The following is a 72,089-nucleotide window of genomic DNA, read 5'->3' on the forward strand; positions in this document are numbered from 1 at the left end:
ACAGCTGGCTGAACGATGTCAGAATCAGGAATTTCAGGAGGAAAAACCCTTTGTTCCTTTTTGATGCTGACTGCAATGAAACCTTTTTCATTCTGCAGGGCCCAGTGAAAAGGTTTAGTGATCCAGAAGAAGAATCCCCACTGGTCATATTGAATTATGGATCAGAAATGCTAGAGCATGTCCCTTGTCTGCTTTTGGCTGATTAGTTCAACTCATTTTGAGAAATCCAAATATTTTTACATGGTCTCATTGCCCACCTTTAAGAGAATCACTGGAAGTAAATTGATGTAAAGATAAATATATACTACAACTAGCACATTTGACATCAGTGCAGATGTTATCAGAAGTGAGAAAAGCAACAGTGTTTAATGAAAAGCTTGTTACTGTTTGCATATATTACTAGCTGATCTATGGTGCTGTCAATGAATGAACAACTTCAGTAGAATTATTTTTTTTTTAAGTGGCTTTGCATATGGAGTTTTTGATATTTTCTTACCTGCAATGTTGGCTGTCATGAGTCTCTGTGTCTGTTTTACACACACTCATTTTGTGGGGGGAAATAGAGGAAAATCCTTTTGTAATTCTTTTAAAAGGGAGAGATCAATGGAAGTTAAAAATATGGAAATACATTTTAAAAAGAAAAACAAAACACCAAAACCTTATCCTCTTTTTAAATTTCCAGTCAGGCTTTTTTCAAACCTAAAAAATTATCATGGTTTCAAGTTGTTCTTACTATACCAGATCCAATTCATCAGTGATTGAGTCTCTTCTGCATAGATTTTTCTCTTAAAATCCAAAGTGCACTTTATAACCTGATTCACATAAACTTTCCTTAGCCGCTAAATATAATAAACTACTGATTAAAAATCAAACTCCAGTTAATCAACTGGCTAAAAAAATGCACACTCCTCAGAGAAGGAAGAAACATTTAAAGCAGTCTTTTTCCAACTTGGCAACTTTCAGATGTGTGGACTTCAACTCCCACAATTCCCCAGCTAGCATGCTGGCTGAGGAATTCTGGAAGTTGAAATCCACACATGCTGGCTGGGGAATTCTGGGAGTTGAAGTCCATACATCTTAAAGTTGTCAAGTTTGAAAAACACTGATTTAAAGCAATTCTATTTCTGGGCTTCTCCCCTGCCCCCACAAAGTACAGAATTGCATTTAGAAAATAAAGCATGCAGTTACTGCCTGATAATGTATTCTATCAAGAAAGACATTAGTTTATTTATTTATTTATTTATTTATTTATTTATTTATTTATTTAATATTTCAAATTTAATCACCACCTATCTCACTCAGTGAGATACTCTGGGTGGTTTACAATAAAAACAAAAATAAATCCAGGTTAAAATACTGATTAAAATAGAGTAAACCAAAGTTCAATTAATAAATAACATCTTCCAAGGTAAGTGGACTGTTGTTAACATGGTAAGTGATGGTAAGTGACTGTTGTTAACCTGCGGGAGCGTCTTCAAGGTGCCAGCCACCCCCAGGGTTGGTTGCCCTTCCTCACAACCCATGGTGGTAGTTGCACACACTCCAAAAACTAGTAATTGGTACGTGTGCATGCATATGTATAATTATAAATGAATACATGTATAATTCTACTGCAGACATCCCCAACTTTCCCCCTCAAAATGTATTGAATGTCAGCTGTCATATCTCCGTAATGTTTTCCATTATGATTTTCCAATCAAGCAGTGGGTTTGTGAGCGCCTAGAAATGAACAAGGTGATTACTAGAAACCAGTATGGTACAGATCATGCCAAACAAATCTTATTGCCTTCTTTGATAAAGTGACTAAATTAGTGGACCAAGGAAATGCTGTGGATATGGTATACTTAGATTTTAGTAAGACATTTGATAAAGTAGACCACAGCCTACTTCTTGGCAAGATAGAGCAATGTGGGATAGACAGTACCACTAACAGATGAATTTGCAGTTGGCTGACCCACCGCACTCAACGTGTGGTCCTTAATGGAACTATGTCTATGTGGAGGGAAGTATGCAGTAGGGTACCTCAGGGTTCTGTCTTGGGCCCAGTGCTTTTCAACACCTTCATAAATTACCTAGATGAGGGGATTGAAGGGGTGCTCATCAAATTTGTGGATGACACAAAGCTGGGAGGAACTGCTAACACTTCAGAAGATAGATTCGGGATTCAGAAGGATCTTGACAGACTTGCGCATTAGGCCCTATCCAACAAGATGCAGTTCAGTGGAGAGAAAAGTAAGGTCCTGCACTTTGGCAGAAAAAACCAGATGCACAGGTACAGGATAGGCAGTACCTGCTCAACAGTAGCGCCTATGAGTGGGATCTAGGTGTCCTGGTGGACCACTGCTTTAGTATGAGTCAGCAGTGTGCTGCAGCTGCCAAAAAAGCCAATGCAGTCCTGGGCTGCATCAAGATCAAGGGAAGTTATAATACCACTCTACACTGCACTGGTGAGGCCACATTTGGAGTACTGCATCCAGTTCTGGACACCACAATACAAAAAGGATGCTGAGGCCCTAGAAAGAGTGCAGAGAAGAGCAACAAAGATGATAAGGGGTCTGAAGGCTAAATCCTATGAAGAATGGCTAAAGGAACTAAGTATGTTTAGCTTAACGAAGAGAAGACTAAGGAGAGACGTGGTAGCAGTCTTCTAGTACTTGAAGGGCTGCCACAGGGAAGAGGGCATTGATTTATTCTCCATAGCACCTGATGGTAGGGCAAGAAGCAATGGGTAGAAGCTCATCAGAGGGAGATCCAACCTGGAAATAAGGAGGGATTTCCTGACAGTGAGAACTATTAAGCAGTGGAACAGCTTGCCTCCTGGAGTTGTGGGTGCTCTATTGCTGGAAGTTTTCAAGAAAAGGTTGGACAATCATTTGTCCAAGGTGGTATGAGGCCTTGGGCAGCGGGTTGAACTAGAAGACCTCCAAGGTCCCTTCCAACCCTATGATTCTATGTTTTCCAGACATCTGAAGAGCATTTGATGGGGAAGAATGCCTTTATTGCAAACATATGGATTACTTTCAAGACTCAGGGTCATAGAATATACCTATCAATGTGGTGGTTGTATGGGCTCCAAGAAGCTCTTCACCCATCCTAAGATTCTTTCATACAAAAGGTGGAAACTGTGTCCCTGCAGTTCTCAAATTATTCTCAGCTGCTCTATGGCTCCCAGCTAGGCCCCTACCTAAATTATACACAGATGGAAACTATACAAACCAAGTTTATAAGAGCAGTGTTCCAAGCCCCAAAATGTATATCTAATGACATTTTGAGATTAAAACCTTGTCAGGTAAGGATTGAGATTAGAGCATGGTTATTAATTTTTACTTACTGGCTTAAATGCTATTATTTTCCAGCTGGGCTGATTTCATCCCTTCTCTCTGATGAATTTGAGTCCTCTTGGGCTCAGGCAATACATAAAAAGCTTCTATCATGCAGCCTTTCCCTTGACTCCCTATTGATTTCACTCAAGATAGGAGAGTTACTAAAGAAAGGCGTTTAGACATTGAAGCCCTGAATGAAAGAACTCTTCCCCATTTCTGTCCAAACTTGGTTTAACCATGCTAACTGAAAATCAACCAACTACATCAACTCACACATCTCTCCACCCCAACAAAGGTTCTTTTTCAGAGCCAGATATACAGGTAGTCTTTGCTTAACAACCACAATTTGGACTGTAATTTAGGTCGCTAAGCGATGCAGTCATTAGTCAAATCATTGCATGACTGGACCTGAATTTACAACCTTTTTTGAAATAGTCATTAAATAAATCACAGTGGACATTAAGTGAATCATGCAGTCATTAAGTGAATCACGTGATTCCCATTGATTTTGCTTGCTGCAAGCCGGCCGGGAAGGTCACAAACGGCGATCATGTGACCCCAGGATGCTGCAACTGATGTAAGTGTGAGCTGGTTGCCAAGTGCCTGGATCGCAATCATGTGACTGTGGGGGCAATGTGACAGTTGTAAGTCACTTTTTTTAGTGCCATTGTAACTTCAAACAGTCACTAAACTATCAGTCCCAACAGAGGCAAATATGTGTAGCTCAGGGTTGAACTGTGGAGTCCTTGGGGTTCTCTGAGCTTGGTTCTTTTGTTGAAAATGTTTCATTACCCAGCTAGGTAGCATCTTCAGTGCTAGAATGGGATGGGGTTTGCTCTCTGTTTATATACAGTGGCATGCCCTGCCAGTGTTGGTGGGGGTGGGGGTTTTGTTTTGTTCCTCTGGTAGTTCCTCGATTAGGATATTGTTCACTGCTTGATTGTGTGCCTGGTGGTAACCTTTGCTTATCTGGGTGATGACTGCTGGTGAGGAGATGTTCTGGTCTTTTGTTTTCTTTTCTATTGTCTCTTTGAATAGTGTGTAGATGGTGTTTATCTCTGTGTGTCTGTTGATTGCTGCCTTGTCTGAATACCAAGCTTCCAAGAATTCCCTTGCATTTTTGGATTTGGCTTGGTCTAAAATGCTGACAGTTTCCCAATTAAAACTATGGTTAAGACTGTCCATGTTTTGTGAGATTAAGGCGTTTTCATCATGTCTTCTGACTGCTAGTTGGTGTTCATGGATGCGCTCTGCTAGCCTTCTGCCTGTCTGTCCTACATAGTGTTTGTGCAACAACACGCTACCATTCCTGGATATCCTCATCAGCAGAGGAAACAACAGTAAATTAGAAACCCAAGTTTATCGGAAGACAACCCACACTAATCAAGTACTCCATTACCAAAGTAACAACCCAACCTCCCACAAGAGGAGCTATGTAAGAACATTATTCAAGCAAGCACAAACTCATTGCAGCAACCCAGAACAGCAGAAAAAGGAAACAGACCACCTATACAACATCTTCCAACAAAACGGATATCCACGCAACTTTATCAAAAAGTGCCTGACTGCTCAACCTACTACAACATAACCAACCCAAGCTATGAAAAGGATAACACTGCCATACATCAGAAACAACTCAGTAACCACCAACAGACTATTACAACCACATGGCATTTCCTTAGCACACAAATCAAGTAAAGCCCTCCAAAATATCTTAAGTAAACCAAAAGACCCAGTAGCACAAGAAGAAAACCCAGGAGTCATCTACAACATACAACGTAAGGACTGCAACAATCACTATGTAGGACAGACAGGCAGAAGACTGGCAGAGCGCATCCATGAACACCAACTAGCGGTCAGAAGACATGATGAAAACTCCTTAATCTCACAACACATGGACAATCTTAACCATAGTTTTAATTGGGAAACTGTCAGCATTTTAGACCAAGCCAAATCCAAAAATGCAAGGGAATTCTTGGAAGCTTGGTATTCAGACAAGGCAGCAATCAACAGACACACAGAGATAAACACCATCTACACACTATTCAAAGAGACAATAGAAAAGAAAACAAAAGACCAGAACATCTCCTCACCAGCAGTCATCACTCAGATAAGCAAAGGTTACCACCAGGCACACAATCAAGCAGTGAACAATATCCTAATCAAGGAACTACCAGAGGAACAAAACAAAACCCCCACCCCCACCGACACTGGCAGGGCATGCCACAGTATATAAACAGAGAGCAAACCCCATCCCATTCCAGCGCTGAAGATGCTACCTAGCCAGGTAATGAAACGTTTGCAAGAAAAGAACCAAGCTCAGAGAACCCCAAGGACTCCACAAACGATCGGTCATTAAGCAAGGACTACTTGTAATAGTTTACCCTCAGCACTTTTACACTGGAGATTTAATAAAACCCCCATGATTAGCCAAACATGCCCCTGATGGTTCACTGGAATCTATTCTCCATGTCCTGCTGCACTGCTCCTTCTACAATAATATCTAAAGAAAACACATCCTCCTTCTCTTGCTACAGTCACCAAATTATCCTGAGGAACTTTATGCCAATTTCTTCTTATCAGACAAGGTAAACGTTGTTATTATTATTAACAATAGTAGTAGTAATAGTAATAATGTAGCAAAGTTCTGTAAAGCTACTGTGAATGTGCACAAACAACTTACTGTCACACATGACTGGCATCCTCATGCCCGACATTCTCAAGGCTGATTCACTTCTTGGGGAATCTTGTTCTGATTCTGTTATATAGGATTGAAATGCTGACTGGCATTGCTCTAATACCTTATTTAATAAATACTTTGGACTCTTAGACCTCATTCATACAAATACTCCCCTTTTCAATTTCTGATGGCTACCTGGATGATTTGTTTGTTTGTTAGTCTTCTCTTTTTTTATTTTCTGAATTTAGTTTATATATGTTCTGCTTTATCTGGTCACTGACCAAAATAAATACTATCTTATGAGTTACTTACCAGGGATACAGGTTATACTTTTCTTTAGAAAATTTAAATCTTTCCCACATGTGCTTGAGATTGATATTTTAAGATCTCCTGGGTAAAGATAACCAATCCTCAAAATAAAGTCTCCATGTCAGAAACAGTCTTTCTTATCCTGCATTTCAAAGGAACAGTAAATGAAGGGAAAGAGAGCAAATATTCATTTTATCTTATCCAATATACAGTATATGGTGAGCATATACCAAATATATTTTGAATATGCAAAACCCAAGAATATTAAATGGATCATACAACCTTTAAAATGCATTTCAAGGCATACATTACCAAGGCTAGACAGGTTGCTCTCTTTTATCTTAAGATAGCTAATGAGAGACCTAATTTACCAATCTAGTATCAGCCTTTATATAGTTACATTGAATTTCTGATCAGTCTACACATCCCTAATTATTCACTTCTAAATTAAAAGTTCATAGTGCATATACAAAGTTCTACTCAAACAATGAAGGCAATAGTTCTCTTTAGGATTTTAGTTTCTATTCTTACTATAGTTCTACAGACAGGAGAAAGGCTGCCTTCTGTTGTTAAAAACATCTACTCTGAATAGTGGTCTTAAAAAAATTTTTTTTGATTCATTAGTTTCAAGTTGTTAACATCCTAGTGTACCAATTGAATCATGCTGTTGCTCTCATTACACCAATTTAAAGCCTCGTGGCTATCCTGATTTACACATTTCCCTGCAATTTGGAGGGTGGTGATTTCTTGCTTTTTCTGAATGAACTTTTCTCCTACAGCACAAGGATATGGGTTTCCAATTTGAAATCAAATTAGTACTTAGCCTTTCAGAAAGATAACCAATCCTCAAAATAAAGTCTCCATGTCAGAAACAGTCTTTCTTATCTTGCATTTCAAAGGAACAGTAAATGAAGGGAAAGAGAGACAAATATTCATTTTATCTTATCCAATATACAGTATATGGTGAGCATATACCAAGTATATTTTGAGTACACAAAACCCGAGAATATTAAATGGATCATACAACCTTTAAAATGCATAAGAGATTGTTTTCCCCCCAGGCATTGGGAGAAGATAAGGTTGGAACCCAAGGATTGTATAGATTCATTCATTCATTCATTCATTCATTCATTCATTCATTCATTCATTCATCATATTTATATAGCCACCCATCTCCCAAACAAGTGACTCTGGGTAGCATTGATGCACTGATGCATTGGATATGATGGGTTAAGTATCTGTTGTTGTTTTTTCTATTTTGATTGTTTTACTGTTTTACTGTTTTTGGTTTTATTATTATTATAAGCCACCCAGAGTTGTATTCTACAAAATGGATGGCCATATAAATCTTTTACATAACTACATACATACATGAGCATCTGGATGGCAGGGGGGAGGGCAATGGTGTGTGTGCATGTGTGTGTATGTGAAAGAGAGAGAGAGAGAGATCACACATGTCATGACTTATTTGCACAATGATATAATGACACACGTGTCATCATTGCGGCTTTTATCAGACATTGATGGTATTCTGCAGAAATATGTTTTGGTTTGGGTTGGTTTTTTTCAAGCTCAGCAGAGAAAAGATACACCATCTATTCAAATTACAGCCAATATGGAAGTACCAATGAATGTCATCAGCAGTTTGAATTTAACATGTATTTTGTATTCGATTTCTCCCCAACAAAAAAGATAAAAGAAATCAGAATGTACATTTTTAAAATATATATACTAGAATGCAAATAGAAAGTATATTAAATATGGATGGATGGAGATACTAATGCATTAAATATTTAATGGTTACTCGTGGTTATAATGCACTTGAAATATTAAAAGGAGGAAGTATAACAAGCTATTGCACTATTAAAATGCACTGATATTAAATCAATAGGCAAAATATTTTTCCAAAAGAAATTTCCCCATAAAGCACAAGTGACGAGACATAAATATTGTTGGTTCCCAAGTGTACTCTAATAGAAGAGAAAGAAAAATGAAGTGTGAATCCTAAAATGTGATAAATTTAAAATTAGTAGTCACTTCCCTTCCCCAACCCCCTAAGGATACTGACAACTGAAATCATTCTGTAGATTTCTTTTTTTTATAGTAATTTTATTAAAGATTATAATTATAACAATAAAAACTAATACAAATTGAAAAAAGATAGAAGAATAAAAGGAAAGAGTAGAAGGTGCAGAAAAGAAAGAAAACAAAAGGAAAAAATAGAAAGAGAAAGAGAAAATAAAGAAAACTTAACAATATAGTAAAGAAATATACAGACAGACAGATAGATAGAAATGACTTCTCACCTTCATCACAAGTATAAACAATTTTAATAGCTTATAACCTTCTCTTAAAATGCAACAAATGATCTCTTCTTCCTATATCCCATCTCATATCTATAAACAAATCCATAAAACCTCATAATTTCAGTCCTGATGTCAGCAAAAGTCCATTAAGGTTACCAGAGATAACAATGCATCTATTTTAACCTTGTTCAGATAAACCAATTTTATATTCCTTCCTTCTGCTTCTAACAATCTTAATCTTTAATCCATTCCAATAATGTCTTAGAACATGATTTGTTATCATTTTTTCTTTGTCCCTTCTCACAAGATTCAAAACTTTAACAAGTCTCTTTTGTAAATCCAATATAGGAAAATTATCCATGTCATTCTCTTTTTGTCTGTATATCCCTTTTAATGATTAAGACGTCAGCTGGTTTCTTTTGTATGTCCAGTTTAACATCTTTTTCCATGTCATTCTTGTAGTCTGTCATTTTTAAATCCACTTTTAACTCAGTCTTAATCTTGTCAGGTAGAACTTGTTCCTCTTTCATTCCATCTTTTAGACACAGTCTATTCATAGAAGCAGAGACTATTAAAATTAACTTCTGAGTCTATTGTTCAAAAATATCCTTCAGTATGTCCAATGTTAGAATATTTTGCTTCATTCTGTAATTGTAAATCAAGTTTATGTGTTCATCCCCTTTAATTGTAAACTTTAGTTCCCTCTAGTTCCCACTAGTGTCCAATTTTTAAAACCTTGTCTTATTTTTTTTTAAATCAAAACAAAAGCATTTTCCTATGGGAAGGATTATTTATAATTAACAAACCTTAATCCATTTCTATCTAAAACTTTATCCATTTGTATCTAAAACTTTGTATCAAAGTTTTGATCACCTTTTTGCTATTTATTCCCCCCCCCCAATTTTTTAAAGTTCTTAGACTTGTAGTTAAAACTCCTTTCGCTAAGGATTGAAGGAAACTCACCTCGTGCTGTAAAACTTGTCAATCCAAAGGTTCCTAATAGCTGAAAAGCAGTTAATAAGCAATTTCCAAAAATGGTCAGAAAAGGAAGTATGTGAACTTAGTGTCCTTTCAAAGGTGGTTTGAGCAAGATGGTTATTCCTTCATCTCCCAGAGCTCTAAACCCACTGGAGACTACTATCTTGCATTCTTCTTGTGAGGACCAACTGTCTGGAGCACTTGTGGGCAATCTCAAGTCCCCTCCTTGTTCAGAGAAGAATTATCAAAGAGCCAGTCTACTTGCCAGCTCTTCATTCTGCTGCACTCATCAGCACCAGTTTTTGGAGAGGTCTTCAGTCTGTCATTTCTTCCTTCAGAAACTGAAGTCATTGTGGAGTTTTCTATGCAGACAGAAAAGACAACTATCTTTGAGTATAATTGCACCCCACTCCAGCATATATTCTCTCTTGGGACTGTTGAGTTAATCCTAATTTAGTGGGACTAGAACTGTAGTAAGAACACATAGAGCTGTGGTTTTATCTCTACTCAAAGCACATACAAGTTATTTATACCTTGGCTGATGGCAATACCTACCTACCTACCTACCTACAAATGTATTAGCCCTTGTCTGACAAAATTGCTATAGAGAATTTTGTGGTTAAATTTCATGTTGTATTTGTGTTCATTACGGAAGATAGAATGGATTCCTATATAACTCCTTAAATTTGTTTTTGCCTTTACTTACTTTAAAAAAAAAAATTAAATAGGAAGGGAAAGGAAGGGTTTTTTAAAAAAATAATAATATTAGAACTTGAGAAATGCCATTTAGTCTCTTACCATTTTACCAAGTGATATTCATATCTGCCAGATAAGGCAATACAAAGCCAAGTTTTATTTGATTTATAGCCTGGTTTTCATTCAGAATGTCAGGACAATGTACATAGCACACCCACCTCCAATTTTCCTTGCAACAACAACCCTGAGGCTGAGAGAGAATGTGATTGGCCCAAAGTGACTGAGGCAACTTCCATGGCTAAGGGCAGACTTCAACCTGGATCTTCCCATGCTAGGTCCAACACCTTAACTATAATCCACACTGACCTCACTTAGACTTTCAAACCTATCATTATAAAGATGAAATTGTAGTATATTTACTGAGTTCAATATCAGACAAGCTAGTGCATTCATTTCCAGTAATTGGATTTTTTTTTTAAAAAAGTGCAACAAAATAAGAAAAGCAAAAGCGTAAGTAAATAAAACCTCTCTGGACAAAGAGAGTCCAGTCCACAATTCAAAAGGCCTAAGCGAGAACCGAAAGCAAAGGCAGTGGAAAGCTGATACATCAGGATAGTCCTTCAGGCAGTCAGGGCTCAAGGCCTCAAAGTAACTAGTTATCCTGGGGTAGTTACTGCTTTCTGCCCTCGGGTATTGTAAAAACAAAGAGGATTATGTGGAGTCCTTGGGGTTCTCTGAGCTTGGTTGTTTTCTTGCAAACATTTCATTACCTGGCTAGGTAACATCTTCAGTGCTAGAATGGAGTGGAGTTTGCTCTCTGTTTATATACAGTGGCATGCCCTGCCAGTGTTGGTGGGGGTTTTTTTTCCCCCTTCTTCTTCTTTTTTTGGTAGTTCCTTGATTAGGGTAAACAAGGTATGATATAGGGTATTAGGGTATCAAGCAATAAACAATACCCTAATCAAGGAGCTACTAGAAAAACAAAACAAAACACCAACACAGGCAGGGCAAGCTGCTGTATATAAACAGAAAGCAAACTCCACTCCATTCTAGCACTGAAAATGTCACCTAACCAGGTAACAAAACGTTGGCAAGAAAACAGCCAAGCCCAGAGAACCCCAAGGACTCCACAGTTCAACCCTGAGCTACACATATTCACTTCGATTAGAGAGGATTATCCCAAAGGCTGGAGCTACCTTGCTGTAACTTAATTGGCCCTCATCAAGTCTGATCTGGTTCAAGGCCATCCAGGCACACTAGGCTGCTTTCAAGAAGTTTATTCTCATTGCTCTCATCTCTGGAAGTGAATCCTTTGATGCCTCTCTGCCGGCTGAACTGCTGCTGTTTACTGCTGTGGCTCTATTGGTGAGTCTAGTTCTGGGAAGAAGTAGGTCTTGATTATGGTTAGGTCCTGTGCTAGGACCTGGCTTAATTAGCACAGAGGTGTCTGTGGAATTGCCAGACCTTCTTAGAAGTTGTTCTCAGATGAGGCCATAAAAGAATAATTTGCAAAGCAGTGAAGCTGAAGAATGGCTAATTAGATGTGAAGCTTCATGAAAAAAAGTTGCTTGGGACTGGATGAATTAATGTAATCCTCTCTTCTTTGGATAAGGAGAACTACGTCCACCTGGCCTCAATTCACCCCAGATATTGGACCACAGGGGCAGGAGATTTTATACTGAACATTTTTCAATATACCTACTTTGATAGACTCTTATCTCACTTGACAGTTGGTAGCTGTGCTCTGATGCAATCCTGCTGCTTACGGAAGCAAAAAGCAGACACCTAGGCCCTTGACAGAACACAGCCATTCTTTCGGGAACACAGAGATTGGCTGCTCAGAGCAGGAAGGCATTTCATGGATAGAGACATGTCATCCCTGCTTTCAAAAGCAGATATTCAACATATGCAATGACTTAAACAATTCCTTTGTTGCGGAGTTTCCTGAAGTGTAGGTTTTGCAGCAAACAATAATAAAAAGTAATCCACCTTCCATGATCCACAAAAGTTTATGAGCCTGTCCAGTGCTACAGCATTTTTAAATTTTTTTTTGGTTTTGTTGTAGACTCCTGCGTGGTCAGTTCACTTAAACCTATTGGATATCTTTGGCAAAAACAGTCCCCATCCCACCCCCTACCCCCATATTCCATCTCAATTTTCCCAAATATTAGTATGCAAGGCTAAGGGCAGTTTATATATTCTGGATGATTAATCATTACCTTTTTAAAAATAAAAATAAAAATAAAAACTAGTTTCCAGATTCTTTGGAGAACTGCTTCTGAATAGATGGTCTCACTTCATCCAACACAAAAGAAATCCATTGGAGAAATAGCAGTTTACATGAGTATTTCCCTAGATCTCTTCTGTTTTGGGGAAATGCACTTAAAAATAAATCCAACATGGCTTTTCAATAAATGTACTGTTTTTAAGTCCTGAGAGAATCCTTCCCCCATGATTTTTGGCATTCCATTAAAATTAAGTTTGATAGGCAGACTTGTTGCAGAAAAGAATCATCAATGCAAAATTATTCCATTCAGTGGTCTCTTTACAGCATCTATGATGAGATCCAAATTGACCTTGCCAAAGGACTTCAGAAAAATCTTGACTTTTTGTCTTCAGTGTCTTGAGTAAAGAAAGTCATGGATGGAGAGGACAGGATAGACTGTTACAGATTGTCCACCCACTTAAAGAACAGAAAGCAGAGACTGGTGACAGCCATGTTTTTCATTGGATAGATTCCCCAAAAGGTTTGTCTCTATGACAGAGGGTAAGCAAACCAACTATTTAGAATCCTTCTTACAATAAAATGAATTAGTTTTAATCACTTTTAAATGATTATTTTAATTAAAATAAATAAATGGGAAGCCATCATCCAGCAAAACACTAATGGAAAAATAAAATTGCAATCATTTTATGAATAGGGAAGCCACCATGGTGAGCCATTATGTGAGAATGTCCATAACATGCTTTCAAAATTCCAAATGTGCCCAGCATTCTTAAAAGCTTGTTTATCCTACCCTATAACAGCCTTTTAATTTGTATAATTTATTTAATGACTGAGCCAGCTCATTGTAAGATTATCAAGCATGGGTGGAAAATCAAGTTTTTAAACAAAGATCAAAATTGGATTGCCCTTGGTGCAATCTAATTCTGAGTTTCTATTTTCAGATTTTCATATCAATAACATTTTTTTGCCTTTCCTCTACCTCTCCTCTACCTCTCCTTCCTTTTTAAAGCATCTATCCTGATGGTAGATATCTTGATTTACACATTTTTGAGGCCTTTAATTTGGCTATATAGAGATCACAAAATCATGAGACAGATTTGAGGATTTTTCTTAAGTCCAGTAAGTTAATTTTGGTTTACTATGCTTTCTATTTCATTGGAAGCCTCCTTCCTATGACTAAATTGTGTTACGTCTTTGAGTACTTATAAAAGACATGTCATAGATTCTCCAGTATTCTAAATATAGGATTCTAAGCAACATCTTAAAGCTAGCTACATAAGACTCCACTGCACTGAAGCAGCAAGGATGCAGTCCTATATTCACTTAACGAGGGGGAAAAAATAGAGCTTATCTCTGAGTAGGTCTGCATATGATTGCACTATAAAGAAGAAACACTTGAATATGTTAACAGTTTACCAGCAAAGAAACTTTGTGAGCTTCATAAAGTTTACAGGCAGAGTCAACTCTCTTTGTCCTCCCTCCCACTATCTTTCATGTCCTCTAATGAAGGGTTAATTTGTGCTACATGTTGTCCAGCTAAGTAGTGAGCACATATCCAGGAAGACATTATATACATGTTGGAAATGAAATATAGAACACAAAATATAAAATAACTGAATTTAGCAGGTTTTTCTTCTCTGGCTAACAGCTTGTACCGGTAGTCCTCGCTTAGCAATCACTTGTTCAGCAACCATTTGAAGTTATGATGGTGCTGAACGAGAAGAGTTATGACCAGTCCTCGAAGCTGCAGCCATTGCAGCATCCCCACAGTCACGTGATCGCAATTCAGGTGCTTGGCAACCAGTGTGCAATTACAATGGTCACAGCATCCTGTGGTCACATGATCGCCATTTGCAACCTTCCCTGCTGGCTTCCAAGAAGCAAAGTCAATGGGAAGCTGGAAGGAAGTCACAAGTCGTGGTCACGTGACATCATGCTTAACAGCCTCTAATGATTCACTTAATGACTGCAACTGGAACTGCCATTGTAAGTCGGCACAGTCATGTGATTTTTCACTTTACAATTTCTTTGCCTAACGACAAAGTTGCCAGTCCCACTTATGGTAGTTAACTGAGGACTACCTGTATTGTCTAATGGAAGTAATGTTGAGCTTTGATAGAAGAGTAGAAAACTTAATTCACATTTCTGCACATTCATGGAATTCTTGGGTCAAGCATTTTCTTTAAGCCTGAACTATTCATGGGATTTTAAGTATGTAACATTGCACAATCTCATGAAACTTCTTTAAGTTGTTTGGAGAAAGATGCAATGTAAAGGTGGAATGCAAAATAGGATAAACAAAACAAAAACCATACAATTTAACAAAATCTTAATTGCTCTTATTAGTTATATTTCTCTGTCACTGTTCAATTTTATGAAAAGCTTCCCAAGTCAGCTTTCAAACTGAAACAAAATTGCCCCATACTCCATAATTAAACATGCCAAAAATACCTCAGTGCATACTTGCTTTTTATATCTCAAGAAAAATCATCAAATAAATGCAATTTTGCAATTATAATGATTAGATGGTATCTATAAAAATAAATACTGTAATGAACTAGTAGAAGTTAAGTGGTAAATAAGGTATTAACTGCAGGGATGTCTTTATGAGCCTTCCATTCAGGTTTTAACTCATGCATTTTTAAAATTGGGAGATATACATTAAAATAATGAGTAAAAATGAGAAATATATACTACTCGATTTATGGTTATGATTTCTGTTCTATGATCTATATGCATTATTATCAGAATAACATTTACTAAGTTCCTGTTGCTACGTTTCTAATTATATTACATGTGAACACTGATAAACCCTGGATTCATTGCCAGTAATGTAAGGTGATTGCATGTGGTTTTCATTATGTGTACTTTCACGCTGTTGGCACTAGATGACACTGTGTCAACCTGGAATCCAGAGCCAGAACTTCAGGAACCCATCGGCATACAGCAGAGTTACGTGGGAGAAAACTGCACAGAATATGCACATACTATTCTCGTCACCATATCTTTTCCTTCTAGTCTACTTATTTGCAGATTACAATTTCTCCAGCATCAGTATAGAAGATTTTTGCATGAAAGTATAATAATGATTTTCTGAATCAATTATCCAACATTCCACAATAGGTTTTTCCTTCCTTCCTTCCTTCCTTCCTTCCTTCCTTCCTTCCTTCCTTCCTTCCTTCCTTCCTTCCTTCCTTCCTTCCCTCCCTCCCTCCCTCCCTCCCTCCCTCCTTTGGCTTTAACCACAGAGACTGTATATGGGTACACTCCAACCATAACAACCATTAAAACAATACATAAACAAGACAACCACAAAGTGCTGGGGTCCACATCTACTCTAGTTTCTGAAGGCCCGTTGGAACAACCAAATCGTAATAGCTTTCCTAAATTCTAAAAGATTTGGAGCTGTTCTAATTCTAGGGGGAGTGTTCCATAAGAGAGGAGTTGTGCCAAAGAAGTCCCATTTTCTCTAGGAGTAGGGATTGTTACCAATATGTCATTTTAAACATATACTTTCAGTATCTAAGACATTCGCATTGTTGGATGCTATTTGAATAATCAAGAGGACTCTTTTGGTTTTACACCATACTAAAATTAAACCTTTTCCACACACACACCCCGGTGTCCCAGTGAAGTGATGGGGTTGCCACAGCATTTGGCAAGCTGATTCAAGTAACTTTCAGCTCAACTGTTGCTTCAGAAGAAAACTCCAAGAGCAGTCTTGCAGTGTTTCTTCTGGAGCTGTGAAATGGGCAGTTTCCTATTGACAGGATGCTGTACCACCTTGCCACCATCCCTCACTGAACATTCAGAAGGTTGACATTGTCACTTTCCTCACATGGTCACCAAGTTTGTTTGCTTCATTTTTCCTGCAGAAGAAACTCAATTTAAGGATTCACAATTTTGATTGGACTTAGCTAGTCATGATTGTGTGCATTGGATCAAAGAAGCCAGGAAAAACCGATTCAATAGCTCTAGAAACAAAACTTAGCAATGATTCATAGGACATAGTTTGTTAATGATTGCACTGTTATATATCACAATATAGGCATGTTTATGCAAAACCTGATATTAATATTAATATGTATTTTTTTCATTTCAAGATTCTCAAATGGGAATGAAAAACCTAGACCAGCATGATGCAGACATGTTATATAAAATATTCCTAATCAAGTGCTGTTCAGTGGTAAGGAATGGAAGGTTGAAAATGCTGTTTGGTGGTAAGAAATTTAAGATTCTGCACTTAGGTAGGGAAACAAACATGAGGATTCCTGCCGTGGACAGGGAGGTGTGCTAGAAGACCCCCAGTATCCCTTTCAGCCCTGTGATTCTAAGTGACACTTATTATTTTCCTTCCTTGGTCACAACTATTTAAAGTGAAGTGAAACCTAAGTAGTTATCCCATTCTTTTCTTTTTTTCCAATAATTTTATTAAATATTACATAGAACAAATAAAACTAATACAAAAAACCTAATACAAAATTACATTGAAAAATATAAGAAAGTGTATAGAAAAGAGGGGGGGGAAATCCCCCCAAAATAAAAATAAAAAGAAGAAACTTCCCCTTCATCCCCAGCATGTATATACAACACAAACAACTTATCATTGTCACTTAAAATACTAAAAAATACATCTTCATTCCATACTTCACCCCATTTTCTATAGACCCATCTCTAAATCCTCCATTCTCCTTATTAAGCAACAAAAGGTGTAAAGATTAACAGACATTCATAACAACATAAGCATTTATTCCCTCTTTCAATTTAAACATAATCCCTGTTATTCCATTCTTTTCCATGCATGTCATAGCAAAAAGAAAAGCTGTCACAGTTTCTCATATTGAATCAGGAATCACTGATTTGAAAACTTGTTACATAGGAATTTGCCAATTTTGCATACTACCAATGAGCTTATCTTCAGAACTCTGTATAATGTATAAAATCAATGTATAAAATCTAATACTCTTTACTACAGATCACAATTTCTCCATTGGTTTTCCACTTCACGTTTTTGGGAAATATTGGTGGTTTAGAACAGAAGCTTACTCCTTGCCTTCCTTTTAACATTTGTTTCCAAGGGATGCATAAACTTTGCTAACCTCATTTGATAGTAACAATATCAATTTATCAATGATATTTCCCCCCAAACTTACAAACTGACATTGCTACAGGTGTAGGTCCTAATAAATCACACTTGCAAAGTTCACCTGCCACAGTAGAACTTAGTCACTTTGCTGGTGTTGGTGTACCTTAATTGATGTTGCTATACCATTAAGGCCAACTCTAGTTGGTCTGTTTATAGACTACAGTGTAGGAAGACTGTAGGAGGCACAGTTCCTCTTGAATTTTCAAATATCTCATAGCCATTCTTTAATAGAATCTATCAATGCAGTCTTTACTCAGAGCTCTTCTGCTTGGTCTTGTTTTGCTGTGGGTGTCCTGGAACAGGAGGTTTTCTGACACATACACACACACACACAAGATACATTTAATTATTTCTATTACAAGGAAGAACAGAAAAGAAGATAGAGGAAGTAAAGAAGAACACAAAGAAAAAGGAAAGGGGGGAGGAAGAAGACAAGAAAAGGCAGTGTCGATAATTTCCATGTGGTTTGATAGTTTTGCTCTTGCCTAATACACATTTATCTCTGTCAAGTTGTTAGAAAGTCCAATTCTTCCTTTCACATTTCTACTGCCAAGAGTCTATAACTATGGAGGAGAGAAAAGAACATATTCCAAGACCTGATGAATATTTTCAAGATCCTTAATCTCAGTTATTTTGTCTACTAGCCATACTAATGGAAGAGGAGTTGTTGAAGCAATGCTATCTACAGAATGGCTGGATTGCTAACCTGCAGCATAGGGTAGTGTAGGGAGATCCAGCTTTTTCTTCATCCTTACCCATGGAGGCTCACTGGGTGGCTCTGGGTCAGCCAGTCTCTCTCAGCCCAACCTACTTTACAGGGTTGCTTTGGGGGAAAATAGTGGGTCTTGAGCTTCAGAACAAAAAATAGGATATAAATCTAATAAACAAACACAATTTACAATTACATATTTTATTTTCTATGTTCAGTTACTCTTTTTAAAAAATCAAATATTGTGATTTGCTTTCTTTTTGATAATTAATAAATTGACCTCCTTTTTCAGATAAACTTATTTCCCATTCAAGACTCCAAAGATATAACTGACTGTTCAAGATTTGCCCAAAATCTTTTGCTGGGGAACAATCTTTCTTCTTAATGGAGACTTTATCTATAATTTCCATCTTCCACTACTAGGATCAAAAGAGGGAATCAGGAAGATTGGGTTACTGAAAAAGAGCAAAAGTAACAAAACCCATTCATTTTTAAGTTACAAAGCCTGTATGCTCTGTGCAAGCAAATCCTGACTGCTTTATAACTTGCAAATTGATGGCTGGAGATTCAAACAAGGGGGAAGAGGATTTCCCCTAGACTGTTTCTTTTCTTGACAATTTGTCCCAGTTTCTTTTCAGAATCTAAGAAATCTCTATACATTCTTCTTTCATACACATACGCCGATAACTCTCTGAATCATATACCTCAGAGATCCCTACCCATAGATCCTGAAGGTTGGTTCCTATAAAGTATGCTGAGCATCAGCCTTGGAATATGTAGAGGTATTTTTGAAAAACAGCGGCTTTAAAATAGGGAGGGACAAGACTGGATGCCATAATTTTCTAGATAATAAGTCTATATTGCCTGATCAAACATATTCTCTATTGATTGCCTTCCTCCTCCTTCCTGTTGTGCAACATTGTCTCCCTAAATATATGCAGAATATTATGCATAGATCATCAAACAACCATGGTACAGCCAATACATTGGCACAGAATTCAGAAGGATCATGGATGGAATCCCACAGCACCTGTGCTTGCCTTCCATGCCATCTCTTGCACTCTACTAAAAGTAGAAGGGAGAAATCCAGTTCCATGAGCAGAACTCTTCCCACAGTTTCTGTGAATTTCATCTATATCCTATCATTTCTTCCTCACAATGCTTCACTCTCTCCACCTGTCTTCTCTCAGAGAGGTTTAATTCTGCTTCTTCTTTATCTCATGATACCTCACAACCTTTAATAAGCTTCCACATGCCAAACACGTGGCTCTTTTTTCAGGACCTTACTGACTGCTTCACATTTCTGGTTGGAGAATTCATCAAAACCTTCAATTCTTCCAAGTTTTTTTTTTTTTTTTTAAAGCTAGTGATAGAGTTTCAAGATTTTTAGGCAAATCCTCCAGGCCAAGAGAACTGTGAATCTTAAACCCAACAAGATTTACCCACCATATGTACTCCCTCATTAAGCTGGATAAAGGTGTTTATGCTGCTGGGAATGTGGGCAGCTGAAATAAAAGCATTGCCAGCAGCCTCTCAAAGGTCAGTTTGGAGTTTCTTAGGCATTTCCAACCTACTCCCCCAAGTTATTTGCATCATTATCTATTTTCATTCCTCATCCTAGAAGAAAGTTGTCTCTTTCACACCAACAGAGAAAGCAAGTGCCGTGGCTAGAATTGTAGCAAGGGTTATTTATTTGCCATGTGCCTTCAGCTTGTGTTTAACACAATCCTGCCTCTGCCTTGGCCATGTTTCTTCAGAAAGAGGTCCTTTGCCTTAGGCCTCACTTCAGCTTGTACATTTGTTGCTGCTCTCCTGTGTCAACAAGACTCCTCTTTAGCATTCAGCTCACCAGGTCCAAATGCTGGGAATGCATCGGTGGGTTCAAGTTCTTTCTTTCAGTAGTTGCCTGAGCCTCCCAGCAATGCTTCTGGCATTCTCCTTCTGCCTCTGAATCAAGCTGATCAGTCCCCTTGTAGCGGCATTGTGTTTTCCAGATGTTGATAGAAGGATCAGGGAGGGAGATTTTATTTATGTATTTATTTATTTAGTAGACTTGTCCCTGCCCATCTCCCCAAAATGGGGGACTCTGGCCGGTTTACATCAAATTAAAACCATAAATACATAATTAAAAGTCATAAAAAGAGAACCACACTTACACAGATAGAAAAAAGATAAAAAATCCAAGAGGCTGATGGAGGCCACACCAGGCCACTAAGGGGCTAGCCAACCCCATTTCTGACAACCTCCCTCCCCACCCCAGGCCAGATGGCAGAGCCAAGTCTTCAAATCCCTCCAAAAGGCCTGGAGTGAGGGGGCCTGTCTCACTCTGGGGGCAAGATGTTCCAAAAGGCGGGGGCTACAGCAGAGCCCCCGCCCTTCTGGACCCCGCTAATCAGAGTTCTTTTGCCGAGGGGGTCCAGAGCATGTCCTCTCTGTGAGATCGGGTGGGACGGGTTGACATCGTGGGGGCGAGGTGGTCCCTCAGGTAGCCTGGCCCCATGCCATGTAGGGCTTTAAAGGTGATAACCAACACCTTGAATTGGACCCGGAAGCAAACCGGTACCCAATGAAGCTCATGGAGCAAAGGTGTTATATGGGTCCTTCTTCGGATCCCAGAAATCGCTCGTGCGGCTGCATTCTGGACCAGCTGAAGCTTCCGGATACTCTTCAAGGGTAGCCCCATGGAAAGTGCATTGCAGTAGTCTATCTGGGAGATAACAAGGGCATGAGTGACCATTCGAAGAGCATCCCGATCCAGGAAAGGGCGTAACTGGTGCACAACCCGAAGCTGTGCAAAAGCCCTCCTAGCTGCGGCTGCCACCTGCTCTTTGAGCAGGAGCCGTGAGTCCAGGAGGACCCCCAAATTATGCACTGGGTCTGTCTTGGGCAGTGCTACCCCGTCTAGCACCGATGACAACGTCCTGGATACAGAGGAGCCATTAACCCACAGCCACTCTGTCTTGCCAGATGCCGTTTAATCAGCAATGTCCATGCTGTATTGAAAACCAATCAAATTGAATCGGATTGAATCGGATTGAACAGAATTGCACTGATGGTGTTACCTAGCCAGATATTGAAACATCTGCAATCAAAGAACCAAGCTCAGGGAGCACCAAGGACTCCACATGTATTGAAAACCTTTTGCTCCTCTATTTAAAATAAACACAGAGCTGCACAATTAGCTAAGATACTCCTTAAATGATCAATCAGTAAGGCTTCCACTACCCAATTACACCAGAAATTTTAGTTGTAGATTCAGTGGAAATTGTTACCCTCTCCATGTGTGTGTGTTGGGGGGAGGAGGCAAAATCACTAGCCAGGGACTTCTGCGTCTTCAAATGTCATAAGAAGGAGCTAATGTTAATGAACTGCTGAGAAGAACAGAGGAAGAAATTGATAAGGGAATGTTGTATAATTAACTCATCTCCCCCAATTCTTAGTTAACCCCAATCCTCTTCAGAATTTTACTTTCATTCATAATGGCATGGTTCTACTCCTTCTGTATGCTAATTTTCCATTAGTCCTCCATTTCTACATCTTTACAAGCTATGCAAGATTCAAACTCAGAATGAAAAGAGCAACTGAGATCAATTCATTTCAAAGACACTGATGACTTTCTGTATTTTACCTCATCTCCAGAATTTTATTTGTGTATGCATATGGGTGTAAAGCTAGAGGTTTTTTCTACTGCTTCTAACTCAAGATTGTACAGTTAAAATCTGAATTGCTGAATTCGATAAGCATAAACTGAGAGTAATTATTTTAGACTATCAGATCTACGTAGCAAAAGATCTGGACAATAGCAGCAGAGAGATACAGAAAAGCTGCCATCTAGTGATTCTCCAGATTGCTAAGCTCAGATATAATCACCCATTTTGTTGAAAGAATGAATCATTTCAGTTCCCATCATGTGGACCATACAGAATCATTATTGCCACTGGCATGCTGTTTGTGGCTAAACATGATTGACAGTTATAAAGAGGAATTGATAGTTAGGGAGAGGAACTCCACCTGGGAAATGGCAAGGAAGGAGATGCCCTCAAAGTCTTTGCCATGGATCCGACTGGGAATGAATTTAGCCATTTTGCTCCCAATGGATCCACAATAGAATGAACATTAGCACCAAACCTAACATTTGTGCAACTGTGGGAAGACTGGACCTATTTTTTTCAGGATAAAAGGAGATAGTGCAAGAATCATCATCATCTTTTTCTTTAGCATTTAAAATGCCCCCATGCTCTCATCACATCTTGGACTTTTGACAGAGATGTTGCCTCTCCTCACTGCTTCCTGGATGTTCCTTGGGATAAAGAGAGAAAGGATGATGTTCTCACAGACTCTACAATGTTTTATCCTAGAGAGTGATGATGAATTCTTCATGCTGTGAAAATCCATTCATTTCAAAAAGATTCCATTTAAGCACCTGATTGCATAGAGTGAAAAATACAATTTTCTTATACCATGTTGGTCTGCTATTTTATTGGTGCCTGTGTAACCTGTTCTTCTAAATGGTTTTAGAAGTTACTGGGGCTTTACCATTATTTTTTTTCCCCCATTATTATCAAACTGTTCTGTTTTAAAAAGAGAAATAAATCGTAGTTCTTTCCTGTGGAATTCATCTTGCGGTGTGTTGATAAGCAATCTGAATGCAACCTCCCACTATTTTTTCTTGCTCCCATGGAAAGGAAATCCTGCTTTCATCTATTTTCATAAGACTCAGATATCTAAAATGTTTATCTGCCTCTTTGTTTGCCTAGAAAGAAATGCTGTGCTTTACAGAATATAATTATTAATGCTCAAATTACCCCAAAGCACAGAACATTCATTTAAAATGTAGATGAGCCGCCACTTCATTATGTCACTTCCACAGACTTTTAGTCTTTGAATCTGAAAGGGCTTTCACACTACTTATTTTTCTTGTTGCAAAAAATATGCCATTAAGTAGGTTTAACACATTCTTTCGAAGTCATTTAAGGCTTGATGAAATCCCTGTGGCGTCCTAGGAGTAGGATAAGAAAGCATGTGCACGCACAACCACACACACCAATACTGAGCGCCCTAATTTGCCTAAGAATAACTCTTGTGACATTCAAATAGAATTAGGTAATATTAAATGTAGAGAATACTGTTACCGTGAAATAATAAGCAAACTGATTTAATTCACATTTTATCTTGTGCAGTAACTAAAATTCATATCCAGCATCTTTGCTTCTTGATGAGGAAAATCTCTGTATGCTTTGTCCATGGCATAAGTTATGTCTCAGTTGGTATTTTCAGAAGAAGAGGGCACTACTCACTCCTTTTCCGAATGCTTGGTATAATTGAATACCTGCAACACCTATCAGTAATTCATGAATTCAGAAGAGTTTTGCAGAAGTCAAAACTTGCCCACTATTTATGTCATTTAGATGGCTCTTAACAGCAATATTACCCAGGTTTGGGCTGATCAAATATAGTTGAATAAGGTTTTTACAAAAGGGCACCATTTTGGGTGTATCTGTCATACTTCAGCAAGTCCAAATCCACATTTTTTGGAACCCTTAATTGAAATACACGTTAAAGTCAGGTCCATGTAGAATTCTTAGCTTATTAGCAGCATTGCAAAGAGATCTGTTGACCTTTGCAAAGTATTTATATGGTCTACAACCTTAGAAGGCATGACAAATCAGAGTGAAGAAGGGATTCACTCTGTATATTCATTAGTCTCTCTCCATTTCATTTCATTCGATGAAACAGAATTGGGCTGTTTCTTCTCTGTCAAGTGAAAGCAATGTGTGGTTGATAGGAATCAAGCTTGTGAAGCGGAACTAGGTAATTATTCCTGCTAGAAGAAAAATAAAGAGGTCATTGTTCCTTTGCACTGTGACGGTTGGTTAAATGTTACCTGCCAGTCTTCCAACTGCAGCTGATTATCTATTTGTCAGCTCTAATAACAATAATTCCTTTTCCATCACACTGGCCTTTCAATGGCCTTTCTATCTAGTAGAATCAATCAACGTTTGTATAAGATAGAACTATTGATATTTGGAAATCACTGCTAAACTTCCATTTTTAAAATATCTACGATTTACCACAATCAAGTTGGATAACTCACCAAAAATATAACTGAACTAATACATGCCTGACACTTTGACAGCTGCTGAACTTGAAATGTGTTAAGTGAGCAGATGTTGCAAGGCTGATCTTAAGAGAAATGGTTTCTAATAATGACCACTTGTCACCTCTGAAAATGAAAGCATCAACTACTTGTGCAACTTTTGAAAGACCATACTTTGCTCATTGAATTATATAACACATCCAGATGTAGACATCCTTAGAAGTGGGCTAACATTTTAAAAAGTTTTCCTGTTAAATGTTGTGGATCTGTTCTAACCATGACTAAGTATTTATCGACACCCTCCCCCGCCCCCTTTGCTTCAGCAGACGCCAACAGCTTTGTCTCAGCTTAGAACCTAAGCAGTTAGTACCTGGGTGGGAGAATCCAGGGAATCCCAGGACTATAAGAAAGACTGGGAAATTGTAAAACATCCCAGAGGAAGGCAATTGCAAGCCACTTCTGTACTGTTGCCAGGTAAACTGCATGGATGTACCCATGAAGTCACCAGGTTTCAAGCTAAGTTAGAAGGAGACATGATTTATCACTTTCATGTATAGTTCCTGTGTTTGACAAGTTCTACAAGAATATTAGTTTCCTAATTCCTCTATATTCAATGTACCAAACTGAAAACATAATGTTGTGTGCAGATCTGATAACCTTAAGATTATTACAACATTAAAATAAAAACATTCTCGTTTATCTGTACATAAATTTTCATTTCTGAGAATATAGGTAAGTGCTTGGGTATGTCTGACATCTGTTCTTGATAAGACACAGGTAATTTAACTTTCTCTTTTTATTTAATTACATTTTTTATTCTGCCTTTCCTCTCAGGAGCTAAAAGAAACATATATGATCTTCCAAAAAGGTATTTTTCCCATTAGTCTGTGATAAATTAGGCTGGGACATAGTGATTGTCCTTATGCAGGCTCTAATTTCATGGTTGATTGTAGATTTAAACCTGGATCTCCTCAGTCCTAGTTCAACTTTCTAAGCCATTCTTCCCCAATCTGATGTCCTCTGTGTCTTGCTGGCTGAGAGGAAATATAAGATCTGTGTGTCAGGTTCGGTCAGCACGGGGCTTCGGGGAAGCTCGTAGCCAGCGAACTCCACCGGCGGTAGCTAGCGAGGAAAAGAGGAACCGAAAGCGCCGCTAATTAACGAGCCACCTGCGGCCAGCTAAACAGGAAAACCGCAGCGGAAGCTTTTAACTATGAACTGATAACGGCGCGAGCAAGCAAGGAACAGGGCCGCAGGGCAGCGAAACAAGATCGCAACGCAGCACAGAACCCGCGGGTCTGCACGTAGCAGGGAGGGACCAACCCAGCCGGAGGGGGACTGGCAATCAAGGACAATGGACTCTGACCGACCCTGCCATCATGAACGATCAGGGGGGACATTGGGGGGCCTAATAGCCCACAGCCGCAACGCGATCACGAGGCGGGAAAAAGCGCGGGAAGGGGGGAATATAACAAGTGATGCAATTGTACCAAGCCAGTCCTGGCTTTGCTTGTGACTACTACGTTACGCATGAGTAAACTTTCTTTGTGAACCACACGTGTCACGAGAGTTTCTCTGTCGAACGGGGCAAATCTCACATAAAGCCAGGACTCACATTGAGTGCTACCCGGTACACACCGAGGAGCGCTCACCTTTCTTTCCCTGCAGCCAAGACCGGAGAGGAATTGATTAACGGCACCAGGAGATGGCAAGCGATGGAGAAACCGCGTGCCAGCTGGGCTACCAGGAGCCCAGATCCGAAGGCGTGATGGCGGGACCAGTCCGGGGCGAATGGCGCACGGACACAGCCAAGAGGGCGCCAGAGGACGGGTGGTCGTTCGGCGGGGGCAGGAGCCCCAACGGGTCGCCAGCATGGGGGGTCGCGACGAGTAGTGACTCGGAACCCGAGGCCCGAGAGCTTGAGGAACGATTCACCCGACTGGAGGCCAAGATCGAGCAGCGGATGGATGCTGTCCAAGTGATGTTGCAGACCATCTTTCGGCGGGGCAAGGCCCCAGGGGCAGAGTCGCAGGCGAAGAAGGAATCGGGCGATAACGGCAGCAGTGAGGATATGACCTCAAGAAACTGCACGGAGCCTAGACCAGAGGTTGCGCAGATGACTCCAGTCCCTAGCGTGAGGAAGAGGGGACCCACAACCACGGCCAGTTCGCGGGGCGCCAAGCGGGCGCTCAGCAGCGGGACGGAGCCAGAGGGCTTGACGGGACGTGCGGTTCCCGGGAGCAGCGGCGCAGGGTCCGGGAGCCAGGAGCCGGAGGAGAGGCTGGACGGGCTGGAGGGCGACCTCCAGCAGCAGACGACAGCTGTACCGGGCATGCGGGAGGCATGGAGTGGCGGACCCAGGGCCCCGGCTGGGGCAGCCGCAGAGGGCGGCGTGGAGACCAGGCTAGCAGAAGTGGTCAGCCTGACGGGGAGCGCGAAGGGGGGTCGGCGGCCAGCAGAAGCGCCCCGATTCAGGAGCTCAAGGAGCGAGCTCTCGGGGCGCCCCAAGCCACTAACCTATCGCCCTGTGCAGGACAGGCTCCACTCAGAGATCCAGGGGGGAGCACCCAGTAGGGACGACCTGGAGGCTCTAGTGAAGTGGAGCTGGCTGGTGGAGACGGCGGGGGATGCCGGAGACCCGGGGAAGCGAGAGGCGCGAGCCCCGATACCAGCCACAGCGGACCAAAGTGAGGCGGCACCGGAGGCGAGGCGCAGGAGCCGACGGCAGAGGATCGAGGTTGGAAACGCCCAGCAGACTGCAGGGACCTGCTACCGGTGTGGAGGCAAGGGGCATCGGATGGTGCAGTGTCCCTCGAGGCAGGGGGTCTTGGCGAGCTGCACAAAGGACGGGGGCCAGCGATTCCCGGCTATAAGGGACCCCGACCGATCCTGGGAGGAGACAGCAGCTAGTGGAGCGGTGTGCAGCGGAGCCGGCTGGCTCACGAGGAAGCCCGGCTCTGCAAGGAGGGGAGAGCGAGCCAGCGGGAGGCGATGGCCGGCGACGCTGAGGCGCACCCCAGAGCAGCCAACGGAGTGGCAGCGTGAGGAAGGGCGGGACAGAAGAAGCTACTCGCCCATGAGGATCAGGGTCCACCTCAAGGGGGTGAGATCAGAAGCAGAGGCGAAAGTCGATGCCTTGCTGGATTCGGGATGCACCCACTGCCTGATCCACCCGGTACTGGCATCCGCGCTGGGGCTCAGCGTGAGGAGACTCAGGAAGCCCCTCGCACTCAGCCAGTTGGATGGATCGACGGCAGGGGGGGAACTGGCGCAGTATCGCACTGAGCCGGTCGGTTTGACAGTGGGGACAAGCCGGGAGGAGCTAGGCTTAGTAGTTGCCCCGGGGGCCGGCCATGCACTAGTGCTGGGGCTGGCATGGCTTACGCGCCAGAACCCGCACATCGATTGGGTGGCCAAGACGATGCGGTTCGGCGGCACCACCGAGCAGACGGGGTCGAGCTGCGGAGGTGGCACGAGAACAGGGGGCCCCACAGAACCCGGCGAGGTGGCGGCTGGGCGACGGCGAGCCGAGGGCTGGCGAGCTGCGGCAGCGGCGGCAATAGAGCCCGGGAAACCAACTGCACACGCGGCGAGGGCGGCGCCGAGGGGGACCGGCAGAGGAGCCGAGGCGGCAAGCGCACGAGAGAGCGTGGCAGCAGAGACGGTGCGATTCGACGGCACCACCGGGGAAGCCGGGTCGAGCCGCGGAGGCGGCGCGGGAGCTGAGGACCCCACGGAGCTAGGCGAGGTGGCGACTGCGCGACGGAGAGCCGAGGGCCGGCAAGCCGCAGCAGCGACAGCAGCGGGGCCCGGGCGACCAACCGCCCGTCAGGCGAATACGAGGACGGCGCCGAGGGCGACCAACAAACGAGAGGGGTCAGAGACCGCCGAGGTGGCGGTGGCATCAACGACGAAGGGCCCCACAGCAACGCAGGGGTCGGCTACAGCAGAGACGGTGGCAGCGGGACCCGAGGGCCCCGTGGCAAAGCAGGCGGCGATCACACTGGCATCAAGAGCGGGGGCAGGAGCGGCGCCGGGAGCCGACTGGTCCGCGCCAAGCGTGAGTGAAGCAACCGGCGATAGACCGGGACCTGGCTGCGGCCAGGGGAACCTGGAAGGTTGTAGGACACTGAGGGAGCCGCCGCTCGAATCCAGGGACCCAACAAGGACGACCCAGCTGGAGGCGAAAGGCGGAGCCCAACCCCCAAGGGAGAAGCAGGGGAAGGGAGCCGAGCCGGAGCTGAGGCGGCGCTGTGCAGAGGCGAGCGAGGGAGACCCCTGGTTAGTAAACAACAAGGACTCCCTGAAGAAACAAGGGACCTGCTGGGAGCACAAGGGGAGGCTCTACGTTCCAGAAGCTTGCCGGGTGGATGTGCTCCGGAGAGGGCACGCCGAGGACACTACGGGACACTGTGGGTTTGTTAGGACTTTCCACCTCCTGCGTGAACAGTTCTGGTGGCCGTCTCTCCGGAGGGATACGAGGGAGTACGTGGCCAGCTGCGAAGGAAGGGAAGGAGGGGAAGGAGAACCTTCGGGGACCCATCCTATAAGTGACTTAGCCAAGGAAAGGCACACCGTTATGGCAGATGGGGGGGCAACACCCTAGTAGCCCAATTAAGAGGGGGACTTGTCTTCAGGGGGGCGGTATGTCAGGTTCGGTCAGCACGGGGCTTCGGGGAAGCTCGTAGCCAGCGAACTCCACCGGCGGTAGCTAGCGAGGAAAAGAGGAACCGAAAGCGCCGCTAATTAACGAGCCACCTGCGGCCAGCTAAACAGGAAAACCGCAGCGGAAGCTTTTAACTATGAACTGATAACGGCGCGAGCAAGCAAGGAACGGGGCCGCAGGGCAGCGAAACAAGATCGCAACGCAGCACAGAACCCGCGGGTCTGCACGTAGCAGGGAGGGACCAACCCAGCCGGAGGGGGACTGGCAATCAAGGACAATGGACTCTGACCGACCCTGCCATCATGAACGATCAGGGGGGACATTGGGGGGCCTAATAGCCCACAGCCGCAACGCGATCACGAGGCGGGAAAAAGCGCGGGAAGGGGGGAATATAACAAGTGATGCAATTGTACCAAGCCAGTCCTGGCTTTGCTTGTGACTACTACGTTACGCATGAGTAAACCTTCTTTGTGAACCACACGTGTCACGAGAGTTTCTCTGTCGAACGGGGCAAATCTCACACTGTGATGGATACCAGGATGAGAAAGACTGTTCTTTCTGCTGCTAGTTGTCTCATTATTGAAAAGAGCCTTCAAAACACTTCTCTCTGGTATAGGGAAAAGGGAATGCTCAGTTCCTTAGTTCTCACCCCAACTTCATAAAATGTCCCATATAAGGAGAATAACTTAGTATGTCCGTGTATCTATGAAACATAACGAAAATGTAAAATCTAAAGACAACCATAGTGACAGGATAAAAACTCATTTATTCATTCCTCTAAAAAGACTGACGTATCAAGGAGAGGAGAGGCCATTTGCTTGTGTGAAATATTACTCTCTGAATTTAGAATAATCTGAAATAGATGAAGATAAATTTAATTCATCTACAACTAACAACTTCACTGGATGGGAGATGAGAAATTATTTGTTCTACTTAAAATGGCTGATGGTAATTCCAATGCTGGCTTTGGCATTGCAAATCTCTACTTTTATACTTTTTGAAAGATTGTAGTGGAAAAAAGCATAAATATTACAGGCAGATAAAAACTGTAATCAGGATAAGACAAAATGCATCAGTTCCAGACATAATCTGCCCAAAGATTAAGGTTGAGGTTTGTACAAATATTGCATGAGTATCTATGAACTTTACATCTGAGAAGTGGAGAATAACAATTGACTGGGAAATCTCTATAGTTACTTTTCTGTACTGCATCAGCTAAGCAAACTGTAAGAGCCAGGATTTTCTCTGGAGAATGTGGGTGTAATGCAGAGAAACTAAATGCACGCTTGATTACAATAGAACAACAAGATTTAAGCACAGAGCTCTGCACCTGTTACATTGATTTCAACTGGACTTTTATTTAACACTGACTGAATTGAGTCTAAAATATGTAACTATTTGGGTATGCATTTCCACTTTCATACATATGCTTGTTGTCAGATGTTACCTTTGAATAGACATTAATGCTTATTGTTGCCTAGTATAAGGAGATACGGCATTCATAAAAACACTTCTTTGTTATGATAGAATTATTTCAGAAAAAGGAGAAATAATTAAGAACCCTAAACTTATACCAACCAATCAGGGTTGTTGTTGTTGTTTTTTCCTTCCAAGTCTAACATTCTAAAGAAGGGGGAAAAGATTTCATCAGCTTATGGCATTTTTCAGAACTCAGACATGCAATGAAAAAGTTGTAAATCAGATTTCATTCATGAGTTTAAATTTCAAAAATCAGATGTTCAAGTTTTATGGTTGAGGGCAAGTTTGAAATATGAGAATTGGTAACTCTCTTCTAGCTCCAGAACATGTTAAAAAAGAAATAGGTACAGAGGATTTAATTCATGTGGCTGGAGTGAGGGCTGAATACTGCATTATGTTGTGCTCTGATGCAAGCCTGTTAATTCTGAGACAGCCACAGCAGGAATGACATAATGATTTACAGGTTTAGTTTGTCTGATGATGCACAAAGTAAGTTAGAAGACAGGAAATACTCACAACAAAGTACACATTCACAATGTGTAGATGTAGTAATTGCTGAAACCTAAAGCCAGTCACACTTGAGCCAAAACTCTTATCGTTTTTAACAATCTGATGCCATGATATGATTTTAAAAACTAGATAAAAATTAGGTGCTATTAATTTTAATTTGAAGCAAAAGCTCAAATTTAGATGAAACACTTAGGATTCCAATGACAGGCCAAATCGATGGGGAGCCATACCCCAGCGATAGAAAGCCTTGGGTTCAAGGCCTGACATCTCCAAGCAAATAGGCTGGAAACTGAGAAGACCTGCTTCCAATCAATATAGATAATATTGAATTTGATAGACCAGTGGCCTGGCTCAATTCAAGGCAGTGCTTGCACTGCAAATTCTTTTTACTGTTTTCCTTTTCTAGGGAATTTGTAACCATTCAGAAGGTCCAAAAAAAGCAAGCTCCAGCCCTGACTTTTTGTTTCTGCTAAAACAGGCTAAATAAGAGGGACTTGACTTGGGAAACATCGGGGGGAACATCCTGATGTAAATAGCTGCAGTGTTGACCAAGAGGCGAGGGGCATGCAGAAAGAGGGAGGAGCATCCAATGGCCTCATTGGGTGTGACTGATGATATTGGCAATGGAGGCAAACATACCTCTCATTTGTCCCAGTGGGCATTAGACAAGCAATGATGGTAGTCAGTAGTGCCCTCCCCGCCTTTTCATAATTTCCTTTCCTATTCTCAGTCCTCAAGACCAAGCTCCAATTCAGATGGTGGTTTTTATGTACTGCATTTCAGTTGGCTAAAGATCTTTGGTTAAAGCTTCAGTGAACTCAGTGGACCTTACATGTAACTACGCATAGGACTGCAGTTACCTTCATCATACTAAACTGGGAATACTACGCTATGTACTGCTGTTCATGGGGGAATCAATCAATCAATCACTCAATCAATCAAGTATTTGTTACAGTCATAGACCAGCTTATATGGTTGTACAATTTGTGGATACAGACACTGCAGGATAGGCACTTCAAAGGTTATAACTATGATACTGGGACCATTCTTCCCTTAACTAGATTTACTGCATTTAGCTATTTGGAAAATTTCACCAGTCTTGCTGTGGTTGCTGCTGCTGCTTTTCTTTACTCATCCCTTTTCAGGTTTTTTTTTTTTTTTAATCTGCTGCTGATAGGATTATTGCTGCTATATGAATGAGGAGGGAGATTTCTCTCGGTTCCCCCCACTCCAAATTTTGTATGCCAGTCTAAGAGAGGCAACAAACAGTGAAAGCTGAATTTTAATTATGTATGACAGAATTATAAGACTCCTTTTCTTACACCCGGGCTTCTAACAAATTCCAGGACAGGACGGATTTTATGACATCAGTGTGGTGAAATTAGCAAGCAATTTCTTCAAGAAGGCCATAGAAGAGGAACAATGGAAAACAGCATTAGAGGAAGTTAGAATATTTGTTCCATGTGGCTTAGAATGGATAAACGTTTGTTACAGAGACCACACTTAATTGTTTTTCTTGGGGGGGGGGTTATTGAAGAAATCAGTGAACTGAAAACCGTAAGGCAGGAAGGGGCCACATCACAAATAATTTAAGCCCTACCTTACAAACTTCATATTTCGTCCACCTCAAAACAGCAGCAAATGATTTTCAGATTTTCAGGAAAAATACTTCTAGATCAGCACTATAGCTACAGTGGGTTGTGAGGATTTAAAAAAAGGGAGATTAAGGTGGCTACATACAATCCTGGAGGGGAACCTTAAGTTAACCAGCCTGATTTATGAATGGCAGAGGTCCCCCAGTTCTTTGGCAGAGAGGTTTTTCTCATTACCCATTAACTACTTCTTCTAACTGGGCAGGCCAGGTGTTCAGACTAATAAAATATGCTTATATTATTGGTGAAAGTGGGACATAAAGATAACCAAACAATGCAGTATTCCACCGTGGAAAAATATTCCATCTTTTAATCATGGAGAAATAGGGTCCATCCCATCACCAACCATCTCTTCAAGCCAGATAAGGCTGTATTGTTATGTCAGTGAATATCTAAAATTGTGATCTTTCCTTTATAATGTCTCCAAGCAGAAATTTTGGGGGGGGGGGGGAGTACTTCAAAAAAACATTCCTGTCAGAGAAAAAACTCAGCAGTGAAACAGGTAGGGAGGAACATTATCTGGACATTCAGAAATAAATGAATAAACAAATGGTATTAATATTGGAAAAATATAAGCTAGTATGGAATAAAAGTTGACACTGCAGATGAAAAACACCAGCTTGTTTTTGAGCAGATTAAATAAAAGGTGGATGAAGGGCACATTTTATTTAATCTGTTATTGTAATTTGTATGTTAACTATGAAGCAGTTTCACCAGGACACTATTTACTTGCCAAAAGGAGTAGATGTTGTGATTTGAACACAACAGAAAAGAAATATGAATTTAGAAATATGAATTTAGTCTGTATTTTTTCCAGCAGCTATTGTACTAACTTAGCATCTGGAGGCGCCTCAAAGTGTTTCACTATCTCTTCTGCAGCAATCCTGTCAACCAGCAATATGTTCAAACTTTTGAAGACTGAGGATCTCTTTTATGCTGGGTGATCTATCAATGGCCATATGTCAAAGGCAGGCAGGATCAGAGCCAAACATTATGCATAAAAACATGACAGTCGCCTGTTATTCACCTCTTCCTTACTTTTTTTTTTCCTGGTATTTGCTAAGTTTAGGTTTCATTTAAGGCATAAAAAGCAGCAGAACAGAAACTGCAACCAGGAATAACAATTGTGAATAGAACAAAACATGCTACCTGACATTGTCTCTCATCCTCAATTAAAGAATTATTTTTAAAGATTTCTCTACCTTTCCTTCAACAATCCCCCTTCCACTTCTTCCATTGATGGCAAATCCATTTATTTCTCAGGTTATTTAAACTTTGCTCTTGCCAGTCAAACTATTGCCTGCTGTTTCACCCATTAAAGAGCCCTGGAAAATAACTGACTGAGAGTCTTCTAGCAGAAGATCTGGCTATCTTCCCATTCTCTGCAGCAAGGATAGAAGTTTTGGCTGATATCTCATAGTAACAAGGAAAATCCCTAAAGCAGGTTGTGACAATGGTGGTAGCCACAGCAGTGATAGTGGCAGTATTACTGCTTGCAGTAAAAGTAGGTAAAGCCCAAATCATATGCCTTGTAGACTTTTACCTGAATGAGTCTAAGTCATTTTTTTTGGATTCAAAACCCCTCATTCCTCTTTGTTTAGCTTCGGTGAGGTACAAATGGAAGTGCTACATACAGCAGCTATCAAAAAGGGGGAGAAAGACGTTTGTTGTTTATGTAAAGTGCCAGGTTGGGAAGGGAAAGAAGAAAGATTTTTAGACTGATGGATCTGCCTTCAGATCATAATGGCTCTTACAATCAGATCACAACTGGCTGTCCCAATCACAGCATCCTGAAAGGGGTGAAGAGAGCTTGCAAGAAAGAGAAATAGTTTAACTATTTGCCACACCATATAATTTCAGTTGTATGTGATGTTTTGTGAGCTGTATGAACAACCACATCAGGTAATGGAAAAGACATGGGGTTTGCTTGTTTTATGCCGTCGACTCAGCGTTGACTCCTAGCAACCGCCAGGATGAGTCCCTATAGTTTACCTGACAAGATATTCAGAAGTGGTTTGCCAATGCCTTCTTCTGAAGGCATAGAAAAGTCTAGTTTAAGTCCCCCCCCCCCCCGATGGAAAAGATGGGGAATTATTCTCTTAGATTTCACTTCAACACTGATTGGTGAAGGGACAATTTTATTATTTATCCTCATCCCTTCTTTCTGCACGCACACACATACATATTGTTTAAAATTTGTTACAATTTGTCCTCCCCATAAAGTGATTTCCAGTTATAGACACTTTAAAAAAGCAGGTTTAAATGTATCTTAACCTCCATTGCACTCATTTCTATGAAATTTGGCAGGCTTCTTCTCTTTATAGTGTTCTGACTTTCATCAGATGTTATTCAGTTCCAGTGAATGAAAAGACAAACAAAAAAATGTAACCCATTTATGCTTTACTAAATAATGAGAGTTAAGAGCTTCTGATCTGGGGACCAAGCCAGGTCTGTTTAATTTGGAAACCAGGCACAGCAGATTTACTCTTCATTTTCCCCAACCCTCGCTGCATATCAGATGGTTTCTGCAGAGCCTTAGTAAAATTTTAGCAGGGAGGAAATGTGCAGCAGCAGAAGTGGGAGAGCTCTGCTACCAATGATGACCTGCAGAAAAGCCCTTAGGAGCTTTATGTGCCTGTGAGTTACAGGTTTTCCAAAGCTGGGTTAAGGAGATATTGGTACTATTTTCCTGTGAGGCTGCAGTAGAGGGTTATTTCTCTAAGGCCATTAAGTAAATTCAATACAAGAATCAGATTTTGAACTAATTTCACCATCCTCCTTGCACGTTGCAAAGTTAAGGATAAATTTCTAGCAACTGTAGTGGAAGACACTGAAAGGAGCTTGCATTATTACCCTGTCTGGATCCTTGTCAGCTGGTGGCTATCTTTTGCCTTTGGGATCTGAATGTTAGGAAATCAATATGAAGTCAATTAATTAATTGCAATGCTTTCCACTCTTCCCTTACAGAAGAGAGGAAGAAGGGGAAGCAGAGCGGCTTGAAGCATTGCTAGGTCTGTGAAAGAAGAGGCATCAGTGAAAAAGGTACACCCACTGTAACCCAAAGTTGCTGGAAACCTCAGCCTCAATTTGAACAGTTAAGTGTTTTAAGAAATTCGGGAATCACCCTTGGATAGTTCAATCTTGGGTATGTCTGCTTGCTGATAATTGTATTGGATTAAGCGGAACTTCTGCATTCCTGATGCAGGGGAATTCAGAGGCAAGAAACGAGTCAGATGTTACCTTTGACAGAAGCAGGTTCTTTCCTGGTGACTGATAACATCTTCCAACCACCACTGTGCTGAAATGAGGACAGATCCTATATCACCTCAGTGATAGCTGGGTAATTCTAGAAGTTGCTATGTCATTAGAAGGGCACATGTGGACTTCAGCCTAGGGAATTCTGGGAGTTGAAGTCCACAAATCTTAAAGTTGCCATGGTTGGGAAACACTGCTTTGCACCCACTGATAGCTGTGAAAGCTCCTTAGCCCCTTTTAGGCCCTTTGCCAGAGATAAACAGACCACCTGGGCTACTGTATGTTCAATTATACAATATTTCTGTTAAAGTTATGAAAAGGGGATTCATAGCAGTCAGAGTTTCTTGAAGAAAGGGCACATTAAAAAGTATTATTGTCTTAATAAATTTTGGACAATGTATTTGATTGCTTGGCTTCTTTATCCATCAGTCTGTTAGAAGCTACAATGATGTCGTCTGTGTTATGACATCATCACACCAATGATGCAAATTATGCAATTTGCACTAGTTATGTCATTTCCGTGAAGACCTTGTGGGCAGTGTACTATCACTTGCCCCCTCTCTTGTCTCCCGTGTGGGTGCCCATGTCCTTGGTTTTGAGGAACAGAATAAGACCTGTTCTGGTGGCAGAAGCAGGGGTGGTGACAGACTGCCTTCAGACTGCTTGTGAGCATTTGAGACATAGAAACAGGGGTGGGGTGAGGTAGACCTGCCCTTTGTGTGTTGCTAGACACATGGATGTTAGGTTAAACTAGTCTTCCCCAACCTGATGCCCTCCAGGTTTGGGGGCATAGAGGTTGAAGAATGATGAGACTGCCTTAATTCATCTATTGTCTCTTCTGCAGCAAAGTTCCCAATTCTATCCTTAAGAACTGTGAAGAGGTGGAGGAGGAGGGGGTGATTTGGGGGGAGGCATCATGTCTTTCCTCCTCATGCCATTCTCTCATCTCGTACATGCTCAGAAATGAGACCTATCCCCACAAAATAACAAGATTAGTAATCTGTATGACAGAAAGAGATGCATTTGTCTATGAGGAGATTGCAGAGGCCTGTTGCCAGGCAACACAGACCAGAGGCAACTAAACAAAGAGGAATATGGATGTGGTTGTATAAGCACTACTATAAGTGGAGTCACTTTGCTGCACTGGCGGAAAGAAAAAAAAGGGCTTAAAAGGGGCTAAGGAGCTTTCACAGCTATCAGTGGGTGCAAAGTAGTGTTTCCCAACCATGGCAACTTTAAGATTTGTGGACTTCAACTTCCAGAATTCCTTAGACTGAAGTCCACATATCTTAAAGTTGCCATGGTTGGGAAGCACTGGCACAGAGAAGGAACCTGGATGCTTTGCCAGCCTGGATCAGGTTTCTGGTCCATTGGCCTTACAGTTTGTCTCTTGTGTTCTTGCTTGGGTATGAAATTGCAAAGCCCAAACTGAGGGCTGATTATAAGGAACCAGGGGTATGGTCCAAGCAGATTTCAGGTTCATAATGTCAGTACTTACCTAAAAGTGTGAGAGAAAGGCAGTGAGATTTAGTGGTTAAGGCACTGGGGAGACCCAACTTGAAGTCCATTCTCAGGCATAGAAGCTTATGAATAACTTTGGGCAGCCGCTTCTCTTAGCCTAACCTGCTTCACAAAACTGTTCTTATGGGAGAAAATGTGATGCCTTAACTCCTGAACAAAACTAAATTAATCAGTTTAATTCGTTTAATTAAATCTAAAAAAATCTAAATCTAAAAAAATCTAAAAAAAAATACATTATGTTCTAGTATTTTGGTTCCTGTAGTGTTTTTCCCTAAGCCAATACCTAAGATGTTAGGGATCAGCCTCTCAATGAGAGGGGACATAGACTTCATACTTCAACACATTTGGAAGACAATAGGTTAGGAAAGATGAGAAGAATATGACATTCCTTCTTTTTTTGTTTAAGTCAGGAATAAGGAACTTATTACCCTCCAGCTGTTGTTGTCTTCCAGATCCCAACAACCCTCAGCATTGGTTGGGCTTGCTGGAAATTGCATCTCAGCAACATCTGGATTCTTTGGATATAAATCACTGATACAAATTAATTAATTTACATTTTTAAAGCAACTGCTTTAACCATTAAGATGGCTAACACTGATGTAGTAACCAGCTCAGCTTACTGTATCACTTAACTCCAGTAGATTTATATATAGCTTTATTAATGTTCCATCTAATAAAACTGTACACCATGTTGCAAAAATATCAGAAGATTTCTCCATCTCCCCCACTACCATCACTAATGCATAAGTTACTTGCTAATCTAAAATGAATTAGCTGGTTAGAAAAAGTTCCAAAACATGGAAAGAGTAAAGTTAGACTAAGATTTCTTCCCTCAAAGAAAAGTCAGGAAGCTGTACTATCTAATGTCAACCAATGGCTATTGGCTACCATAATGAAATAGAGGAACTCCCATGCGTAGTGGCTATGTATCTCTAAATAATGAATGCTAAGACAACTTTAAGGGGAAATTTGATTGTAAATTGTCCAATTTCACTACTGTAGTTATCACTCACTGAAGGACCTGAGAGGCATTGCATCTGATCTAATCACACTCTTCTGATGTGAAAGAAGGACCTTCCAATGACTGGAAACATAAAAGCTATTTAGGCACTAGTTCAGATGAATGGTTATTTTTTTTCCTTCTCTGAATAGCTAGTATCAGTACTGCATCTGCAGATCCCCTCAGTCTCAGAAACAGATTGCCATTTAGCGCAAGGATTTTATAGACTCACTGTGCTCGGTGAACTGACCAGCAGGTCATATGGATCTATGATTGATTAAATTGGGTTCTTTTAAAAGATAAACAGAACACAAAAATAAAATTCCATTCAGACAATTATTTCTGAAATGATCTGCTGTTTGTTTGGATGTAGCTTCTGAATCCAGCTGATAGAATGAACTGAATCAGCCACTGAATCTGGTGGAAGAGCACACATCCATCAAATGACAGCTAAACAAATCTTAACTGAAAGTGTAAAAATGTGGTGGCATTGTTCTACATATGGTTAGCACCCCAGATATGCTACAACTGTCTTTGTGCAAAATACCAAAGTGCTTTTATGATATGAGAATAATTTATTCAAATGATACTTTCCCCAGCTGGATACAGTGACTCTCATACAAATAGAGCTGAAGAATATTAATGACTGAGCAATTATATTTTTTGAAAACCAACAAACTGTTAGGATATTTGACAAGCTGCACCAAAGAACAAAACCTAGGAAATTGGAAATTCTTGCAAAAGCAATCATGTTATTGGATTAGTGCATTTATAAACCAAGCTGTATTTTTCCACAATCTCATGCAGATATTTTCAGCAAAATCTACTTAATGCCATATATTACAATTAATATACTTACTTACCTGGAAGTTATTATGAAGGTTGCTTTCTCTCTGCCCTGCCTGTGTTTCATCACTGAAATGTGGATAATCCTTAGTGTGCAGGACTGCATCTATCAAGGCCTAGAGCATTGCAGAAGTCTCACTGTTGATCTGTGACTCTCAAGCCTCTTAGGCGTCCTCCTCCTCCTCCTCCTCCTCCTCCTCCTCCTCCTCCTCCTCCTCCTCCTCCTCCTCCTCTTCTTCTTCTTCTTCTTCTTCTCTACTGCTATCTGATCACCTGCCATGTGAACAATGACAAATGCGAAATGAAGGATCTGCATCCTCCAATCACCCTGCCCTGCCTCTCTTAGCAATAGACTGTGTCCAGAGAATCAAGAGAAGGGTATGGGCAGCATTGAAGAAGAGGCCCACCTATTCAGAGTGGAATCACTCTTTTTAACACAAGGTCCCTCATAAAGCCCAACCACGTGGATTATCAGTTCAACAGTACAACAGATTAATGCTTGAGCAACAAGAAAAATGAGATTGTCCAGTAGGATAATGCAAATAAAAAATCCTTAACATCTCCCTGTCTCCAGAGGAACTTGGGACTTATGCAAATCAGGCTTCAGCTTCTACTCTCTCTACTACATTGTTTCACGTTTAATTAAGTCATCAGAACTATTCAGGGAAATGTTCAGGATGTGGGAAAAGAGAATATCTTCCACAGCAGGAGGAGGAGGAGGAGGAGGAGGAGGAGGAGCCAGCAACGGCTATGGATATTTGTCAGGAGAATGGGTAGGCCACTAGTAATACCTATGCCTTAAATACCTTTTGCTTTAGGACATTACCTTGCAGATTTCCAAAATCAAGGAGAACTTCAACAAAAGGGAAGGTGAAACATTACATGGATTTGCATAATATTCATTGATGCATATTTGGGAATAAGTTCTAACATTAAAAAAAATACATTCCTACTAAGTTGGGAAAGACTGGGACAAGATTACCATGTGCTTGTTGAGTCTTCTGTCTAGGTGGTAGTTGTTTAGGGTGAGCATCTTCATGCCCTAATTCCAGATCAGGCTAAAGAAAAATAAAGGGTTTCTATTAGCGCTGTGTGAAACTTCGAAGGGGTACTTTATTTTTTATAAAGCTTTGAAATAAGTACTCAGAGCTTTGCAAAGTAGCATAGTCCTCTCTCTTCTGGGGATGAGACCATGAGATTCTGCTTCAGAGCCCCTCTCAGCCTTCTTCTGCAGATCTGACACTACAGGAAAGCTGAAGTAGCCTTCTCCTGCAGCACTGGTTGAAGTTCTTCCAGATTGGATGGCTTTGGTGCATGTCTAAGGATTGCCAACGGAGAAGTGGTCACCTTGGTGGTCCTTGGTAACCACTAAAGCTCTTTGAGGCTTGGATGACTTCTGTGCATAATGTCTTCTTCTGCAGCTCTGGCCAGAAGTGGATCCAGGCCATCCAAATTTCTTTTGGTATCCACTTCAGCCAAGCAAACCACATTGCCTGGGCCAGAATTGTTATGGTGAAGTGACTATATCTCTGTCCACATAGGTGCTAAAGTAAGTGTGGTGCAATGGCTTAAGAAGTTGAACTAGGAATAGGGAGACCCAGAATGAAGTCCATCTTCAGTGATGGAAGCTCATTCAGCTAACTTTGGACCAGTCACTCTCTTTCAACCCAACCTAGAAACTTAATGCATACATTGGTGGTTGAATGCATCCATGTAATTTTCATAGCAATCGTACTGAAATAGTTTGCTGTTTCTTCTGGAATGTTTTTCCAACTTCCCAGTCTACAGTTCTGGTAGAATCCGACCCATGTACTTATCAGGCCCAACCCTGCTTAGCCATACAGGTTTGGTCAGATGCTGTCACCTGTTATAAATAGCTGCAGCCTAAATATTTTAGCAAGGTTCTAACCTGGTGCAATGAATGATGCTCACCTGAATATGGGTATCTGTCTGAGTTACTGATCTCTAGAAAGTGTATATCCACTATATACAATATCTTCCAGATCACATGAGTTAAAAATAAATTTAGACATTGCTTCCCTTATCTGCAGTTAGTCCTGAACCACAGTTGTCTTCTCCAACATGTTGATGCTAAGTCCCAGAATCTACATCCCAGGATCCATTCCTAGAGACAACTGCCTCACTTTGTCTAATGGTATTGCTGAAAAATCATGCAATATAGACAACACTTACTTAGGAATACTGTATGTGTTTTATCAGGCACTTGATCACATAAAGAATTTTATTCATGTTTAAACAAGCATGAGTATAACTCTCATTCAGATCTCCTTCCTCAGGAAAGTCTTGGGCTTAAGGACATTTATAGGAAATGTAGAGGAAGGGACAGGCTCTGTACACCCATTCTCAAATATGTTTTGAGGCCACATGCATAAATCTAAGCACATCAAGAGGGAATGTCTCTTTACTTGAAACTCTTTTCCTTATGTTCCAATTTTAATAGTTGAGCATTTTTTCAGACTTTTTAGACAGATGGCAACCATACAGAACAGACCGATTTTTTTTTTTTTTGGTCTAAATTTCTCTTTTATGCTGCATAGCATATTGGAAGCTTTTGTTAAACATATATTAAAAACAAATATATGGTTGCTTCAAAATAAGATCTGCACATTTTACAGGATTCTGTAGAATAATAGCAATAATATATTTTTGAAACACAATCTATGCTCTGCATTAATATTTTATGCTGGCACATTAGACCTTTCCCTGCAATAAGAACTTTCTTCTGGTAAAAAGAGAAATGGTTGAATTAAAAATAAATGCATCATTTACCAAGGTCCCCAAGAGAATAACTTTTTTTTATGGTTAGGGTTTTTTTTCCCTACTAAACCCATTCTTTCTTCTAGTCTTTTTTCTTCTTGTTAGCCCTGCTACACTTTTTTCAACTGTAGGTGTGATATGTTAGAATTTGAAACATCTCAAAATAGTTGAGGAATAGCAAATTTTATTTAAGCATACAGAAACAGATATTACAGTTATAATAATGTGATTATGTATAATGTGATCATGATGTGTTACATATGTGGTTGCTAAGAGTTGATACTATTTGATGGCACATAATCAATAAGGAAGGATTGGAGGATTCCTATCTTAGTTCTAAGATTCTGGACTCTAACCCCTAATTCTTGGCATTAAATATCATTAACGAAAGTCTCTGTGAATCTTGCTTTCTTGATCGTGCTCTGCAGTTAAAGGCCTTGACAAAGATCCAGATTTTAATTGACATTGTGGCTGTTTGCCAAAGTGTATGGGTCTGAACCCTGCTAGAGAATATATGTTAAATAAGTTTGCTTGTTATGAGCTGCTTCAATCACAACTAACTCTAAATGGGATATACCTGATATGTAACAAGGGTTAAAGCAATACAATGACAATACTTAATCATTATTAATCTTATTGTATTAGGAAAACAATACATATAGTTACAAATTGCAGGGGGACCGCATCCACTTTAGTCCTCAAGGGCTTCCTGGAACAACCATGTCCTAACAGCCTTCTTAATTCCCAGAAGGGTTGGGCTGTTGTAATCCCTTGGGATTTAGAAAAATAAGATGACATCTTATTCAGGAGACAAAATTGTGATTCTGGGCACAGCTGGCTTGGAAGAAAGTTATACCACTGGCCTTTTCTTTACTCTTCCTATTGTTTCCATCCCATAATTAGCACATTTAATCAATTAAATTATAATAAAGTTAATACATTAAATTAAAATTAAATTACACAATTGCTTATGCCAAAGCATTTAATTTAAGGATAGAAACCAGTTCCATGCCTCTTCTAGTTTTAGTGTGATTCATTGTAATAAATCACTAGCAAGAAATTTCTTCCCACTCTAGTGACGTGCTTAATTGAAACTTTCATTGATTACAATAATTTGTTTGATTTCAGGGTATTGTTTGAAAGGCTCTGGATGCCCTGCTACTTCTAAAAAATGCATTGTTATCTGACAGTTAATTTAGTGATCTAAGATAGCTTGGAAATGAATAATATAATACTTTCTTAATTTGGGGGGTAAGGTTGAATGGCCACTGACTTACAGTTGGAGTAAGAATGACTGAACTGATTCCCCCCCCCCCCCAACTCCATATAATGATTAATTTACTCAAAGAGAGAAATGGGAGATTGGGGAATAAAGTGCATCTCATTTCCCATTCATGAGTTGATAATGCCTCCATGAGCTAGGCTGGGCAGATGGATCTGCCTTGAGAATGCTCTTTACTACATGTAGTTGTACTGCTGATCCTCGCAACAGCAAAGTGCCTCAGGGATGCAAGTTATTCTGCCTCCACAAACTGTCAAGGCAAGGCTAAGGAACACATCTGTTGAAGGAAGAGCAGAGGCACAACTGGCTAGAATTAAGATTCCATGGGCTTCAACCAGGTGCTTTAGAGGGGTGCTTCACTTGAACTGTAGCATAAACAAAGCATCTCTTTGAACATCTGCACAGCCTTCACTGTAGTCAGGCTAGTCCACAGTAACAAAACATTAACATCTTGTAGGATTCCTAAAGCCAACAGATTTATTGTGAAGTACACGTTCATGAACAAGAAGCTACCTTACCAGTGTGCTAAAATTCAGAAGAATACTTTTTATTGTATTGTAAAATAATATGACTTCCTAACATTGGGAATAACTCTTTGTGATTCTTCCCAATTTTGGTCATCTTAAAAATATGAGGGCATTACATAGTTGGACCAGAGGTCTCAAAAATAAAACAACTAAATAATAGTACCATAAGCAAATTTTTCCAGGACCCTTGTCTTTGGAGAGTTTCTGACCTCTTTTGCCAAGTAACTTTTCCCTTCATCCCAGAGCTCAGAAAAAACAAAATGCTGCATTATTTTTAGGGGGGTGGGGGCAGGGAGACAAAACCTAGATGTCACAAACCTTAGGAAAACCTTGTGGAATATTTATTTGCAGAATATTTATTTACACGTGGCTGAGCAGGCCCACATATAGAGAAAGATTTACTGAGAATTTCCCTTTCAAAACAGAGCAGGCAAATACTGAAATATAAAAAGGAAACATATTTAGGGGAAAAGGTACAGCAAGAAGAGAACCTGTCATCCACACATAATTTCAAAAACAAATAAACAAGCTTATCTGTTTTATATTTTATGAAGTAAGCTGAATCAAGTTTTAGGTTTCCATATATATATACTATGTCTAGTTTCTTTTGGAAGGAAGGGTGTGAAAAAAGAGTCACTGGGAGTTGGGTAGTGTACTAATTTAATAAATAAATAAACAAATAAATAAATATCATACTTACCTTCTTATTTGATGTTTTTAGGAAAATCCAGTTGAAGAACAATATTTACAGAAATCCGAGATCGGTGAAAGTCACTGTGAAAGATGGATAAAATATCTGTTATTATTGACAAAGAAACAGTAACTTGAGCATGCTAAGAGTGCAGCTGCAATACTAAGTACCTAGCTGCCCAATGCTAGGGAGAGATAAGGAGACATCTCCATGGTTACCAAGGGGCCACAAGACAGGAAATGGGGAGGGGGGAATCTCTCTGGGATGAGACAAGTAAGACAGAACCAGTTTGGGGTGGCTTGACCTGTCCAAAGTGATACTTAGTAGAGATCTTTTAGGAATGCATGAACTCTTGCCCCCCCAACCCTTATTAGCCTAATAAAAACTACACCCTGCATAGCTAATCACCTATTTACCATGAACATGTGATGTATGAAGTGGGAGGGACCAGGAAGAAATTGTAGGTGGGCGGAAAATATTGTGACCTCAGAGTACCTCAGCCAATGGGGGAAGTGGGGAAGAATGAGCGTTGGCCTAGGGTTGTATAAAATGTGCTGAAATCTGTAAGAAGTGTGGCTTCTTATTTGCAACGAAGCCCACCAGCCTTTGCAAACGCTTCAATAAACTTTACTTCTGACTAACCCAAGGAGAGAGTCGTGAGTGCATTTCTCACATCACCACCTTAGCAGTTATTTTGACCAGTATCTGGAACGTGATATCCCTCATTTCTGGTCTATACTCCAGCTAAAAAACCACTTTAGCATTTGAAACTTCCTTCTTATGAAGTTCAGCTCAAAAGAGTTGGCCAGTTCTATCAGGATAAAGAAAATCAGCCCACGTGCTTCTTTAACCTTTCCAAATGGCTGCCAACTTACTATATCAGAATGCCTTTTTATCTACCTCAAAATATAGAGGTTAATGCAAGATGACTATAATAAACTCTCTCCTTAAAATATTATAATTCATTGAGCCAACTCTTAACACATTTGGAAGAGTTGCCAGTTATTTAACAGGTGTCCCTTTCTTTTGCTACAAAAGTATGAAAGGAAATACAGTGGTACCTCTACTTACGAACGCCCCTACTTACGAAATTTTCGATATATGACCAGCTCCGGCCCCAAACATTTACCTCGATGTGCAAACTCCGCCTTGAGGTACAGTCATTTCTCCACCCTGACACGTGGTCCGCGGCCATTTTTCTGTCCTGACACGTGGTCCACGGGCATTTTTCTGTCCCGCCGCATGGTGCGCAGGCGTTTTGCCGCCCTGCTGCGCCCCTGACGCGCGGTGCGCGGGCGCTTTTCCGCCCCTGACGCATGGTCCGCGGACGCCAGAATGGATTAACGGTAATTACATTGAACCTTATGGGAAAATTTGCTTCGGGGTGCGACCAAATTCGGAGGGTGGAACGGATTAACCGTATTTACATTGAACCTTATGGGAAAATTTACCTCGACTTGCGACCAACTCGACTTGCGATCAGAGTCACGGAATGGATTAAGTCCATAAGTAGAGGTACCACTGTATCTTGATTTTTGGACTGAAATATTGCTCCTTAGAATAGAAAAATATAAACCAAGAGTTGGAATGAATTCCCTGGTCAGTACACAATCTGCTAAAGCAATTTGGTTAAATGGCTACCCAGCCGCTGTTTAAAGACCTCCAGCAAAGAGGAACATACTGTACCACTTCATGAAGCAACCTATTTCATTGGTTCACTGTTCTTATGTGCAGGAAATTCCTCCTAATAGCTAACTACAATCTACCTGGCCACAAAGAGGGACAGGCAAAGTTATCACTCAGTGCCACACTCAAAACGTCTTGTTGCAAATTAGAAATTTAGAAATCTTATTGCTGTGTTAATTCAATAGGTAGCAAATCACAGAGCAATGGATATACTAGGAAGACAATTACACATATATGAAGAACGTACTGCTGCCAAGAAAACCTGGCTACATAGTCAATGGAGTGGTATTGTATACTTCTTGTTGAGTTGTATTAATGATGTTTAAGCTTCACAGGATTTGGTTTAAACCCCTGGTCCCAAACACTTGCAAATGTGTCCTAAACGTATTTCAGAGATTTGAGAAAATGTCCTGAAAGAACTCATCCCTGTTTTCATGAATTATATCCAACTCATTTTGTTGGATATGTGCACATTTCTACATTGCATTGGAAAAAGTAATCACATGGCAGGTACTATAAATGGTGTTTATGGCAACATTGATCTGGATTATGTAAAAGCAAGTAGTATCAATTTCCAGGCTCAAAAAAATAGGCTAGAAATTTTTCCATCCATGCTGCCATTAAAAAAAAAAATCACTGGAATGAAACAAATGCACAGAAAAGTTGGAACATTTCCCTGTCTTAAGATTGAATGCAACTAACATGTAACCTCTCTCTTGCCAATTAATTACATCCAACTTATAATAGATAAATATGGTAGGGTGGCTGTTGAGTCCCTGATGGGTTTTTTGGGGGGATATTGTTTTCAAGGATTTCAATGATCTTTTTGTTGTTATTGTCTTTTATCTTATCATGTAAGATTCCCAGATTTGTGTGGAGTTGGGAGGCCTCTAAATTCAATAAAATAAGTAAACAAACAAAATGTAAACTTGCAAAATATATGTTTTGTAGGTAACTTTGCCAAAATTCGAATGGCAGCAAGTATTATTTTGGAAATAGGAATCAACTTTCCTCTGGTTTAAGATTTTTTTTTTTCCTCAATCCTATCTAGAAATGTCATGGGTTGAACTTGAGACCTTTTGCATGCAGAACATGTTCTACCACTGAGATACAGAAAAGCGCATATCAGATTCACAGTAAGAGGTCAAGGGTAAACTGTTCTGAGATTGTGTCTATAGAGTAATGACTTCTGAATGCCTGGGCTGATGTATGCAGATTGGGGCAGACACAGAATCTCATTTGACATTTCGAAACAGGAAAGAAATGGGCAGGGGGAGAGATGGGGGGAGAAATGCCAGCTTGATTTGTAATATGTTCAACATTATGAGCTAGAGAAATTCACACAATGGGAAAAGTTCTTGAAAATTGTATATGCAAGCAACCAAACTACTATGTCTTCAGACTGCAAATTAAAGAATTGATTGATTGTGTGCCATTGAGTTGGGTGTCGACTCCCAGTGACCACACAGAAAGATTTTCTCCTATTGAAGTCTCTGCACACATACAGTATCAAATGATCATACTCTGATGAGAGCCCTTCATCTCATTGGCATATAAGTTTTCATATGTGCAGAAAGAGTTTTTCTTTTCTTTTCTGTTTCAGATGAATGACCATTCAAACAGTCAATCTCGTGCCTTATTATGTAGTGAAATAGACCATTACTGTGAAAGTGGAAAAGAAATTTCCTTTTACCAGAAAATACCCCATGGACACAAAAATCTGTGTTATACTTCATCCACTCCTACTTAGGCAGCAAGCTTGCAGCAACTCTTATGTGCCAGTTCCAAGTTATTTGCCAAGTTTTCCATTAGAGAAAGTGCAAATTTCTCTCCCATTTCACCTGAATTCGTTCTCTCTTGCATGAGTCTTTGTGTTCCAGGCATCATCCAGAGCCAGGTCAAGACAGAAGGTGGGGGAAAAAGAAGAGGAGATAAACAAGTCTTCTAGCAAAGGGAACAGCATGAAGCAGAAGGAGCGAGTATCTTGAGAGAAGAAATCACAATGGAAAGTGTGGGGGAGATGTCTCTTTTGCACAAACAATGGCTCTTTTATAATAATAGGGAAATAAGTGCATACATCATCTTGTAAGATTTTAAATAGTTCTTGCATGTATTTTATTCTACATTTTCTATGCAACTTCACCTAAAAACTGCATTTTATAATCATTTCGGATCATTTTCCCAAACTGAGCTGAGAGCTACTCAGCAAATTCAAAGATGTGTAAACATTGAGGGGAAAAAAAGCATTCTGATTCTTAGATAAACCCAGAAGGTGCATATCAGGACTGTTTGCTCCAATATGCTGACCTGCCAGGTACTGATTAACCCCCAATCAGTAGCATTAAGTCTGAACTAGTGTGCTCTCCTGTTGGGGGGGGGGGATTCTTTCCTATTTGTAAAAGAAATATAATTCTCCTTGGCTGCTGTGTACATTTTAATGTTTGTACTATGATGGAAATTTGTTTTAATTTATTTTACGATTGTTCACCTCCCAGAGTCACTTGCTGAGATAGGTGGCCATATAAATAAATAAACAAGCAAACAAATACTTTTTCTGCTTCTTTTGCAGAACATAGGGGCAATTCTTTGCATGGAGAGCAGGAGGGTTTTTATGTCATTTAAGACCTAGTTTTCATCCTCTTCTCAGAGCTAAATAAACAAAGCCCAAATTAAGACAGCTGAAGAACTTTAAATCTTTCAGACTTTGAAGATTACCTTGAGGTAAATGTTGGTAAATGGGGGTATTTTGGAGTGTCTAATTTCTTTGGATTTTATGAATTAATAAATTAATCATTGCTGATTTAATCAATTGGCCACCCATTGGACACAAAGCTGTTTGCAGAACTGCTCGCCTGCCCTGCATAATTTTAATTAGCAATTATCGCTTCTGCATGTAATTGAACTTGCACATTTTAACTCTCAACTAAATACAGCAACAATTTCACCTTTTGCCTCTGCCTTTTGGCATTATTCAGAGTTATCATTACATTTCCAGCCTTGTGGAACTTGCAAGATGTGAAAATCTTTAGTTAACTGTGCAATTACAGTAATGAGATCATCCAATGAAATTTCTCTGACAGACACTATCATAGATGGAACACGCACACGAATCTTGGTCTGTTCCTTCCATCTCTTTCTCTTGGATCCAAACCAAGTATCATATGTAGTTAATAATACCATATGGAACTTGCAATGTGAAGTGCAAAAAAAAAAAAATGTAACTCTCTTTGTCATCATCAAACATAAAGGGAAAGTTGCTTATTTTATGTTGTCAGTATTTAAAATTTTCTTTGCTATTTTCCAGATAAAACACATTTAAGGTATTTCCTCTAAAGTAATAAAGTAGTAAGTAGAATAAAATGCACACAGGAAATAGACTTCATTGGGGATCATTCCTGCATTAAGTGGATTTCAAGCATAGATAGATAGATAGACCAGTAGATAAATAGATATACTATGGAAACCAGTAGAGGTCAGCAGAGTGAATCAAAATAAACAGAAACAGTTCAAATTATTAATTAAAACTAACTCTGATAAGATATTGGTAGGCTTAAACAATTAAAAAGCTTTTAACTTAGTATTAGAAAGGATTCATATTTGGATTCTCCAAGTCAGTTACAATGCAGATGGCATTCCTTATGTGGGACATTTCTGCTTTCAAAACCTGAACTTGAAAGGGAAAGAGATGAAGCTTATTATAAAATAGGGCATGGATATAATTCACAGTGGACCAATTTACACCATATTTACAGGTAACTGAACTGAATTCCACACCTCTTTCCCTACTTTTCAGGGGCTGCGGGGGGGGGGGGAGCTAGTCACGTAATATTAACTTATTGCCTGCTTTGTACGTACAGTCTTGTCTTTTCCACTGGGTTTATCTGAAAGTAACTTGGTTGTAAATATACTGAAAAGTGGAAAAGTTGACAAAGGCAAATGTTATGATGCTTCAACTCTCAGATCCAGACAAGTCGGTGAGGCTTTGCAGTGCAGTTTTGACGAGAATTGGTCCATGGATGTTTGAAATGCAGTCAAGATGGCAGAGCAAGTCACTCTGCATGTTTCTGCACATATTTGTGTGTTTGTACTAACAGACTGATGGATACAGGTGGCTCTCTCTTGTTTGGTTTCATAGTTTCTTTTATGTTCAACATAAAGAAGTCCCCCTCTCATTTCGTTTCTGCCTCAGCTTGCAGTACAAAATTGACATGAAAACCTGTACTATTTTCATAAATGTTTCTCCTAATCTATGCAGTTTAATAAACATATTTCCTGATACATATGTTTTCATAAGCTAATTTCCCTGATACAATTCAAGATGGCATACCCTATATTCTCATATTCACATTTTGTACACTTGTTTTCAGCTGTGAAATTCATTGCAACATTCAGGAGGCACTGGAAACGCTAGCATTCTGGTTTGTGTTTAAGCCTGGAAATGTAAATTGGATACAAGCTTCTTAAAATGCAAACTGAAAGAATTTCACACCCATCCCTAATTTCCCTGCTCTGTGTGTGTGAGAGTTGGATTTATCACAAGAACAGCCTCATTGTTACAAAATGTTACCAGTGAAGAATCTGCAATCCTATAACACTTACTTGGGAGTAAGTTTTAATGAACACAGGAGATTTATCTGTGAGTAAATGTGTGTATAAATGTGTTACATACACAGTGATAGAGTCAAATATTCAAAGTAATGCTGCCATATGAAAGTCAATCTTGCTAGAGAGACAAAATCTTGCTTTGTCTCCTTGCCTATCATTCTTTATGAAGATGAAATGCAGGCCCTTTCTACCACACTGGGCAGTGACATGAAATGCATCGATGGAGACACTTAAGATAAATAGCCCTGATCTAGTGACAGTATAAAAATGTCATAAGCAATCGTCTCAACAATTAAGTGAATAATGTATTGGCCTCCTGAAAAACTAGATCTAGTTTTCCTTTATATGAAGAACATTCTAGATTTTCCTTTCTTGCACCTTTAGCTTTTTCTTTTATCTCTTCCTTTTTCTTTTCTTTTTCTTACTTTATATTAGTTTGTATTAGTTTTTATCTTCCTTTAAAAAAATAGAATAAAATTATATATACATATAATATACAGTGCTACCTCAGGTCACGAACGCTTCTGTTCATGACCAATTCGGGTCACGAACAGCACCGTTCACAAAATTTTGCTTCCGTTCGCGAACTCCGCATCGGGTGACGAACAGGATCCGCAGCCATTTGCCCTGCTGACACACGTGGTCGTGGCTTCCTGTAGGGAGGGGGACTCCCCCCCAAACAATAACCGCCTCTCCACCCGCCTTCCTGTCCTCCACGCAAGAAGTCGCCTCGAGCAAAGTTAGTGTTCTCTCTCTTCATACTGTACTGTACTGTACTTTGTGTCATATTTTTGTGGTTTTAAAAAAAAATACATATGGTTCAGAACGGATTAACCGTATTTACATTGAACCTTATGGGAAAATTTGATTCGGGTCGCGACCAGAGTCGTGGAACAAATTAAGTTCGTGACCCAAGGTACCACTGTATATATAAATGTATAATATATGCATTTATATACTACCAAAATTATTTATACTATACACACACAGCCATGCACATGAATGAAAACTCTAGATGTGGGAGACAAGTGAGATAGAGAAGTGCTTATAGTTGGGGATTAATTGCTGTAGTGTTTAATTTCAGCATCTGTGTGACCTGGGAGGACTTACATGTAGTGCATCCATGCAGTCATGGATCTTGATAACTGGTACTGAGGTATCCTGTCTCTGATTTAGGAGCCAATCTATACTATGGCTGTTGAAACCATTTGAAACAGTTGTTTTGCAACATGAATTGATGCTAACAAAACAGCTCCTATTGATGCACTACAGCAGCCTTTTCTTTTGCAAAGCTTGCTTGGTAGCTTTGAAGGTAGTTTACTTCTGCTAGCAAAGTTAAGTAGCTGTGCACGCACAGGCCTGGGATAACTCTGAAGCAGCCACTTGAGGTTTGCTAAAGGTGTGTCTGCTTTAACAATTTGGAAAGAGAAACTTGGTTCATGCTAATGAGTACTGCAAGATGCTTTAAGGAACCCTTCCCTCTAGCTTGCAGGACAAGTAGTGAAGGAACAGGTTAAGCTGGATGTCAGCTCTTGGCCCTTTAACTACGTGTTAGTTGTAATCCTTCATGGTTGTTTTTCCAAGTGACGTAATGCATATTGTGGCATCATGCCACAAACCCCATGGCTTACTTTGAAATGCAAGTGCATAAAGGTGGGGATGATATCACTGCACACAGATCATCATTTTTCTATCATCATGACTAATTGAGGATGCCTCTTCTTCTAAATTATACCACAGTTATAGGCATTCTGGTTGATTCATTCCTTGATTTTACAAGGAATGCACTGTGGTGAGTTTGCATGTTCTGCCTTGGATGCATCAACTAAAGCCAGGACTTGTCAGTCAGTCAGGGAGTCCCTGCAATATCTAGGGCAGTGTTTCCCAGCCATGGTTAACTTCTGACGTGTGGACTTCAAGTTCCAGACTTCTCTAGCCACTAGGTCCATTACTGAGCAATCTGGGAGTTGAAGCCCACACATTTGGAAGTTGCCAAGGTTAGGAAACATTGCTCTAGACTGAATCATATGATATTTTCTAAATAAAATCCATGTGTAGCAGTATATCCAGCAGTAGAGTAGAACTGCTAGAAGTCAGGTGGTGTAGAATTTTAATAAATAAACAAATAAAGTATATGTATGCAGTGCATGCATGCTGAAAATGTACTGTGTAATTAATTTGTCTTTTGTTTTTCACATATCTGGCTTTGATTATCTGGAATTCCCACGCTAATTACAGAGAAAGGGAGGGAGGGACCATCCAGTGCATTCTGAAATGGGACACCAGCGTTATGTTCAGATTGTGGGATTCTATTTGCAAATTAACCTTGAACTAACTGAACTGAAACTAGATTTTTTTCTCGTTCACCTTTTGAACTCTCTGGCATTGTTGATCTCTCATTTGCTTCAAAAATTGCTGAAGCATAAGGCCAGGACAGAAAGAGAGTGTAAATGCTATAGCCCAGTGAACCAAACAGCTGCCTGCTGCCAAGGTCAAAGCCAGAGTACAAACCTTGTTAATTCCTGTTTGTTTTGGACAGAATTATGGTGCACAGGGCATGTAGGGCATATTGCTGTAATAAATAGGAAGAAGAGAAAAAGAAAAAAGAACATGTGCATGCATACACACATACTGACCTGGCTATGGATTGGTAACTGGGGGAAAATTATCTAAAAAGAGCCATAAAGTATAAGCCCAGCTATAAGATGGAAGGTAGACATCAGTCTTTGGCTGTAAATTAGTTTTAATGACTTTAGCTTTTAAAACAGAACAGTTAAAGCTTTAACATGCTTTATTTTGAAATAACCTTTTGGGTATATTAAGTGTTGTCTCTGAAATCACTTCCTTTTTTTTTTTTTTTTTTAGAAAGTATTACTCTGTTCCAAAGAAGTCCAGTTTCTAGGTCTTCTAAGAAAAAAATGAGGATATACATTTTATTTCTTATAAAATGCTTTAGGGACATTGCAATCCACAATGCCATAACTCTGATGGAAAGAATATGTACATCTGTTCAGGCCTCAATGCTGGATGAAACCTCCTTCTTGTACTGCGTCCAAGGTCTGTTGGCAGGGAAGGTTACCAGCAAAGCACCGAAATCTTTGGCAGAAGAACCAAATGAGACAGAGAAAGAAGAACCAAAAGGAGGGTATGAATCGCACTATATCCAAATCTCCATCAAACTAAGAAAGCATTAAAACACCAGCATGAAGTTAGGGTGCTTTGAGTATATTCCTAAATAATTTCAAATACACTGAATCCAAAGGGTATTGTTAAACATTCAGGCAGACTTATGGGAAGGGAAGGGCTTAGATTCAGCACAGATTCAACCAGCATGTTCCCTGCTGAACTAGACCTTGCACATTTTGTCTATTTGGCACTGGGCTGTAAATATGGTGCCAATCCTCTCTTAGTTTAAAGCCTTTAACATACATTGTGGCTTGACAAGGGGCGCGGTAGGGTTGGGGAATACCAAATATTTTGTCTATGATTGTTAAGTGTCATTCATATGCAAAAGTGGTGATCCAATGCTTCAGGGCCACTGTGATATAGTGTTTAAGGTGTTGGTCTGGCACTCTGGAGACCCCAGTTATAGTCTGCCTCAGCTACAGAAGCTCACCAGGGGACTTTGGGCCAACCTATGTCACAGAGGTGGAATAGAAGTGGTGTTAGTAAGAGAAGCTATTTTTTATATTGGGCCTACAGTTAAACTCTCTTTCAGCTGCTAATGCCTGAACTATACTTAAACCTGAGCTTCTTACCTTCTTGTTGTTTTGCTTTGCCTGGTAGTGGTATGTACTTTTGGTTGATAGGGATTGTAGAATTACTGCACTATTCCTGCTATAACTGAAAATATCTACACTCACAGAAGGTAGCATGCATTTGGTATTATTATACTTCTCCTTCAAATCATTCTGTCTTGCCTCAGTGTGGCAGGAGAAGGATAAGCAAGGAATGCAGAAGTGTATGCCAAGAAGATATACTCCCAAGAGGGTTACTCAAGGAGTAAAGCTTATTCCAGATGCCCAGCTAAAATAAGGAGGTACCTAATATTTGGCAGCAGAGATATAAGAAGATATTGGAAGTGAAAGATCACTTTAATGACAATGGCAAAGGCGTCATTCAGTCCTGTATTTTACCAAGAAAACCACACGGATATATATAGTGATTGATGACAGAATGCTGGATGATGAGCCCGTCAAGTAAAATGGCATTCAACCTGCTACTGTGGAATAGCTGAGGAGCTTTCAGCATACAAATTGTGTTTATGTTTATCAATTTCTGTCAATCCAATGATTTCTTCATCACTAACACAGTCTTCAAACGGCCAAAATGATGCCTATATACATGGATATCCCCAGACAGAATACACAAAATCAAATTGATTATATTATTGGTAGAAGGAGGTAGTCAGTCATAACAGCAGAGACATGAGCAGGAGTAACTGTGGAACAGATCACAAACTGCTCACTTGTAAGTTCCAAGTCAAGCTAAAGCAGAATAAGAAAGCCAACCAGTTTCCACTATATGATCTTGACTATATACCCACCATTTTCAAGGAGAACTTCAGGAATCACTTTGAAGTCTTGAACCTCATTGATAGGGAACCAGAGGAATGAAATCAAAGAGGTTGTTAAAGATGATTCTAAAAAGACTGCCAAAAATGAAGAAACAGAAGAAAGCAAATTATTTGTCAGAACAACAATTGAAATTGTCAAGAAGAAAGGAGAAGCCAAAGCCAAGAAAGGCAATGATCTCAGGAAAGAACTTAACATAGGATTTAAGAAAACTGTTAGAAGAGTCAAGAAGCAATATTACAGTGACAACTTTAAAGACACTGAGGATGGAAACAGACAACGATAAACAAAAAAGTCTCTTCCAGCTCAGAAGGAATATCTCGAGGAATATGGCAAGCAAAAGAAGAAAAATTGATTAAGGTTGTGACCAAACTATACCCGCAAATCTGGAAAATGACATAGTGGCCAACAGATTGGAAGACGTTAGTCTGCATATCAATAACAAAGAAAGGAGAGTTAACAAAGTGTGCAAACTATTGGATAATATCTTTAAATTCACATGCTAACAAAATAATGCTTAGGATCATCCAACATTAGTCCTACATGGAAGAAGATGAGCATGATTATAAAACTGGAGGAAGAAATAATCTTCACTATTGTGACAGCTGAAAATGCAAAGGATCTGCAAGATCTAGTAGTGAACTTCAGTGGGCACAATGAAAAAAAAAATGAGACTAAGATTAAATTCCTGGGATTCAGGAACCATGCTTTTTCTGTCACAGTGTCTGCTCTCTGGAACATCATGCCACATGGAATTAGGTTATCCCTGATCCTGTTCGCTTGGGAAGCCATCAAGACCTGGCTATTTTCCAAGCATGGAGGTCAGGTAGCTAAGCCCAGGTGGGTGGGTTACTGGTGTCCTTGGCTGTGATAGCATACTGGTTGTGCTTTTCACTTGGTTCTGCTTGTTTTGCTTTTTCTCTTTTTATTTTATAGATTGTATGTTTTTTAAAAGAATCTAGTCACCCAGAGTCATGTTTGCAAGATGGGCAGTCATATGAATCAATTTAAATAAATAAATAGAAATAAAATAAGCATAAATAAGGCCAAAATAATTACCTCAGGTCCAGCAACAAGCCTTAGGATTGACAATGAAGATATTGCAGTGGTGGATAGCTTCTGCCTTTTAGGATCAGTAAAAAAAAAAAAAAAAAATGTCAAGAAATACGCCACAAACTAGCACTTAGTAGAGCAGCCTTGAAGGCCTTGGAAAAGATCTTCATATGCCATGATGTTTCTCTACCTACAAAGATCAAATTCATGTAGGCACTGGTTTTCTCTGTGACACTCTATGGATAAGAAAGTTGGAAAGAAAGGGTATTGATGTTTTTGAACTTTGGGGTTGGAGAAAACTCCTGAGAATATCATGGATATCCAAGAAAACAAATGAATGGATCATAGAACACATCAACCCAGAGTTCTCACTCAAGGCACAGGTTGTTTTATTTTGAACACCTGATGTGAAGGCCTAGCTCTCTTGAAAAGTCTGTAATGTTGGAAAAGTGGAAGAAAAGGCAAAAAGAGTATCTGGTGAATGAATTCAATAACAACAGTGGTGGGTGCACCTTTCAAAGACATGAAGGGCTAGGTTGGGGACAGATCATCCTGGAGAAGATCTATTTATGTGGTTGCCAAAAGTCAACACTAACTTGACAACACATAATCCACCCATCTACCCATTATTATATTTACATTAACAATATTTTATTCTCAAATTTGAAATTGAAATGAAACGTGTTAAAGTTGCTGTTGGTTTGTTTATTTTCTTTTAACCTTCTTGTATTGCCTATAATCCAAAGATACTGCTATTTGAATGACAGTGAAAGTACTCATGAACAAGCATGTTGGGGAAGGTGAGTCATGGCCCCTAGATAGATTTGTGAGCCAGAGATACAAATGAACTCTGGAATCCAAAATCTTAGGTTTTTGATTGGGTATAATAAGATGGTTTGGACTGATCTGATGACTTGCTCTGTATTCAAGGATTTATTACAATTCTGCTCAGATATCAAGTAATGGCCTAACTGCTCAGGGCTCTGCAATGTAATAATTCAAGGCCAAGTGTAGTCTAAAGGCCTATTGTGGCAAATTTTGTTTTGCATAAGCATTGTTGAGAGTATGAATACAGTGCAAAGTATAGCAATTGAGGAAGTTGTTAATAAAAGTGTCATGCCTCCATGAGTGCGTTGCAGTAAACAGGGAACCCTCTCAGACTTAATGCTGGCAGTCAATCAAGCAGTTGAAGAATTAGCAATCAAATTCCTAAATAGCTCTATAAAAACTGAGCATGCCCAACAGGCACAGGATAATGGCTGATGGGTTCAAGTAGAATAAAAAACTGCGTGAGAAAACTTCTACCTGTTTAAAACTCAAAGTTAAATACAAAACCTCACACCAAAAACATTCAGTACAATGATTTCTCATAAAAGCACACCTTTGAATGGCAGTTTTGTTCTTCTTTCTTTAATAGAGGCACTTTCACATTAGAACACCAGTTCCCAAACTGGTGGGAACAGTTTGGACCTCTGGATTCCTACATCAGTTAAGTTGAGTAGTTGAATTAATTTTTTGTTCCATCTCAGCTGTCCAACTCCAAGAAAATTGTCTTTGTACGAGTGCTTGTGAATGTCCATTCACCCACTGAGGGGGACTCTTGCCTCACGCCTCTTCTCAGCACTCTTAGCAGGTCCTTCAGGGTGGTGTTTCTCAACCAGTAGACCCAGTACAAAGAAGTGGGATGCATCTTCTCTTCCAAAATTGACATGTGCGAAAAGTAAAGCTTTGGGTGGCAAGACAGCAAGAAACTATGGGAGAGAGGAAGAGGAGATAGCAGAGAAAAGTAGCACAGCCTGCTTCTAGCCAAATATGGTGACACAGAAAAAACTGATCTCCTCAGATGTATGTTTCTGGGAATGCCTACAAATGAAGTAGCTGGAGACACTCTCCTGCTTCATGCAAGCTCACCAGATGTCTTCCTTCTCTTGTCATTCTTTTTCCAGCTCCCATAATATTCTTGATCTAAAGCAGCACCATATCTCATTAAAGCTGTTGCCCATTCTCCTTCTCTTGGGTACTTGGGATAGTTTCTCTAGCCTCCTCCACCATCACCTGTTTCTCCCTCAGCCTTTTTTAAACTTATCTTGTTAAGAAGAAGGAGTCCATGGTGGGTGTTTTTACCCCTCGTAAGCTGCCTCAAGCCCCTCCCTCCTTTATCTCAGGACTGGGACAGCTCTTTCATCCTGTTAAGCTGAGTGTTTATATCATTTCCAGAAAATCTGTTCTTTCAGTTAATACCTGTACTTAACTCCTTGCATGTGGATACTACATATGAAAGCATCATCAGCTAATGCAATTGCTATGCTATTTTTAATCATTATTTGGTTTGGTTTGGTTTGGTTTGGTTTGGTTTGGTTTGGTTTGGTTTGGTTTGGTTTGGTTTGGTTTGGTTTGGTTTGGTTTGGTTTGGTTTGTCTTTCTCTCTCTCTCTCTCTCTCTCTTTGCCTTTGAGTCAGTGTTGACTCCTGGCGACTACCTGGACCAGTCCATTTGATTTTCTAGGCAATATTTCAGAAGTGGTTTGCCCTTGCCTTCTTCTTCCTGGGACTGAGAGAGAGGGACTGGCCCAAAGTCACCCAGCTGGCTTTGTGCCTAAGGCAGGACTAGAATGCATGGTCTCCAAGTTTCTAGCCTGGTGCTTAGCCACTCCCCAAACTAGCTTTCTCCTGAAAGCTACATCTACTCTTCCTATGACTGGAGAAAAACCTGGGTGATTTTTGTCCTTTACCCTTTTATTTCCCTTTTGTATACTGTGAGGGACAAAAAGGTTTTGGTTATTTCACTGGGTGGAAATGGTAGTACCATGGAAGTACCCTTATAGTGAGGTCATTTTCTATAGTGTTCCTTGGGAGAGGGAATGCTAGCAATTTATTTTATTTCCTTTTCAGTTGATTGGAGGCAAGCAAACGTTTTGTTGCCCCACAATCACAATCATCGAATGATATTTTGCATGTTCCTATTGGTTAGCTGTAGGGAGAACACTGATTGGTTCTCAGCGTGTTCTCAGTGTTCTGTGATCCCCTGAATGCAAAATGATTGGCAGGCATCTTACAAACTGCCTTGAGGGAATAGAGGAATGGAAATGTTGCCTGGTGGAAGTGTCCTGGATGTCTTGGTTTCACAAATGATTTGCAGATCCACTGCTCTAGTGAAGAACCTCACAGGACTCCCAGCCAGTTCAATCAAGCTTTGTAATGAGATGAGGAAACAGATTATATTTCACTATCTTTTGAGTATAAAATGCTACCTGCTGCTTGCAAAATGAATAATGTCCAAATAACTAGAAACCCATTAATCATTTCACTGAGGAAAGGATTTTAACTTCAGAGAGGATGAAAACTCAAATGTTCAAATGAACTCACTTTATTAATCCCATTTTCCCTTGCTACAATATATGTTTATATCTACAAATTGCTAAGGACATAAACATAACTAAATCAAATTGTTGACCCAATTTTTTAACCTGTATCATAAAATTTCTTTGAAAAGTATACATTTATAAAACAAGTTCTATCATTGTTAATTCTTTTGAAATAAAATAATTGAGTAACATATAAAGTTCCAAAACCATCATACAATCCATCATGGGAAGTATACAAACGCAATTACAATAGCTAATATGTTAACAATACGCCTAAAAAAAATAAAAAGGTAGTGTGAAAACCAGCCAAGAGTTTAAATAATTAATAAGTGTATTGGAGGGAGAAAAGGCTTAACTGGCAATGGAAAGAAAGTGATGTTAGAACCAGAGCAGTTTCTCTGGAGAGATCATTTCATAACTGGGCCCAACATAAAGCCGATTCTCAAGTAGCCTATCATTTTCCCAGACAGCATTACTTTCTTTTAAAAAAAAAAAAAAAACTGTAGTTGACTTGAACTGATGACATGTTGTCACAATCACCTAAAGTTCTGAGTTGTAGCTAATCCAGCAGATGCTTCATGGATATTGGGCAGAAGATTGACAAGATCTCAGCCTGTCCTATTAGTTCAGCAAGTAACGAATGGCACAAACCTGGACAGGAATCCTGGAGACAAACAGAATTCTTACAGATTCGTTCCCAACCCTTCCCAAGCAGGATTTTGGCACGGGGCATTTTTAGCCAGCCCCAGAGATGAGAGGGAGTCCTCTTGAGTCTGGGGGCTGGCTGAAAATGCCCCGTGCTGAAATTCAAGCAGGATTTTCAGCCATGGAGGATTCTCAGCTCGAGAGCAGAGAGGCTTCAGAAGCCTCTCGATTCTGGGACTGAAAATCTAAGCAATTCTGAGGCCCTCATGCACTTGACCCGCACTGCACCCCCCACACATCCTCTCCGACCCTCCTACGCAATTTATTATTTATTTTATTTACACCCTGCATGTGGGGAAGCAGAGGCTCATAGAACAAGAAGCTGAATGAAAGTCAGTGCTGTAGATTGTCAGGCAGGGAAAAGTGAAGAAATATGAACAACATTGAAAGTTTAAATAGAGAATGAGAGAGAAAGCACAGAGGGGAAAAAGTTAGATAAAACAAACCAAATTGGAGATATTGAGATCAGGTGGGATAAGGTGAAATCTTATTATCTAACACCAGAATGAAGGATTGATTGTCTGACTGATTGTCTGATTGATTGATTATATGCCATCAAGTCATTTTCAGCTCCTAGCAACCATATAGATAGATTTTCTCCATGATGATCTATCCCTCATCCAGTTCTTCAGGTCCTCCAACAGTACACTCATCACCACTGTAACCGAGTCCATCTACCTTGCTGCTAGTGATCCTCTTCTCTTTCCTTCCACCTTCCCTAGCATTAGAAGGACTTTTCCCCCTATTTCTTGCCCCATGCAGTTCCTGTGAAATCCTACTCTGATAAAGTACTTATGGTTGTAAGATAGTGTGAGAATTTTTTTCTTTTAATGCTTATTATTTACTTTATTTACTCTGAAGAGGACTCAAAGGGGCTAGTAAAATTTTTAAGAGCAAAAACAGAACATAAAGAAGTGGAAAATAATTAAAATGACCACTAAAATAGGTACTAACAAGTGTGAGGGTCAAAAAAGTCAAGATGATGGCCACAACCCCCCACTCTTTTTGTTATGTGTGACACATGTAAAGAAAGAGTGGTCCTAGAGAAGAATTCAAAGATGGGGCCAAAAGCATATGTCAATGGCAAACAGCAAAGATTATACTCAATGGAGCACTCTCAGCAGATTTCCAAATACGCAAAGGAACAAGGCTTTATTATTTATCATTGCTTTAGAAATATTGACAGAAAATGTCAAACAAATTCTTGGTATTAAAATCTGAAGAGTGGAATATAAGCTAAAATGTTATGCAGAAGTTGTAGTGTTAACTATAATAGAACCACAAGGGGGAATAAGACAGTTGATGAAAATAATCTATAGCTTCAGAGAATTCTCTGGATACATAATCAACACTCTAAAAACAAAAATAATCACAGAACACTTAACGCAGGGATATTTCTTGCAGAAAGAATCTGGTTGCCAGATAACACATTCAGTGAAATATCTTCATCTGCACTGAGAGGCAATAATCCAGAAATATATCAAAACAATTATGGCAAATTATGGCAAGAAATTAAATGAGATCTTGAAAGGTGGAAAAGCTTAAAGCTTTCTTGTTAGGATCAATTGCAGTTATCAGAATGAATGTATTACCCAGGATAAATCATCTGTTTCAAATGGTGCCAATTCTAATTCCAGAAAAAATAACTTTATATGAACGGCAAGAAACAATTAGCAAATTTATATGGAGTGGAAAAAAACTAGAGTCCAACTTAAAATTTTACAAGACTGAAAAGACAGAGGGTCTTGCTCTTCCAGATTTCAAATTGTATTACAGAGCAAGGTGTTTGTCACAGTTCACAGAGTAGATTAATTCCCTGAACAGTAGAATGTCAATATTGGAAGGAGCCAGCCTAGCTAATGGGCTTCCAGATATTTATGGTACAGGGACACAAAGGAGGGTAAAACCCTAAAAGGACACATTGTAAGATAAAGCTTGATAAAAGTATGGAACTTCACAAAGAAAATTATAAATTTAATAATTTCACCATTAGTCTCTCCCCTAAGTGCTTTTCATATTGGAGATGTGAAAGTATAAGTACACTACAATTAAAAACTGTAATCACAAAGTATAATTACATATACAAACATGGTAGAACCAGACCCCCTGAATAGATTAAAGACACAACAAAAATTACTCAGCAAAGACCAGAACTTACCATGGCTGATGTATCTACATATTGCTGGAAGAATACAATCAGACCTCAAAAACGAGGCAGGGACATTAAGAAAAATGACAAAATTTGAAATGCTTTTATAGAATCAAGACCACCTACTCAATCACATACATAAACTTCTACTTAGATGTGATATGGAGACAGTGCAAATTGTTTTTATTGATAAACTGGATGGAAAGGTTCAAAGAAACAGTCCAATACAATAGTGGGAAGAACTGTGGAACAAATCTATAAAATTCACTCCAAGCTATGGTTTGAGAGAGAACTGGTATAAAATGTTTTACAGATAGCATACAATTCTGTTAATAATTGCCAAAATAGATAAATAATATAATAATAAGAGCTGGAAATGCTGTGAGACAGAAGGAACATTGTAACATATGTGGTGGACATGCAAACCCCCCACAAAGTATTGAAAAGAATCTTAGACATCAAATTTGAAATGAAACCAGTTTTTTACTAGTATAATTCCAAAACATATCAATAAAGATATGATAATTTATTAAGTTACATGCTATAAGGACAAATTGCACAATACTGGAAAAAAGACATAGTACCAATGAACTTAAACTTGGAAAGTATGCACCAATGGGGAAACAGTGTGTGTGTGTGTGTGTGTGTGTGTGTGTATGAGAAGTTTAAGCAAGAGTGGCTTCCATATATATTATATATTATTCAATAAGCTAAATACGAACATTTGAAGTATGGTTTTTAAAGTTTATGCCAACAGGTACTGCAAATAGGCTCTACTCACAGTCACTCATGCCCTAGTCACCTCCCAGATGGACTACAGTACTGCTCTCTACTTGGGGCTGTCCTTGAAGAGTATCCAGAAGCTTCAGTTGGTGCAAAATGTGGCAGCATAGGCACTTATGTGTGCTTCAAGAATGGCACATGTTATATCTCTGCTTCATGAGCTACACTGGTTATCAGTTTGCTTCTGGGTCCAATTCAAGGTGCTGGTTATGACCTTTAAAGCCCTACATGGCATGGGACCAGGTTATTTGATGGACTGCCCCTCCCCTGTGATGTCTACATGTCCCGTCAGGTCTGGCCGGAGAGGTATGTTGCAGGTCCCATCACCTAAGGAATTTTGTCTGGTGGGTCCTAGGAGGAAAGACTTTTCTGCTGTAGACCAGACCCTGTGGAACATCACACCCCCCAACCCTGATCCCAACCCTGTTACCCTTCCTGAATTCCTTCAAAACATGGTTTTGTCAATGAGCTTGGGGATCCCATGGTAGAGTAGAGCCTGTTGGATGGTTATATTATCATTAACTTACACATTCTGTGTATGCTAGCCACCATTTTGCTTTTTATCTTTAATTTAAATTGTGGTTTTATTGGTTTTTTATGTATTTTGCTTTTATGTATTTTGTTTTATTATGTATGCTGCCCACAGCCACTATGTGAGATGGGCAGCTATACAAATATGATTGATAGATAGATAGATAGATAGATAGATAGATAGATAGATAGATAGATAGATAGATGGATGGATGGATGGATGGATGGATGGATGGATGGATGGATGGATGGATGGATGGATGGATAGATAGATAGATAGATAGATAGATAGATAGATAGATAGATAGATAGATAGATAGATAGATAGATAGATAGATAGATAGATGGATGGATGGATGGATGGATGGATGGATGGATGGATGGATGGATGGATGGATGGATGCTTGGAATACAAAGAAGGGGTAAGTCAGAAATTAAATACTTACCTATATTATTTTAGGGTTGTTTTTTTTCCTTTTCCTTTTCTTATTTTTTAAACATTTATAAAGAATAATATAGTGAAGATTTTGGCATTAAGCTCAGAAATGCATACTTCTTTTTTATATCATGAAAACAACTCAGTTTATTCTGCTTGGTATTTTTTACTAATGTTATAGTGACCATTAATTGTATAACTTCAGTAATTGCCTGTCCATTCATGGATAATATCTTTTTTGAAAATACACCTTTGTTTTAAATATATATTTAAAAGTGTGGTCTTTGATCACATGGTTATAGCCACCATCTGACTTTTTTGATTTTGGTACTAAAATTAAAAGTCTTGAGAAAAAGATGTATATTTACAGATTTCCTACATGCTAAGAGATGAGAGGGGCAAAAAGCAATTTTTTAATTAAAAATGATGTAGAAGGTCAATACACATCTGATTATTTAAACTGAATAATTAATTCAATCTGGGAAAAATCACTTGATTTCAGATGAGCATATTGGATTGATTTGCTTCAATTTCTGAATCAATTTGGGAAAAAACATTTTTATACATGTGGAATTATCCACATGAATTTGGAGGGATCAGAATCAATTAATTGATTTTATTTTCCAATTCAGTTTGGAGAGTCAATTCAGTTTGGAGTTTTCATTAAATTGCCTTCAAATTAAATTTACATATAGCTGATACTATTCCAGATATAATCTTGGGAGTTCATATTTCACTAACAGGAAATGCCTCCCTGCAACTTGCAAAAAGGACACTTAAATTATCCTCTTTATGATAATCATAAGTTACATACAATTCCTTTTTATCTTTCCTTCCCAGTCACTCCTGCATTCAGTTGTATGCACATATAAAATCTTTCTCATGAGTCTCACACTGTGGACATCTGATTAGCAACACAAGGTCAATGAAAGCTTATGTGATGATAAAATGGGCTAATGTTTAAGGTGTGGCTAGGCTTTATGAAATATCTAAACTGCTTCAATTCTGAAGCATTCTAAGCAGTGTACAAAGGGCAGCAGTGACATCGCCAATAATGCTTCTGTATTTAGAAGACAACAGCATTAGGGTTATGTGAGCCTAGACTTCTTAATCATGTACTAAACTTCTCTGTACAGGGAGAATTTTATGGGGTAAAGCATCAAAACTAGCTGTCCATCTTATGATGTCTCACAGTAATGCATCAGTAAAAGAGGGACAGCCACGCCCACTGTTACAGTAGGAACTGCCAAGATTCTTTGATCAGGGCTGTACTTATGACTGTATGAGCAAGGTACATCTTAAGTCATTTGAATTCAGAGAAAATAAGGTAAAATTAGGTCAGTGTAAAAGAAATGAAAAACCAAGAAGGAACACCAGTAAACATCGTTTTAAAGTAAACTTTAAAAAGATAAATACCTTGGTACTTTGAAGGTTAAGCACCAAAGCCTGGAAGATTGTTCTTTGGCCTTTTTATTCCTTTTAAAGAACTTCAGTAGTTGAGTCATCAGGTTCCTGGTTGCCTTAGCAATTTCACAGTCGCTGCCATCCTTCCATGGCCCTGTGGCTTAGTCATTACCTCTGCAGTTTGGAACCACCCACAAGGGCTCTCTTGCACCTGGAATTTTGCCATTTCTACCAAGCCAGTCAGAATCCAGGACTAGTAAAACACTGGGGACCAAGATAATTATAGAGTTGGAGAAACAGAGCTTGATAGCATTCATATGCTTCCATGGCATTTGCAGTGTTAGCATCATACTAACCTGTTTAAAATATAATAAACTGAAAATTATTTTTAGGATTGTTTTTATGTTGTATTTTAAAGAATTTTTATCTTACTGTAAACTACCCAGAGTCGTTTCATGAGATGGGCGGTGGTAAATTTGATAAACAAACAAACAAACAAACAAACAAATTGGCAAGTATTCTTTTAGGTCTGTATAAAGATCATCTGATTTCCTTTACATCTGGATCCTTACTTCTCAAAGTAGGTCAGCCTGCCTTTGTTGGTCAATAGGGTTTTGTTTTGGGGTTTTTGGTTTTGGTTTTTTTGGTGCCTTCAAGGCAGTGTTGACTCCTGGTGACTGCCTGGACAAGTCCCTGCAGCTTTCCTGGCAAGATTTTGGAAGTGGTTTGCCCTTGCCTTCTTCCTAGGACTGAGAAAGAGTGACTGGTCCAAGGTCACCCAGCTGACTTTGTGCCCAAGGCAGGACTAGAATTCACAGTCTCCCAGCTTCTAGCCTAGTACCTTAACCACTACACCAAACTGGCTCGGTCAATTGGGGCTGGGAGGTAGCTAACCCAAATCATTTCCGATTCTAGAGCATGAATTGGGAAAATTGAACACCATACTCCTGTTACTTAGTATGTGAAAAACATAGACATCTAATGATAATGGTCATTTTCTATCAACCTATGATTAAATTTCCAGGAAAATTGAACATCAGTGAAGAAATCTGGTAAATGTTGAATGATATTTAACCATAGAAGCTGGTTGCTTAGACCACTTTTACAGCATTTTCAAATGGATAGTAGAAATTAAAGTCCATGGAGGATTTTGAGTGGGTGATTGGACAACAATGTTTCACCTTGAATAACTTAAATACCACCTTAAGTTGCCGATTCCCCCTTGGGTTTGCAAATATTTATAATGTGGTGGAAACTGCAAAACACAAGACCTTCTGTTGATTGTCAGTATCTCACATTTAAAAAGCCTTCCTTATATGGCTTTTAAAGTAGTTAACCAAATGATCTTTTGTAAGTTATTAGCAGAAATAGCTATTTTAATCAATCACTGTAAAGTTCCATTGTGCATAGAGAAGCCCCAGACTCTCTGACCTGCTAATTAAGTTGTGGAATTGCCAACTCTCTGAAAACATGAACAGAGAAGATGAGAAAAAATCAAAGATGTGTTTGAAATGGAAATGCATATATATTGGATGGTAGACAAGGAAGCAGAAAAGAAATACCATTTGAAAATTAAACTTTAAGACCAACAAACTTGAAGGGCTTTTCCCCCAACAGTACTTTCCATTTCTGCAACATATAAATATGAGGAAGTCAATTCAAAAAGTACCTTAAGATCTAATCCATAATATTCTCCATAAACATTGTCAGTTTGCTTTTTCTAGGTTTTCCCTGTCAAAACCTATTTACAACTAAATCCTGTTCACTCAGGAATCACCCACACTACGGTACTTACAATGGGATTTCCTTTTAACAAAGCACTTCTAGCATTAGGTTTGGAAATAATTCCTTTCAATTCATATTTTGATGAAAATGTGCTTACACATTTTTTAATCAGTCTGCAAACTAAATGCAATTATCCTTTGAAATGTGCATTCCTCTGACATAATAATGCAGTTGTACAATACAGAACACAAAATATGTCTATTATATAAAAGGTGTGGATTTTAGTCAGAATAATTTGCATAAGGAATACTGACAAAGTGAGTACATTGGGAAAACTGAGCATAAAATGTGGATATCAGGAAAATTGAATATGAAAATACATGTGAATCTCTTATACCATCTTACGATTGGGACAAATGGAATTTCTATTTTGGTGCTCTTTGCATTATTGCTGTTGTAATCTGTAGAGCTGCTAAAATTGTCTTAGCCCTTGCCTGGCAGTGATCCAGATTTGAAGGACACAGCATGATGTGGAACATGAGTGGCCGTGCATGTGCCATCTCTTGGGAACACCTTAAAACAAAAGTGTCTTTTCCTGGTGCATTACACCACGGAAAGGAAATCTTTCAAACAGTGTAGCACCCAATGAGCAAAGGTGTTAACTCAATGAGCAAAGGTGTTAACCATAAAATGTCCCTCTTGTTCTCTGCTGCACACTCATCAGAGGCAAAATTGCTTATATTGCCCAAGATGCCCCATTCCCCCATTCAGAAGAATTCTAAGACTTCAGTTAGAAAGAGGGGTTTATTCAGTGCAAGAGGGAACTCACAGGACCCAAACATTAACACAGCATAGAATTTTGTAGGATCATTATAAAGTGTATGTGACCACAAACCATCTTTCTTACTTAATTGCCATTTAGAGTACATAATGACTTGTCTAACACATGTAGTTTCTGTGATGGCTAATCATTGTTTGTGTAGAGATTTAATAGTTTGTTTTCAATTAACCAGGAATATGAGCAATTTCCCCTCCCAGTGATGGGCTTTAGGCTGACTTTTAGGTGAACTTTTAATCCTAAATTATACATACGCAATCACTAACAAACTAATTAACTAATATAATAGTTAACGGTCCAGCGGAGGCCCTGGCTGCTGTCTGGAATAGAGAAGCGGCCGGGGCCTTGGACAGGATCGCGCCTTTGCGACCTCTCTTGCCACGCTGGCCCCGACACTCCCAGTGGTTTACGGAGGAGTTGAGGGTGCTGAAGAGGGTTAAGAGATGTTTAGAGCGCCACTGGAGGAAGACACGGACTGAATCCGACAGAACACATGTTAGAGCCGCTATTAAGGCCTACATTGTGGCGATAAGGGCGGCGAAGCGCCAATACTTCTCCGCCCTTATTGGGTCTGCTGAGTGCCACCCGGTGGTCCTGTTTGGGATCACCAGGTCCCTCCTTGGTAAGGGGGATGTGGTGGTTCATTTGCAGGGCCGCACGGAGGAATTTGCAGAGCACCTGCAGTATAAAATCGCTTGGATTCATTCCAAGTTGGACTCCGAGTGTGGTGCAGGGTCTGGGGAGATACCAGGGGATCGTCCTTGCCTAGTTAACTGGGAATGGTTTGATCCTGTTGTTCCTGAGGAAGTGGACAGGATCCTTCAGTCTGTGAGGGCCACCACGTGTCATCTGGACCCATGCCCCTCCTGGCTGGTGAAAGCAGCTCAGGAGGTGACATGTGGTTGGATCCAGGCGATGGTTAAGGCATCCTTGCAGGAGGGAGTGTTTCCAGCACCCTTTAAAGAGGCGTTGGTGCACCCCCTCCTCAAGAAGCCCTCCCTGGATCCTACTGTACTGGACAACTTTCATCCAGTCTCCCACCTCCCCTTCTTGGGGAAGGTGGTTGAGAAAGTGGTGGCTTCACAGCTCCAAAGGATCCTGGAGGAAATGGATTATCTGGACCCTTATCAGTCAGGTTTCAGGCCCAGCTATGGAATGGAAACAGCATTGGTCACACTTATGGATGATCTCTGGCGGGAGCGGGATGGTGGAAGTGCGACCATCCTTGCTCTCCTTGATCTCTCAGCAGCTTTTGATACCATTGACCATGGTATCCTGTTGGGACGGCTCAGGGATATGGGGGTGGGCGGCACAGTTTTGTGCTGGTTCACCTCCTTTCTCCAGGGCCGGTCCCAATTGGTGGTGATAGGGAGCGAGAGGTCCCATCCTCGGCCCCTCCTCTGTGGGGTGCTGCAGGGTTCGGTTCTCTCTCCACTCCTTTTCAACATCTATATGAAGCCGCTGGGTGAGATCATCCGTCATCATGGGATGAGGTATCATCAGTATGCTGATGATACTCAACTATACATCTCCATCCCTGATGAGGTAAGTGATGCCGTGTCCGCCCTCTCGTGGTGCCTGGAGGCTTTGAGGGTCTGGATGGGGAACAACAGGCTCCAGCTGAACCCTGGCAAGACGGAGTGGCTGTGCGTTAATGGCTCCTCTGTATCCGGGACGTTGTCATCGTTGGTTCTGGATGGGGTAGCACTGCCCCAGACAGACCCAGTGCGTAATCTGGGGGCCCTCCTGGACTCACGACTCCTGCTCGAAGAGCAGGTGGCAGCCGCAGCTAGGAGGGCTTTTGCACAGCTTCGGGTTGTGCACCAGTTACGCCCTTTCCTGGATTGGGATGCCCTGCGAACAGTCACTCATGCCCTTGTTATCTCCCAGATAGACTACTGCAATGTGCTCTACATGGGGCTACCCTTGAAGAATATCCGGAAGCTTCAGCTGGTCCAGAATGCAGCTGCGCGAGCAATTTTTGGGGCCCGAAGGACCCATATAACACCTCTGCTCCGTGAGCTGCATTGGGTACCAGTTTGCTTCCGGGTCCAATTCAAGGTGTTGGTTATCAACTTTAAAGCCCTACATGGCATGGGACCAGGTTACCTGAAGGACCACCTCGCCCCCACGATTTCAACCTGTCCCACCCGATCTCACAGAGAGGGCATGCTCCGGATCCCCGCGATAAAAGAGCTTCGATTAGCGGGGTCCAGAAGGCGGGCCTTCTCTGCTGTAGCCCCCGCCCTTTGGAACATCTTGCCCCCGGGGGTGAGACAGGCCCCCTCACTCCAGGCGTTTCGGAGGGATTTGAAGACCTGGCTCTGCCATCTGGCCTGGGGCGGGGAGGGAGGATATCAGAAATGGGGTTGGCTGGCCCCTTAGCGGCCTGGTGTGGCCCCTATTGGCCTCTTGGATTTTTTAGCTTTTTTATGTTTCTAATGTTTGGTTTTTAAAACTTTTAATTGTATTTATGTTTTTAGTGTGTTGTAAGCAGCCCAGAGTCCCCCATTGTGGGGAGATGGGCGGGGACAAGTTAAATAAATAAATAGAAATAAATAAAATAAATAATATCTTCTGAACAATTCCCTCATACTACACTAGTCCACGCAGTCGCTACGAATAACAAACTGACTCGAAGGCACACACACACACACAAACACAAATACACAGACATATCTGGGACTGGGCCTCACCTCTGGAGGGCAGCTGCATGAGCACCCCAAAAGATGCAGCTGCTTTGAGATGGTGCAGACAGGTTCTATCTGCATGCCCTCACATACATTCAGTCACATTTTGCCATTACAATCCTAATCTGTGCCCAGTTGTTTAGGAAGGTTGGTACTCTATCACATAGGACTATATGATTTAGAAGCTGCTTTGAGGAGATAGGATTTGAGATGATAGTATGAGATATTGATTGGCCTTGAAATAGGAGATAAAATATTAATTGAATTACTTGGATAACAGTAATATTTCTACTTTAAATTCAAGGGAGGTTTTTCAAGGTGGAAAGAAAGACCTGTCACTGATAGCTCTGAGAATGTACACATGTACTTACTGTATGTGTCACAGCCATACACTTGGATTACTGAAGAAAATTGGGGTGTTTGAGTTACTTAGGGGAAACTATTAAGGAAATAAGTGTTGAAATAAAGATTTCACTGAAAAAGGAGGGAAATGGCTAGAAAACACATTTAAGAAGTTCCTTACATAGGTGATATTTGAAGCCGGAAACACAAATCAATCTACTCCAAGGACATCTAGTCTTCAATGTAAACAATAACCCAACTAAACAGGGAGACCAGCTTGGATCTTTGGTAGGGAGCACAAGCGAGTGATAAGGGGGGAAAAAATCATGAAAAATAAGGTAATCATGGGTAAGAAGCAAGCCAAAACACTATAGTTCCTCAGGGGCCCAAGGAGAACTTGTTCATGAGAGAGTGACCAAAAGTATTAGCAAACTGGAGAAATATGAGACTGGATTTTTAGAACTCTGAAATACATTGCAAAATTGCATGGCTGGGAGAGATATAATTTCCAAATAGTGAATTTTGA

At 40.2% G+C, this 72,089-nt stretch overlaps 1 protein-coding gene across 1 annotated transcript; it reads left to right on the top strand.

Annotated features, from left to right (window-relative positions):
• The first annotated feature begins 26,434 nt into the window (after positions 1-26,434).
• Positions 26,435-48,352, top strand: LOC148216671 (uncharacterized). The gene is made up of 3 exons (XM_088134681.1): positions 26,435-26,887; positions 27,005-27,271; positions 48,245-48,352. The coding sequence occupies exons 1-3, from the start codon at positions 26,435-26,437 to the stop codon at positions 48,350-48,352; spliced, it is 828 nt and encodes a 275-aa protein (XP_087990807.1).
• Positions 48,353-72,089: the final 23,737 nt, after the last annotated feature.

The sequence above is a fragment of the Python bivittatus genome, unplaced genomic scaffold (genome assembly GCF_059951505.1).
Source record: "Python bivittatus isolate LINGU-HERP-01145 unplaced genomic scaffold, Pbiv_v1 ctg000080_np1212, whole genome shotgun sequence".
Taxonomy (NCBI): Eukaryota; Metazoa; Chordata; class Lepidosauria; order Squamata; family Pythonidae; genus Python; species Python bivittatus.

Bases quoted from the DNA above. Each gene is read 5' to 3' on its own strand.
- LOC148216671 (XM_088134681.1), top strand. From the start codon at position 26,435: ATGGATGCTGTCCAAGTGATGTTGCAGACCATCTTTCGGCGGGGCAAG. The intron at 26,888-27,004 runs GTCAGCCTGACG...CGCCCTGTGCAG, and splicing joins AGACCAGGCTAGCAGAAGTG to GACAGGCTCCACTCAGAGAT. The intron at 27,272-48,244 runs GTGCAGTGTCCC...TTTGTGTTCCAG, and splicing joins GAGGCAAGGGGCATCGGATG to GCATCATCCAGAGCCAGGTC.